A 58,353-nucleotide genomic window follows, 5' to 3' on the forward strand; every position below is an offset into this window, starting at 1 on the left:
CCCGCATGAAGTAGATGTACGTCTCCACCCCCACCCCCTTTCGTAAAAACTTGAAAAATAACAATTTCATTAATTGAAGTTTAATTTATTGTGAAACCTGTTATACTATGTTATGGATATATGGATATTGTTCTTCAGATGCTTTTATTTCTTTTCCCTCAAGGATGAAAGCAATGGATATGCACATTTTACTGATAAATTGATTTTTTTTTGGGGGGGGGGGGGGTTAGAAATTCACAGGTACTTGGATCTTGGTTTATAAATATGTACGTACCTCATTGATATGTAAAAATGTACTTTACTTTTTTTTACATACATATATCAACAAGCATTCTGAGAGTATTGCATTAGCAATACTAGTCCCCTACCGGCAAGTGTAATCTGGTTCCCGTTAAGAATCGAAAATGACATAATTCCGTCAAAAATCAATGAAGCGGTCCGAAATGCAAACTTGGTCTATAACTAATCAAGGTAAAGTCACATACCAAAGATCAGCTCAATATCTGAAAGCGTTTAGAAGAAAATTGCGGAAAACCCCTAAAACTTGAAAAGGCCGTAATTCCGTCAAAAATCAGTGAAGCGAAACGAAATGCAAACTTGATCTGTAACTCATCAAGATACACTCACATACCAAAATTCAGTTCATTATCTGCAAGCGTTTAGGAAAACAGTGCGGAAAACCAAGTGGGACAGACTGACAGACGGACAGACGGACAGACAGACAGACAGACAGACGGACGGACGGACGGACAGACTCAGAGGAAACCTATAGTCCCCTCCGGTTTCACCGGTAGGGGACTAATAAGGCTCATACTTATCTATAAACCAAGACCCAAGTACCTTTGTTAAAATTAGCATTTAACGCCCTATGAATAGGCCGAGTATTTGATACAAAAGACTGTATTCAGACAAAAATTGAAATGTATTGATTAAAGCACAAAATTTTACAGCTTTGATTGTATTTGAATAATACCTTATTCATTAATTTTCTCTTTTCGTGTAAGAAAGTTTATTAAGGTCTTCCGTTTCCAACGGAAGACCTTCTACTGATTGTAATGATTAAGATTATTAAGGTCTTCCGTTTCCAACGGAAGACCTTCTACTGATTCTGATGGTTAAGATTATTAGGGTCTTCCGTCTTCTGCGGAAGACCCTTCTATTATTCTATTGTTGATTTTTCACTTTTCTTTTTATTATTATTATTCTTTTTTTTTTCCTTACCGATTTTGTGCAGAAGATTTCTCGGAGATCGCTTGATTGATTTGCTTCAAATTTTCAGGGTTAAGGCGTTGCTCTCTGAAGTTTATAACGCTGCTTCAGTTTTTGAAAAATCACTTCCGGTCTGAAGTTATCGCCCTTTGATCGATTTTTAGATAGACCTTGTGTCTGCACAAAAACTCAAGAACGACAAATGCTAGAGTGTTGAAACTTTCAGTGGTGATAGAGGACATGTTCTAGATGTGCACCTTGGTTTTCAAATTTTCCGGAAGTGCGAAGTATGGAGGCTCGGTAGGGGTCGAAATTTAGGACGAAATTTTTGAGTGAATTTTAGAGACATTTCTTATAATAACATTTTAAATAAAAATATTTTGTTAAAATATATTGAACAAAAAGTCTTCAAAATCACAAGAACTTTTATTTGATATCAAGAAAAAGGGGCTGACCCCTCAAATTAGGGGCTCAGAAGGGCCAAAAGTCTTTTATCTATAACTCTTTAATGATTAATATTTTGTTATAAATTACTGAAGCAAATATGTTCATCTTAACATTCTGCAACTATATATTATAAAATTTTGATCATATGTTACGTAATAGGGGGCCATAAGGGGCCAGAATGCTAAATCTTTTACACTTTGTATCTCGAAAAGGAGAAATATTTTGATAAGCAATATTGAACAAAAGATGTTCGGAATAATGTTCTAAACAATATACACCCTTTTAATTTTTGCAAGACATCCCCATTAAGGACTTGGAGGGCTGGCCCCTAAATATTGTTATTCTATATATCTCTTAAACGAAAGGAAATTTCTGAATAGTTGTTGAACAAAAAGTCTTCAAAATCACAAGACCTTTCATTTGATATCAAGAAAAAGGGGCTGACCCCTCAAATTAGGGGCTCAGAGGGGCCAAAAGTCTTTAATCTATAACTCTTTAATGATCAATATTTTGTTATAAATTACTGAAGCAAAAATGTTCATCTTAACATTCTGCAACTATATATTATAAAATTTTGATCATATGTTACGTAATAGGGGGCCATAAGGGGCCAGAATGCTAAATCTTTTACACTTTGTATCTCGAAAAGGAGAAATATTTTGATAAGCAATATTGAACAAAAGATGTTCAGAATAATGTTCTAAACAATATACACCCTTTTAATTTTTGCAAGACATCCCCATTAAGGACTTGGAGGGCTGGCCCCTAAATATTGTTATTCTATATATCTCTTAAACGAAAGGAAATTTCTGAATAGTTGTTGAACAAAAAGTCTTCAAAATCACAAGACCTTTCATTTGATATCAAGAAAAAGGGGCTGACCCCTCAAATTAGGGGCTCAGAGGGGCCAAAAGTCTTTAATCTATAACTCTTTAATGATCAATACTTTGTTATAAATTACTGAAGCAAAAATGTTTATCTTAACATTCTGCAACTATATATTATAAAATTTTGATCATATGTTACGTAATAAGGGGCCATAAGGGGCCAGAATGCTGAATCTTTGACACTTTGTATCTCGAAAAGGAGAAATATTTTGATAAGCAATATTGAACAAAATATGTTCAGAATAATGTTATAAACAATATGCATCCTTTCACTTTCATAGACAGATATCTCAGTCAAGATCTTGATTAATCTCATCTAAAATCAGACGGAAGACCCACTCGTTGCTCGCAACGAGAACCATCTAGTTCTTATTATTCTTTTTTTTTTCTAGACGCCAACTTTGAAGCTTCATATCTTCCTCATTTCTGAACGGATTTTGTTCAAATTTTCAGAGCTTTTAGACTTTACTAAACACTCTCAGAATATTGTAATACAGTTCGGAAATTACCTTCTGTTCACGAGTTATTCCCCTTTTATTGAATTTTTTATGCCTCTGGTTTCCAGACAAAGGCTCTGAAACTGTAATAATTGGAGCACAAAACCCTTTGAAATTGAAAAGAAGAAGCATTGAAGTTGTGCACATCGGTTTTTGTTCTTTGATTTTTGCATTAAAAATGGCGCTAGAGAGGGGTCAAAAGTTAGAACGCGGAAAAGAGCAAAAATTTTGACATATTTTCCTTTATATCTTTAAAACTAAAAATATTTTGTTAAAACATGTAGAATAAAAGTTGTGCATAATAGCAAGAGCTTTCATTTGATATCATTTAAAAGGGGCTGGCCCCTATAATTAGGGATCTAGAGCCCTTGAAAGTTTTCGCTTTATAACTCAGAAACGGTAAATATTTCGATATGGCTTTCGGAATTAAAGTTGTTCTTTAACACCTTATTAATCTCATACAAATGTTGTTTTGTTCGAGTATTGCGTAATATGTCGTAATATGTAGGTAAAAAGCAGGTCCCGTAAACAGGTAAGCGTTTTCAATCGGCTAGTAAATCAGAACTCTTCATGTGTATAACTTTAACAAACTTGCAATAAATTATATACCCTACTGTATTTTATGCTAATTTTCTTCTAAATAAGGTTTTAAACGTGTTCTGTGGTTCACTCATAAATTATTTTTTACAACTTTCTTTTCTTTTTTAATTTAGATTTAAAGGGAACACGTCTTCAAATAAAGGAAGGAATTAAATGTATCTATTAATTATTCGATGCTTAAAGTTTAATATTACTTATATTAAACTTTAAGCATCGAATAATTAATGAACATTAACTGTACGCATTTTACCAGTTTACGTTCTCCATGTTCACTTCGATGTTATGGTTATGTAACACAACCCGCGATCCCACGTTGCCGAGGTCACCAGTGTACCAGGCACCTGCGGTCATAAGCCATGTAAACAAAACAAACATCTGAGAAGACAAATCCATTGTGTAGAAACAACGATTAATGAAACATTGTTTTTTTTATTTATATCGAATCTTTAAGATAACTTAATCTCATCTTTGATTTAATCTTTACGAATTTTAATCGCTTTCATCGACCTGGTCACTGTTGACACAACAATACGATTAAAAAAAAATATTTCTCTATCCCGTGTTATAGTATTCTATTTCAATTGTAATTGAAAAGGTGCTACGGCAAAGAATTGTATTTAGTGATACTTGTGTAAAGTATAATTTTTACTATCAGTCTCTTGTTTCTTCATTTAATTTTTCATTTAATATTAAATAAACTATATACGTAAAATAATACTTTTAAACAAACAATAATTCACGCCTTCTTACAGCAGACAGTTTATATTCCGCTCTGTCTCTGTGTTTAACTTCAAAATTTGTAACCCACTCGTCGTTCACACGTGGCCGCAGAGATTAGCGAGCCGCGGTCATATCGGTGTTAAAAATTTAATGCAATGTGTACTCATAGCGATTAATGGAAAATTGTACATGTGTTTGAAATCATTTCAAATCTTAAATATTATTTAATTTCACTCTATCTCACGCTTATTTTTATCATTATCTTATCCCCCTGTGTATTTATTCATTTTAAGTTTTATGCATTTTAATTGCCGACTTAACCACTAGGTTTGCAACAATTTATTTTTTTGGCTCATGTTTTAAACTGCATGTACACATGCATAATAATTGTAAGTGGAGGTGACGTTTTCAATTCTCGGGAAAATCGAAAATTAAATTAATCACTTCTGAGTTTGCATTATTTGCTACCAAACTTACAATTGTATTATACAGAATGATATACTTATGCATTTCTTTTATTTCGTCGAATAAACAGAATATCCCAATACACGATTTTACGGATACATGCTTGTAAGTACATGCAGTTTTACATGGAAGAGCGCCCAAAGTAAATACATCCTGAGCTTTCAGAATATACATGCTTGTGTACAAAGCAAACGGGTAATTCACAGATAAGGAAAAACAGAAAAAAACATATCTCCATAAATTAAATACACAATCGCAATGATGTTTTGATTGATCAGCATACGGTTTTTTATCCTGCGTCCATGCATTTCGACTATACGGAAAAAAGATCCGATTCGGTAAAATTATAGCAAACGTGGTTGAAAATTGTCGGACTTTTTATCCAAATTAAAAAAAAATGTGTTGGTCCTTTGAATGGCAATATATCCGAATAGTAATTAAACAGCCTATCAAATATATCACGGCGTCCATATAAGGGTGAAACTTTGTTTGGTAAATAAAGTGGTTCTTACAAATATGTCACAAATCTTAAACATCTAATTTAAATAATTATTTAATTTATCTAACAAATACTAATTTGGTTCTAAGAAAGCCACGCAGTTGTATACAAATATTCCAAAATAATCTTTCATGTTTAATGGACTGACAGGTGATCAAATTTCCTCTCATTACGATACGTACCCCCCCCCCTCTTTAAAGAATACAATGTTTTTCTTTAGAGCCGAAAATGTCAATCGGTTGGTTTGTTCAGGTACGTATATATATAGGTGAGGGCTCGTGTTGAATTCCGAGAGATATCCACAACCTATTTTAATGTAAACCAATAATCATACGCGACATTCGTTATTCGCGAATCGTCAAATGAATGAAAAACAAGGTCTGCAACGATTATTATCTGTGACTAAGCTTTCCTATTTTATAAACTTTTTAAGGTCTTTTATTTTATTTTAAAACTTAAAAAATGTAACGACTTAATGTGTTCATTGGAGTGGTCAATTGAGCGTCGAAGTGTTTACTAATAGTTTCTTTGGGTGAGGGGAGTTACCATTTTCGGTTTTTGCATTTGATTTCCGGAATTTTGCATTGCACTTTCGACAATTAATAAATTTCACTTTTAACATTTATTATTTTCATTCCTGATTTTTGACTATATTTCCAGAATTTAATGTTAACAAAATAGATGGAATTAAAATTTTGATAGGATATAAATGGTGAATGGCTGAAAATTTATACATTTTATAATGTACATGGTACTTACGGCCTTTGAGCAATAAGGGATGGAAATCGGAGAAAATGATCAGCATTCCACAGGTGAAATGTTAACGAAAAATGTACTTTTTCTTTGTGGAAAAGAGTGAAAGAGAATAATCTAAATGTGGATACTACACTCTCTTTATTTGATACATATGTAGGTTCTGTTCTTCACTATGGATGTGAGATGTGGGGATTTCATAAAGCCCCACATGTTGAGCAAGTACATATCAACTTTTTGAAGAAAATTATGTCGCTTCGAAAATCTACAAATAACTTAATGGTTTATTTCGAATTTGGTAGATGCCCAATGTATGTTCAAAGAAAACTTCGAATTCTGAATTATTGGTGTAATTTGCTCAATACAAATAATTACATTCTGCGGACATGTCATAAACATATGTGAGTATGAAGAACAACAGGGAAATTGTACAAACTGGTTAAATGCAGTTAGAAAGCGTTTTTTAAAACACTATTTGGTTTGAGTAATAAAATCCTTCAAAAAGAATATTGATGACTACCCTAACTCATCTGGAAAATCTGCAGCAAAATTTAAAATTCTAATGAATCGATTTCGACTTCTTTATCAAAATTTTTCCCGAACTTTTCCGTAGACCTCTGGCTTTTCCCTTTAATTCTGTAACACTCGGAACTCGAGAGTTACCCGCTAGGTGTCGTTTCTGCATCACTTCCGTATAATTTCTACTTTGATATTTCCAAATCTTACATTTCTTACGTTTGACGATGAATACTCGGATTATTGTGGAATGCATAGGCAATTAAATAGCACGATTAAAGACAAAAAATATCTACCGAAACAAGATATAATAACATATTTTGGTGACATGTGGTAGGTATATGATATTTTAGGCCCGATATCCAAGAGAGGTCCAGTGTTAACAAAATAAATGGAAGTGACTTACCTTCTCTATTTCATAATACCGCGAGTATGATTTTTGAATAAAACGTTAATTCTACGGTTATTTTTGATTTTTCATATGGAATACATTGTAAATGTGTACTAAAAGATTAATTTATGGAAAAAGACGAATAAAAATATTCTTGGACCCCGGGGTGTGTATTGGGGGGGGGGGGGGGGGGGGTTCCTGTCCACAAGCACCTGTGCAACATTCAAGCTTAAAAGACCATTCAAACAATATATACAAATTAGGAACAGTGCAAATCTTTTGAAATCAGAGGTAGAATCAAGTGCCATGGATCTGTCATGTTGTAAATTTTGAACTTACCTGTTGTCAGTAAATACAAAATTTACATGTCATGTTGTAAATTTTGTATTTACTGCCACCCGGTAAATTCAAAATTTATAGCACTCATGCTAGCACTTACCCCGACACGAGACCTTATACGGTCTCATCCAAAGGACCGCTCTCCACGTTTTACTACTTATCCAAACTGAGCATAAAACATTCTCAATGAATTTTTAAATCATTGTGTTGAACCTAACAAATTATTCCGACTCGCTGTATGGTCTGAAAAAACATGGCTGAACTTATCCATTCAGAAACTCAGACTTGGATTGCTCTTAACCAGTGTGTGTTATGGTCTTGATGCAAGGTCATTTGGTCGAGTCAAGGTCACTGACAGAGAAACTGTAATTTCGCTACCGTATTTGTACTAGTGAAACATTGCTGGTATCATGCAGAGTGTGACATGGCCTTGACTCAAGTTCAAGGTCACTAAGGATAAGATGTTTTGACTGTATGTATGGACTAAAAGAACATGGCGTGTCACTGTGAACTTTTCAAGTCGGTAACACACAGATTGGGTTTTATGACGAGAGTGTGACATGGCTTGTCATTTGGTCATTTGGAATGTTCAAGGTCACGTACATTCCTTTACAGTTTTTCCTAGCGAAATATTGTAAGTTGCTTCCCCTTACAAGATTGCTTACATGTATAACTTTAGAATGTTGCATGACCTTGACTCAAGGTCACTTCTTCCTTCCGCAGCTCCAACGGAAGACCTATTCGTTGCTTTGCAACGAGCTCGCTCTAGTTAAGGTCTTCCGTTTCCAACGGAAGACCTTCTACTGATTGTGATGATTAAGATTATTCTTATTATTCTTTTTTTTTTTTTTTTTCCTAGACGCCAACTTTGACGCTTCATATCTTCCTCATTTTTAAACAGATTTTGTTCAAATTTTCAGAGCTTTTAGACTTTACAAAACACTGTCAGAATACAGTAATACAATTCGGAAATTACCTTCTGTTCACGAGTTATTCCCCTTTGATTGAATTTTGCATGCCTCCGATTTCCAGACAAAGGCTCAGAAATGGTTATAATTGGAGCACAAAACCCTTTGAAATTGAAAAGAGGAAGCATTGAAGTTGTGCACATCGGTTTTTGTTTTTTGATTTTTGCATTAAAAATGGCGCTAGAGAGGGGTCAAAAGTTAGAACGCGGAAAACAGCAAAAAATTTGACATATTTTCCTTTATATCTTGAAAACTAGAAATATTTTGTTAAGACATGTAGAACAAAAGTTGTGCATAATTGCAAGGGCTTTCATATTATACTATTTAAAAGGGGCTGGCCCCTATGATTAGGGATGTTGGGCCCTTAAAAGTTTTTGCTTTATAACTCAAAAACGGTAAATATTTCGATCTGGATCTTGGGAACAAAATTGTTCTTTTACACCTTTTTGATCTAATGAAAATGTTGTTTTGTTCGAGTATACCATGGGTATTGCGTAATACGTATTAGAAAGCAGGCCAGGTAAACAGGTAACGTTTTTCATTCGGCAAGGAAATCAGACCTCTTCATGTGTATAACTTAAACAGACTTGCTATCAATAATATACCCTGCGGTATTTAATGTTAATTTTCTTTTTAATAAGGTTTAAAACGTGGTTTATGGTTCACTATTAAATTATTTATTACAACTAGTCTTTCTTTTCTTCTTTTTTAAATTAGATTAATAGTGTTCAAAAGCGGAGAATATTAAATCTATCTTTCTACGTTTATTATTACAACAAACTTTGTAAGTGATTTTAAACTGTATGCATTGAATAATTCACGATCATTAGCTGTATGCATATTACGGTCTCCATGTTCAGCTCGATGTTTAGTTATGTAACCCAACGCGCGAATCCCACGCCTTTGATCGAGGTCACCAGTGTACTAGCCACCTGTGGCCATAAACAAAGCTAGTATTTGTGATCGCGTATAATGTCAATTTTGTACAAAGAGCTATTAATTAATGGAAAGTTATGTTTTTAATTATATCGAATCAGTAAGATTACTTTACCGATCTTTTATAATCTTAATTCCAAACACTGGTGCATAAAAATCATTTTGAATTTTAATCGCTGTTTTTGTCTGTTCACGCAACAATACATTTACATCGAAATATTTCGAAAAAGCTGCCGTAATTAAAGTTGTTAGTTAACATCTTACTGATCTCAAGAAAACGTTATTTTGTTTGAGTCTTGTGTTCTAAATGAGCTAGAAGCATAACACATATACAGGTAAGCGTTTTCATTCAGCAAGTAAGCAAGAGCTCTTCATGCGTGTAATTAAAATAAACTTACTATAAATAATAAACCTAGCTACATTAGATGCTAATATTCTTTAGAATCGGGTTCTTGAAGTGTTCTGAGCTTTATTTCTAAATTATTTACTGACAACTTTCCCTTTTATTTCGTTTGTTTTCAAATTTGGATAAACCAGTCTACTTAACAGGGAAAAAAGATAACCTTTTCTTCTTATCATATAAAAACAAACAATAAAGTTAGAAAATAAAACAAAACTTTAAACATAGACCATTCACAGCCATTAAGTACACGCCTATTACATTCACCTTGTGTGTTTACAATTATGTAACCCCTCCCTCGATAGCGCGTGGCAAAGGAGGTCACCGGGGATCAATCGGCGTGTGATCCAGCGACCTAAGGTCATACACAAAACAAACCATAGAATGGCCTTTCCAAATACATTTTGTAAACTAAGTGATGAGTGGATAAATATGTTGAATCTTTCAGATTATTTTTTAATATCTTTGATTAAGTCGCTAGTACATTTCAATTTATATTTTATTCGCTGAATTACAAGAAAGTTGCATATTAATTTTATTTTTATAAACATTGTATTTCTCGATATCGAGATAATTGCGTTTTGTGAAAAATTACTTTAAAATCATTCGGAATCTTTCATATTATTTCGTCTTACTGTTTATCACTCGCTCGTTTTAATCAACTAGTCTTAACTGACTTCAAATTCAATGCATTTTGAATGCCGAAAAGACCACTTTGTTTGCGTATTAAAGAAACAGTTTATTAAGGTCTTCCGTTTCCAACGGAAGACCTTCTACTGATTGTGATGATTAAGATTATTCTTTTTTTTTTTTTTTCCTAGACGCCAACTTTGACGCTTCATATCTTCCTCATTTTTAAACAGATTTTGTTCAAATTTTCAGAGCTTTTAGACTTTACAAAACACTGTCAGAATACCGTAATACAATTCGAAAATTACCTTCTGTTCACGAGTTATTCCCCTTTGATTGAATTTTGCATGCCTCCGATTTCCAGACAAAGGCTCAGAAATGGTTATAATTGGAGCACAAAACCCTTTGAAATTGAAAAGAGGAAGCATTGAAGTTGTGCACATCGGTTTTTGTTTTTTGATTTTTGCATTAAAAATGGCGCTAGAGAGGGGTCAAAAGTTAGAACGCGGAAAACAGCAAAAAATTTGACATATTTTCCTTTATATCTTGAAAACTAGAAATATTTTGTTAAGACATGTAGAACAAAAGTTGTGCATAATTGCAAGGGCTTTCATATTATACTATTTAAAAGGGGCTGGCCCCTATGATTAGGGATGTTGGGCCCTTAAAAGTTTTTGCTTTATAACTCAAAAACGGTAAATATTTCGATCTGGATCTTGGGAACAAAATTGTTCTTTTACACCTTTTTGATCTAATGAAAATGTTGTTTTGTTCGAGTATACCATGGGTATTGCGTAATACGTATTAGAAAGCAGGCCAGGTAAACAGGTAACGTTTTTCATTCGGCAAGGAAATCAGACCTCTTCATGTGTATAACTTAAACAGACTTGCTATCAATAATATACCCTGCGGTATTTAATGTTAATTTTCTTTTTAATAAGGTTTAAAACGTGGTTTATGGTTCACTATTAAATTATTTATTACAACTAGTCTTTCTTTTCTTCTTTTTTAAATTAGATTAATAGTGTTCAAAAGCGGAGAATATTAAATCTATCTTTCTACGTTTATTATTACAACAAACTTTGTAAGTGATTTTAAACTGTATGCAATGAATAATTCACGATCATTAGCTGTATGCATATTACGGTCTCCATGTTCAGCTCGATGTTTAGTTATGTAACCCAACGCGCGAATCCCACGCTGTTGATCGAGGTCACCAGTGTACTAGCCACCTGTGGCCATAAACAAAGCTAGTATTTGTGATCGCGTATAATGTTAATTTTGTACAAAGAGCTATTAATTAATGGAAAGTTATGTTTTTAATTATATCGAATCAGTAAGATTACTTTACCGATCTTTTATAATCTTAATTCCAAACACTGGTGCATAAAAATCATTTTGAATTTTAATCGCTGTTTTTGTCTGTTCACGCAACAATACATTTAAAAAAAGTATTGCTCTATCCCGTGGTGTTGTATTTTAATTCATCTGCAATTGTAATTGAATGGGGGCTTCGGTAAATAATTGTAATTACTACGCATGCTACGCACATATTATTTTTACCATCACTCTTGTGAATGTCCATTTATTATTTATAGAATTAAATAAACATTAACATAAATAAAAATTCCTTCAAATATACATGTACTATAATTCAAGTCTTTGTAATATAGCAAACATTCAGTTTCATCCATCTCTGCCGCTTTGTGTCTTAAGTGTTGTAGTCCAGTCCTCGTTTACATACACGTGGCCACAGAGAGCCGCGGGCACCTCGATGTTGAAATACATTGTGTACTCTGATAGTTGCTCTACACCGCACAAACAATTAACGTGTACATGCAGTGTAGTAATTGGCAAAGATTGTTTGAAAAATATAAACTCGCATGTGTTCGCTACGAAGCATTCATTTTAAAATTTTATTTACATGTAGATACCTTATAAGAACAAAATAAAGTAAATGTATAACACCTAGAACAATGTTTAAAAATTAAAATACAAATATCGTGTGCTCGGAAGGGAAGATGGATTGAAAGGGTGTGTCTGTGAATGCTTAGATCTAGCAACACACTTCGCAAAGTTAAGCATACTTGTGTCCAAATCCTTTAAAGGTGGGGGCAATCCCCAATCCTCGCACCCTTCCTTTTTGAATCTAAAAATACAGGTAAACTTCGTTATCTCGACATCGACGGGACCATCCGAAAATGTCGAGATATCCGAAGTGTCGAGATATCAGAGTTGAGACTTGACGTCCAAGATTTCACTGCATAACCAAACACATACACGTGTATAAACTTATTATACGTACATGACATAGACTTTAGGTCAACTTATTTCAGCAATCCCTCTATTTTTATTAAAAATCTAAGAAATTATTTTTAAAAATCTTATTTATAAAACCTGTTCTTTCTCTTTATCAAAATCGTTCTAAATTTTTGTAGTTTTCCATTCAGCATTCGCGTGTTACTTGCTTTTTTGTCAGAACAGGATACGAAATGCGCTCTATAAACTTCGAACCGAACCGTATAAACATGATAAAGTCGACATCCGAGATACGAAAACATGAAGTGCGTAATTGTTTTTTTTTCTTATTTCATTCAGGAAGAATGTGCATTAATATTAATTTTTTAAGAGATTTGTGTATCTAAACTAACGTAGTGATATCACAGATGCATGAATTACGGATGATTCGGTTAATCGTGTCGTAAATCGGATTATTTCCTGTTGAATGCATTTTAACTACGAAATATCATTAGAACATCGTTTAATTCTTTAGTTTGAATTTATTCAATATGTTTATTATTCTTTGTAATTTAGTTATCTTTTTTCAGTTTTAAAAGTTATGTTAGGTTTCGACATAAATAAACACCTGTAAATTTAAGCAGAATCGTGTAGATTTATCAGTGATATTACCCAAGCTGAACATTAAGCAATTAACGTCTCAAAGACGCCGAGGGGGGCTTTGGATTCACCTACAAACACAGTCTATAGAATTAATTAAGCAGCGTGCAGTCAAAACATGGGTGTGAAATGTGTAAATTTTTGACGACGTCGAGATACCCGGAGCTGTCCGTGCGTGACGAGCGACCCTATCTGACAAACAGTTAGGTTCAGTGGAGCAGAAAATTGCCGATGTCGACATATACCAGGTAAATTTTGCTCTTGGGACTGTGAATATACGTCGAGATAACCAGGGTTGTCGAGATTACCGAGGTCGACATATCAGGGTTTTTGCAAATCATTTATATAGTAAATACTGCCGGGACCGCGGACGGACGCCGACATATCCCAGGTTGTCGACATATCCGATGTCGAGATACCGAAGTTTACTTGTATATACCATACTGAGAGTTGTATATGGAGCGGGAATGTTATTTTATTAGTCCTTAAAGGCACAACTTAAGAAATGACTTACAAATTTTTTCTAGATAAGATTGTTTCGCGATACAGCTGTGATAAATCTTAGGAACTTCTAAAGTTATAACTTAGGTATATCTTAAGATAACTTAGGAAACGTTTTTGAAACAGGCATTCAGACAGTCAGATCTATTACGACGTCCATATTACCATATAAGAGAATGAAATTTTGTTTTGTATATAAAGTGGTTATTACAAATATGCGTGTTACAAAAATGTATGTTGAAATCTTCAAAAGCTATCGAATTATTTGCATACGTGTACTCGTACATATGAACATTGATCAACACTGATCAAGTGTATACCGGGACCCGGCATAGTCTTATTATAGCTCTTGCTTTGTCAAATCATTACTTTCATACCCCTTGCATTTAAGAAAAACAATGTTATAAAAAAAATAATAATCTGACATATAACAAGTATACATGTAGCGTGTGCAATTTATTTGGCTAGGGGCATGTACACACGTGGTTCGAAACTGTAGGGGGCTACAAATGCGGCCATAACTAGTATATTTTTGAGGTGTTATAAAAAACAAATAATACTCACAAAAGCTTATAAAATTGCCGTTCTATCGATACCTTATATGCCATGTTTCATCCACCAACAACGCCACGACATCGATGAGAAATACGTTTCTACACGGGCATTTTCTTCGAAAAGGATAGGAAGTTAATGAATTAAGAGCCCTCTATACACTGCACACTAAAGAGTTCTGATTTTGTGGTATTTTTATTCAGACAGAGTAATCTGCCCTTTGATCTAGAATAAAATAAATTGACGTGTACAGTTTATTTCTTAATATTGTGATCAAATAAAGCATTTATAACATTTTAGTAGGCTAAGATGAATAGACTGAACACTTTAATTTGCTGGTATTTTGCCCATTTAAGTAAACAACAGTGACTTTTGTTCATCAGTACTTCATTGTCTTTGAACATTTTTCCTGGGGGTAAATGCAAGGTGCCCTATGTTGAACATGTAATAGATAAGCTCAGCATTTACACCTTTACACACTATAATTTTCTCAATGTCCAAATAATCTTTTCCTTTAGTGTATAGAGGGTCCTTAAAATAATTAATTCTTTTAGTTAAATTATGTTTACCTCTTTATTTGTTGTATGCAATAAGTATAGACCTTACTAATAATGACTGTTTGGTTGTCACACCTGTGCATGTGTCGTGCGAGGTACAGCGGTAAGGTAAATTACCGAGAGTCGCGATGTGCGGGGTGATTCGGAATACCCTAAATGACTGTGGTCCATTGAATTTCTACTAGTAAATCAACCTGTCAAATCTAACATGGGCCCACATAATACGACTAAATTCGTTTCATGAATGAACTGGTTCTTAACAAATATATGTACAGTATACAATATCTTTTCTTTAGATCTGTTTGTTTATTATTTTCAACCACAATCTGCAGTACATGTATAGTTACACGAAATCCATGCACAACGGCGCTACACCTGTCAATCAAAATCACTCGATATTGTGAACTCAGTCTGGTGTTACGGCAGCATTTCCGAAGTGATTCAAAATATTCTATCGGCTAATTCTAATTTTTCGCGTTGAATAATAATATTTTGGAACAAAGTTGGAATTAAGGCTCGAGCTGCATGCTGTGAATTTATCACACCTGCAGTCTGCAGTCTTCCCTTCTTACATGTATATGAAGCAATATGCGGAACAAGTTTGATTGAGATTTTTACTTTTCCTTTAAGATAAAATGATTAATAACATAATTTATGCATCTAATAGATACATATAAATGTACATGTATAGCTTTTTAAAAACAAGAATCTGTAATCGAAAATGTGAAAGTGAAGAGTTTAGGTAATACACTGTAAAAAATAAGTATTTTAAAAATAAACACCAAATTGCCACAGATAATAAACACTTCAACACGTTTAAAATTTAAACACTTCGTGAAGTGTTTAAGAAATAAACACGTTAGAATGTTTAAATTCTAAACACATGAGGTTTAATATTTAAATACTTCTTTCTCATTCTGTTTAAATACTAAACAATTCAAAAACACAATATGTTTAAAGATGAAACACTGAATAAACACAAAGAGTTTACTAAATAAACACCGTACGTGTTTAAAATTTAAACATTTCATGTTTTATTAATAAACACATTCAACCTAAACACTTAAACACTTAAACATGTTTATTCCATGCAACAGATAATAATCACTTAAACATGTTTATACGTCAATTTTTAAACACTTCAACGTGTTTAATTTACCAAATTAATAAACACTTACACGTGTTTATTAGTTTTCAAAATTTTATTTGAAACAAACATAAAATAGTACAAAACACACTGTGCTTGTTGATGAACATGTACATAAAGCTTAATGAATAAATGAATTAATGTTGAATAGAGATTCAAACTTTATAAACAATTATAACATTAATCAACGCATTTGCTAACACATAGATACATAATTCAATTCATGTTGAAAAACAGAATTATGATATCAAAACAGACTAGCATGAACATGTAAAACCTGCATATTAACTAAAATCCAATAAAATTGGTGGCGGGAAGGGGGGGGGTCTTTGAAATAGGAAAAAAACATACATTATCGCTTAGTAAAATGAAATATTTTTCAAGAGTAAAATTTTGAAACATTATTTAAAAAGGGCCAGGTCGTCCTTTACATCCTTTTGTTTTTTAAATAAAACAAACAAATTCATAAATAAATATAATGCAAAAAGACTGAAAATGTTATTTGTTGTCTGGGTACGGGATATATATGTATTACACTAATAAATCCAGTTGTAAATGTTACAAGTTTACTTTCATTAATATTCAGAGTTTTAACCAAATGAAGAAATTTTCCAGTTTTGACCTATAAAGGACTAATTCATTAAATATTCTTGCAACTAGATAGGAGCTGCCGGGGTATCACTCACTACATTTCATATAATATTCTAACCAAGTTAAACAGTCTAGCTCTTCTGGTTGTGTGAAAAATTCAGGTTCTTCTGCAACGGATGATGATCTCTAGCTTTCCATTCTCCAAAACTGTTTTCACCCAAGTAGTTTTGGTTCCTTATTCTCTTCAGAAATATCCCGAAAAATAGAAAGATGAAAAAATATTCACTATGCAAATTCAGAAAATTATCTGTAAAAGAATACATTGAGATAAAAAAAAAATAATTTGTTATTCTTCATGCCAATTTTAATTATATAATACATACTGAGAAACAAGTTTGGAATAAAAATCTGCAATACAAATAAATCATATAAGCATACAAACAGTGTATACACTAAAACAATTTAAATGTTCATGTACCTGCAGGAGCAGCCCAACGGCTACAATTAAAGGGGGGGGGGGGTACCCAAGGCGTTTTCTATCATGTAAACAAGACACACCCCAAAAATGTAAAGTTTTCTTAAAGAATACATGTACGTGCGCGGGCTGGAGGTGAAAATTATTGTTGGTATATGCGCGATTATAGTATCATTGCATGTTGTTAACGTTTATGTGTTGTGTATGGTCAGCAAATAATCATAGCAATGCGTGATGGGGAGCATAAGGTTTACCAAGGGCGGGTAATTCGATTACATTTACTTACCAGGAATCAATGGTGTTTGTGTATGTGTGTGGGGGGGGGGGGGAGAGGGGGGGGTTGACCCCTTTTCTTTGAAATGCTTTTTAAACTCACCTCTCAAGGTTAAGTATGATCTTCGTTTAAAATCCCTTTCCTTTATCAGGTAATGTATGCTTCTCAGGATTCACAATAACAGATGAATGTCCCTGCAAATTAATTAGATATCACAAAGTATTAAAAAGACTACAGTATTTTATCGTCTATACAGCTGCGCATGGCCGCATTGCACTCAGACGATTACTAACGATAGGAAACAGTCCTGCATTTCATAAATGAAAAGCATTATAGATCTCTAATGTATTTAACATTCTTTTTTATCAGATTTTATATAAAGAAATGAATAAATACCTCCTGTTTCTTTGTTAGATATGGTGTTTCTTGTCAGTATATGCGTGATTCTGCATCTTCTGCGTTCAAATGGCATTTTATGACATAATCAACTGCGTCATTTTCTATCATAACGTTTTAAACACTGGTGTTTAATTTGCAACTTCTATATAAATACCATGCGTTTAATTTATAAATATATATGGTTAAGAAATGAACACTCGTGTTAAACACCGGTGATTAAAATATTGATACAATTATAAAAATCATCATGATATTTGTTTCTCTTTCTCTTTAACAGTTTATAAATAAATTGAATTCTTGGCACAAAATTACTATAAATTAATGTTAATTGTAATTGCTTTAAGTATGATCTAAAGTCAACATATTGCCAGGCTATTCGTATTTTTTTCTGTGTCGAAAAATATCTACTATTATGTGCGGAATTACTTCATAAATTAAGACATTGTACAAATGGCAAATGCACACAGATAATACTGAGAAGCAACACCTAATTTATTTTTTGATTTGATGCATATGAACATTACGTGTTTAAGATGTATGATTAAACATCATACTTATTGAACACCAGTTTAAATAGTCGTGTTTATATGTTAAACGCTAATGTTTTGTGTTTAAACACACTATGTTTAATTGTAAAACACGACTGTTTAAAAATTAAACACAAGTTAAACATCATTTTTTACAGTGTAGTTCTTAACCAAAATTTAATGACAGTTCATTCCTTCCTAGTCTCTATATAGCTTTTAATTACGGCCGTGCCCTCTCCCCTTCAAAAGATGTCTAATACATGCTTTTAAATTCTGTTTATGTATCAAGAAATTTCCACAGGTACTTGTTGACAGGACCCCCCCCCCCCCCAAATTCAACCCCAATGTTTGTTGGACCTTTTTTTCCACAAATTATATTTATTACACTTATTCATCATGTGTACCATAGGAAAAAATCGAGTACAAGTACCTGTGGAAATTTCTATTTGCCCCCCCCCCCCCACCTCCCCAAAAAACTGAAATTGTTTTCTATACGGGCTTGACAACAGGTACTTGTGGACAGACCCCCCCCCCCCGATATTCAACCCCGGGGCTTGTTGGACATTTTTTCCGCAAATTATATTTATTGCACTTACTCATCATGTGTACCATATGAAAAAATCGTGAAAACCCCAAAATAATCGTTCCACACAAAAAAGCCTCACTATGTATAGTTAAAACATTAATTTTTCATATTTCTTGATGAAATTAACATTAATAAAATCAACACAAAATTAATACCGAATTACATATCACTTGAATTTATCATAAAGCAGAAAATCTGTTCTGCGGGCTTCAAGGCCAGCTCAGGAACCTAAAGATGTCCTCATTTTCCAAGTCCAGTACAGAACGTAAATTAAATGAAATAAATCACACGATCACTGGGAAGAACTCAAAGAAAGAAGACTCTTGAGGAAAAGATATTTTGATTCGACTTATAGACTGAAATAAACCGATATTCTCTTTTTGCCACTCTTTCCTGGTGCCCTGGGACTCTGAATGTAGGATCAGTATTTTTCTCACAGGTCCGTTGTACGGATTGTACCGGGGGGGGGGGGGGCAGACCTTCTGAAAATAGTCTTTTGTTGTAGTTTTAATATGTAAATTTTGATTTAGTTGCTGCTTTCACCTCCCCACTCTTTGTTTCTCTACGGTCATACATAGGCGAATCCCAACAAAAATGTAATGACCCCCCCCCCCTCCAACACACACTTTTTGTTAAATGTGTATTGCGATAGGACTTAAAATTGGAAAACATTTTCTGTATATCTCTACATCGAAAAATATAAAACAAATATTTTTTTTTTTTATTTCCTTTTTAAAACAACATAGATAATTATGCATAGCTAATTAAATACTGAATTAAATATTTATCTTTGCAGACAATATGCTCTGGGTTATAGAACATGATGTGAAAGCGTATCGTAATGCAACTTGTAATTCTTTGGATTTTCAGATTTAAGGCCAATGCGAAAACCCAAAGACGCCGACATTTTATTATGCTACTGTAATCGAAGATCCGGGGGGCATACAGTTTTTGTCCTGTCCACCTGTCTATTTGTCTGTTAGACTGTGTTAGCCTCTTTGTCCGCAAAAACTTTAACTATGTCCATAAAATTTGATTGGTTGGAACTACTGCTTTCATATTTCTTATGTGTATTCCTAGCAACAAGGACTTCCTTCAGGTACCAACATATTTGACCTCTTGACCTTGAACTTGGAGTTTGATCCTCTTTCGCAAAATTTTACCAAACTATAACCTTGGCCAAAACTTTTGAACAGTTGGTGCTATGGCTTTTATACTTCACATCTGTATCCCTTGTGATAAGTCTCCTCCTTGGGTATAAATATGTTTGACCATTTGACCTTGACCTTGGAGTTTGAACAACTTTTAAACAACTTTAGCCTTGACAATAACTTTCGAATGACTAGTATTAGGGCTTTTATATTACATAGGTAATTTTCTTGTGACAAGGCCTGTCATTGTATACCTTTCATTTTGACCATTTTACCTTGACCTTTGAGTATGTCCTACTTTTGAAAAACTTTAACCTTGGTTTTAACTTTTGAACAGTTGGTGCTAAGGCTTTTTTGATACCACATGTGTATTCCTTGTAACAATTAAGACCTTCCCTCAAGTACAAACAATTATGATCCCTTGACCTTGGAGTTTGACCTTTTAAAGAAATTAACCTTGGCCATAACTTTTAAACTGTTGCTGCTGTGGCTTTCATACTAGTATATATTTCACAGTATATTCTTTGTTCAAGACCTTTATTTGGGTAATAACATTTTTTTTTATCTTTTGATCTTGACCATGGAGTTTGACTTGCATTTGAGAAACCTTTTAACTTTTGCCATAAGATGCCATATGGGGGCATCAGTGTTTCAAAAATCACACATTGTTCAGTATCCAAATCGGGCATAAAACATTTACAATGATCCTTTAAAGCAGTGAGTTGAACCTAATAAATTACGACTATAGAAATTATGATAATTTATTTCGATGTATGGTCTAAAAAAATGTTTATTATACCTCTGTGAAAACTAGCTTACAAGTGAAAAATCACTAGTAAAATAGAATTTGATTGGCCGAGAAAGTCACGTATCCATCATGTTTGCCCTGCAACAAAACGTCGTGTTTCACGATTGTGACGTCACAATTAAACGAGTGAGGAGTTAGATTGTTTATAGCGACGCTGCTAACTTCGTTCGCGCGGTAACAACAACTAAAAATTCACCCCAAAAAATCACCTTAATTAATGGAATTGCATACAGATAGTAGATTAAACGTTCTTTGTTAAAATGTTTGCACTTTTCAAAATTCGTTTATGGAAATACAGCTAACTTACGTCATGAGACGTCACAGCCTAGACGTTCCAAATGTCTCGTGCTGTTTGAAGAGGCGGATCTTAAAATTAAGTGAACAATGCACTCGCCCAACGGTCGCACCGTCAACATATTATCGTTGATTGATTGTGTCGATTTAAATGTGTAAAAATGTAATGGTGTTTGAATGTTACTGGTGTGATCACACAAACTTGTCACATAGGAATTTTTTTTTAATGAAACGAGGCTATTGGTGTACCTGTAACTTACATCTCTTTCATATCGTTCTCATCAAATGCATGTTTGCTTTATTCATTGGATCTCCTTTGTAATTCCTGCATTTTGGTTAATTCGGTATTATAAACAATTTATTGCATAATAGTGAGGGAGACATAAAGATTTCTTCGCAAATGAAAAATCATATTTCTCTCGGGCGTTGCCTTCGGGGAGTATGATTTTTCATGGGCGAAGAAATCTTCATGTTGCCCTCGGCGAATATGATTTTTTATGGGCGAAGAAATCTTCATGTCTCCCTCACTATCATGCAATAAATACAAACTGTGAACTTGTCAATTCCGAAACACACAAAAGGGTATCGCTGATATCATACAGAGTGTATCATTGCCTTGATCAGGCCCATAGGAAGCAAATTCAGGGGGGGGGGGGTGTTGGGGGGGGGGGGGGGGGCACAGCCATACATTTTCAGTTGACAGTTGAGGGGGCACTACTACCATAAATTTCCTGACAAGCAAAAAAAAGGTCACCAACTACCAAAAATTCCTTGACAAGCAAAAAAAGAAGGTTATCAGACGTTTTTATTGAGGTGGCACAAGCTATAGTATCTATGTCTACTATAGTAATCTATATATCGGCAAAATTATTGGGGGGCACGCCCCCCCCCCCCTCCCTCGGTTCCTACAGCCATGTTGATTAAATTTAGGGTCACTAAGGAAAGAATGTTTTGACTGGATGAATGGTCTGAAAGAACATGTGTTAACTTGTCGAGTCGGTAACACATAGATGGGGTTTGCTTATAACCAGAGTGTGTCATGGTTTGATGCAAGGTCATTTGAACGAGTTCAAGGTCATCAACGGAGAAACAACATTCCTTAACTGTCTTTCTACTGGTGAGACATTGCAAGTTGATACCCCTTACAAGATTGCTTATAACCTTAAAATGTGGCATGACCTTGACTCAAGGTCACTTCTTCCTGTTCGCAGCTCCAACGGAAGACCTACTCGTTGCTTTGCAACGAGCTCTGCTCTAGTTTATCTCTCTAATGTTATTATTTAACGAGTTGCTATTTCTTTCATGAACATTAAACAGCATGTATATAATTATCAGGATAATTGTACGTAGAGGTCACATTTTTAATTGTCAGGAAAATCGAAAATAAAATTAAGTACTTTTGAGTTTGTATTATTTTCTTCCTAACTTACAATATTATTGCATACAAAATACTAGGTCGGACGCAAGTAACCTAAATATTTCACTTGTATTTAAAAATTCTATCGAGCGTCGAATGAATTTTACCCGTTAAAAAGTGTACAAAAAAACCTTCCTATGCAGTTTTCTTTGGGAATCAATTGGCTTAGATAGTCTACTCCGACATGTGTTGACAAAACTCACGCAATGAGAAGCCATACATTTCAAACTTGTGACCTCTTGGTCAGTGCATGTGAAGATTACGCACGACAATTAGTGTCTGTAAAACGAAATATGTTTTATAAATGATTTGACAGGTTAAGATTTGTTCTCATTCCAAATTAAATACAAGTTTACACAATCCCGTTATTTCTTTGTTATTTTACACCGTCAGTTATATTAGAGATTGTTTTAAAAACGTGTTGTTTAGGAAGATTAACCTTATGCATTTGTTTTACTTCATCTAATAAACTGAATTTTCCCATGATACGAATTACTGGTACATGCATGTAAGTACGCGTAAATGCGGTCTTATTTGTTTATGTGGAAGAGCGCCCAAAATAAATACACTTCGAACTCTGGAATTTCCCTATTTCACTGTTTGAATCATAGGTCCGCTCAGCTGACGAGTTGTTTTAATAACGGTTATAAATTATATTCAAGTCCTGGCCAGCGATCGTTACGCTTGGTTACATTGCAATTAAACAGGTATATACTACTAAGATATTAATATACTATCGGTATATATATTTTCACCTAATATGTTTTCATTGAGTGTTTTCATAAAAATAAATTGCTGGAGAATATAATGTTCTCCCAGATCATATCGATAGCGCGTAGAAACAGCGGTATATGAACACACGCTTTTGTGTACAAAGCAAACGTGTAAATGAAAAGGATGGGGAAAAACGATGAAATAAAAACATTTCTCTATCAACTGAACAATGTTGTGTACATGTACATGCAGAATACCTCTTTTTTATCCTTCGCCCATGTGTTCCTCCTTAACGGAAAAAATTATCAGTAAATTATATTATACCGAACGAGGTTGAAAAATGACGAACTTTATTTCTTAAAATTAACAGCAATTATCAGACTTTTCTCATATCACTGTAAAAATGCCCTAAAAACTAAAACCGTCTGGTTTGACTTTGTCAACGCGTTTTAGATCGGGTTCGAGATTTTTATTAAATGTCTGGAGTATTTCGCTTATTCTGCAAGTCTTTATAACAAGGTTAGCTTTTTAAAAAAAAAAGCTGAGAGTCAGCCACTGGAATACAGAAAGTTTCTTTCTTGGTTTGTGATGGTATATGATTTGTTTTATCCATCATGTTGTGTTCATTAAAAGTCATTGTCGTCTAAGTTAAAATTCGCCCAGTCGTTTTCTTATTTGTAACATAATTCTGTACATAATAAATAATAAAGCATAGAATAAATTTTAGTTAAACTACATCGTGATCATTATGATGACCTCCAATTAATTTCTCTTGGGCGCGGACATCAGATAAAGTTCGTCTCAGAAATGAACAAAGCCACTATGATCCCAATCATTGAACGTGTAAGAATGTATACATTTTCATTTTTACTGTTAAATTCTATAAATAATATAGATTATGATGCTGAAAAGGAAGGTAGACCTTGGGTTAGATTGTGTTAATTATTATTAGATAAAAGTTTTTTAATCGTGCAGGTTCGAGGCAATGCATGATAGGGGAAGGGGGAGGGTGCATACTGTATGTATATTTAATTCAATTTCTAAATTTAAGCATCCATTTTAGTGTTATTAGGAAAGAAAAGAATTGCTTCCAAAATAAAGTAATAAACTGGAGATTCAAAATATCTTATACATACAGTACGTATACCCTAAAAGATACTGGATTCCATCTCGCTCACTCTCTCTAATTGGGGGGGGGGGGGGGTGTCTATAAATCCGCGCAGTTTCTCTCAACTATCGCAGTTCTACTGTGGTCAGTTTCTCACCTGTGGGCGCGGTTCACGTGCACAAGCGGCACTTACATGTACATGTCTATCATCGTGTAAATTATAAGAATTTACACATCTTAAGTGATATTCTGACGTTTTCATAACTTTCATCATTAAAGTAAAGAGATTCTTTTTTTTTCACTGTCTTGGGACCTTTGTGCAAGTGGATTATTGTGTGAATTCCGACCCGTACCTGTCTTATGCAAGGTATTGATCGAGGGAGTCTTGCATCAGGCATTCAGAGGAATACACACAAATCCTTGAACTTGCAACGGCGATTGAGGGTATATATCAAGTGTTTAATGTGCTCTGCATATAAACTTCGCATCTTCTATAAGAAGCACTGAAATATTTTCATAGTATCTTATTTCCCACTTAGAACAATCTCTTCTTTAATTTTTCGTCGAGAACGACGAAGAACAATGCAGTCTATAAATAGATCGAGGTCGCGTCTTTGTTTAGAGGGTGTTTGTGAAGAATCACGCCCTTTGGTTGGAGCAAATAGCACGAGTTTCTTTAGAACAAGTCGTGTACATCTTTTTCCTAGAATTCCAAATTATGCAAGCGTACTTGCAGTTTTATCCCACCGTAACTAGTCAGCCCGCGGGCTGACTAATGAAAAAAAAAAAAAAAAAAAAAAAAAAAACACTGGCAGATTTAGAGGAGGTTCAGGGGGCCTGTAAGCCCCCTTTTTGTATCCAAAATATACACAAGATTTAATAAATCAATTTTTATGTGGCTTTGGGCCCCTACCCCGACCCAAAACTGGTCGGGCCCCCTTTTCTAGATTCCTTTATCCGCAACTGAAAAAAAGAATGTGTTGTTCTCTTGGATGTCGATATCTGAATTATATTTTAATTAAACATCCTGTCTAATATATCACGGGCGCCCATAATAGGACGATTATTTGTTTTTTAAAATAAAGTGGTTCTTACAAATGTTAAAAAAAAACTTACAAACGGCTAAGTAATTATTTAATTCATCTAGAACAAAAATTAGTTTAGTTATTTGCTTACATAATCTAACTTTTATAAATTAACACGAAAGTCGTGCGATCGTATACAAATACTCAGAAGCAATCTTCATATTTAATGAACGTATAGGTGAATAAATTGCCTCTCATCGCTATACGTATACCCCCATCCCCGAAATAAATAGAATGTTTTCCTTTGCAGCCGGTTATGTAAGTACAAGTGAGGATGGAGCTTTACAGAAGCAGGTGATGAATTCCGAGAGAAAGGCACTGCCTATTTTATATACATGTACATTCCTAGGGACCTGGTTTTCTGAACCGATGTCACTGTTATTCAAAGACCTAGCTAGAAATTCTCTCTCTCTCTTTGAAATGCAGGCCCGTCGATCGTAAAAAAATGACAAAATAATTTCAATTTTTATTATTTACATTTGCAAATATTTTTCTTAGATAAACCTATCGAAGAGAAAATATGTTCAATTCTGTACAAACTTAGTCGGGGGTCAGAGGTCATGGCGTGACCGTATCACACAGCGAGATGATATCTTGTCTACATGTACATATTTCTGTCCCGGTGACACTGGTTTCGGAACTTCTAAGCCGTTAAAGCGATGAAAAAGATAAAATTATTGAAACATATATGTTTTTTTTCGTTCAACAAATGATCATTAGTTCTTTCTTCGATGTGAGGAATGTTTTTAATTAGCCTAAAATCACGCTTACCTTTTTAACCCGAAATTCCTTTGAAGGTTTGTAAACTGAAGACGATATCACCGCTTTTGACTTCATATAAAGAACTCATACAATGATGGTAAGATCATTCTCAGTAGATCTAGCGATCATTGTTTTTTTTTATTAAGAATAGATATTTCCTGAACTGGACTGCTGAACAGCAATATAAGTATTCAAATGTTGGAGCGAGGCGAACTCTCAAGACCAAACAGCTTCTAGGTCACTTCGCGTCACAACATAGCATGAATACGGCGGGCCGTTCGTGTAATAAATGCAGTTCTTTTCAGAAAATTCGTCTCAAATGTAAATAAAAGTAATAAACAACAATGTTAAAAAGTTCTCTGGGAAATGAACTTGGTTGGTACCTGATCAAATCTGAGAAGCCCTTAGGGCTTCACAGGAATTGATTACGTGACCAACCAAGTTCATTTCCCAGAGAACTTTTTAACATTGTTGTTTATTTCTTAAATAAATATTTTCAACACTGCTGCGAACCTATGTACATTCTACTATCTAATTGCTAAAATTACATTTGTTAAAACATTGTTGTTTATTTCTTAAATAAGTATCTCATCTCCCAAGCCCAAAGGCCCAAAGTAAGCTTTTCTGTTCATAATTCTTCAGCTTTGTTTGCTTTCTTGGCGTATATAAGCGTTATCGTCGTTGTCGTTCTAAAGTTACTTGTAAAATTTTCTCATTTTTATCTTATCAAGAACCACTGGGCCATAACAACGAAAATTAACATAAAATATTTTTGGTAAAGTTTTGTTCAAATGAAGGGTCACATCCTCTTTTTACGGATACATGTTGTAAAAATTAGATGGGGTCCAGGCGTGGATCAAGGAATTTTTTTTCCACGGGGGGGGGGGGGGATCCCAATAAAAAAATATTTCAACCCAGAAATTTCTTGACGAGCCAAAAAAAAAAAGAAATTCTTTTCACAAACGTGAAAAACCTATTTCGTGTGTGTGTTTGTGTGCGTGTGTGTGTTTTGTGTGTGTGTGTGTGTGTGGGGGGGGGGGGGGGTTCGTTGACTTTTAAAGCTTCATACCTAAGACTTTTCATACCATTTTAACACAGATCCGCATTATCGAGGAAGGGTCTGCGTTTTCTAGGGGGGGGGGGGGGGAATGGTTACTTTTACTTGCTTTAGTATATACATTTAACTGCCCCCAACCCCCTCTAGATCCGCGAATGGGGTCATTTGAAAATAGTATTCTCAAGAACCCCTGAACTAGAATGAGAAAATTTCCAACATAGCATACATTCATTTTATTTTTCAAATCTTGATTCCAGGGAGAAGGTTTGGGCCGGAAAGAGTGTTCATAATTTAACATAGGAATTTATATATCCCCCCAAACGAAGTGTGTTGATTTGGGGTGGGGGTGTTTTGAGTCTTGGAATCACACTGTCCGTCTGCCTAGCTGTCCGTCTGTACATGATAGTTTGCCCAGGATATAACTTTGTTATGAAGAAACTGGAAGGTCATACTTGGTACAAAGATTACTAATGATCCGAGGGTGTGTCATGGTTTTGATCCAACATCATTCCGGCAAGTTCAAGGTCACTTAAAAAAAAATAGCCAAGTTTTGTCCGACTCGTTTATCTGTAATAGAGAGTCACCGGAAGCTCACTGGATACAGGAATTGCTTATGACAAAAACGGTTTGCCACGACCTTCATTCAAGGTCATTCCTGTAAGTTCAAGGACACTGACAGAAAAGTGTAAGATTACTGTATGTGCTATAATTTTGGAAGCTCATACTAGGAACAAAGATTGCTTATGATTCAAGGTCACTGGCAGATAAATATTAATTTTTTTTTTCCATGCTATAACTTTGTAATATAAAATCACTAGAAGCTATTACTTGATACAGAGATTGCTTATGATCCAAGGATGTGTTTTGACCTTGATCCAAGGTCTTTCTGGTAAGTTCAAGGTCACTGACAGAAAAGTGCAATATTCTTTTTCAGGAATATCTTGGTCATTGAGTATCACTGGAAGCTCATAATTAGTTCAAAGGTTGTTTTTGACCTTAAAATAGGTCATTTAGGCAAGTTCAAGGTCACTGATATAATAAGTGTAAAATTCAAAAAGGTCTAGTCGCCCACGTGGCACAGTGGTAAGAGTGTCTCCTCTAGAGTCGTGGATTAAGGAGTTGATCCTTATGTCGCAGGTTCGAATCCCACTATGGGACGCAGAGACCGATCCTTCAGATGAGACCGTATAAACTGAAGTCCCGTCTGGCAGTAGGTGCTGGCACAAAAAGATCCTTCACTGTTCAATGGCCATGAGTGCCGAGTATAGGTCAAAATTTGCAGATCTCCATCGGCAAATATGGTGGCGTCTCCACATGATTGAAAAATTCTCGAGAGGGACGTTAAACAACATACACACAAACAAACAAACAAAAAGGTCTTTAATTTTGTAATAGAAAAAAATTGCATGCATTTGCATTTCACTGAAAAGATGATAAATATATCATCCAAAGTGTGTAATGGCCTTGACTTAAATTCGAGGTCACTTAGAATATGATGTTTTGGATGAATAGTCTGAAAGAATACGTGACTGTGAATTTTTTTTTGTCGATGACATACAGATGGTGTTTGCTCTTAACCAGCTGCAGAATGTGTCCTGGCTTGACGCACGATTATTTGGACAAGTTCAAGTTCACTGACTGGGGAATTTTACATTCTTTTACTGTCTTTCTACTGTTGAAACATTGAAAGTTGATGCCCCTTACAGGATTGTTTATAACCTTAAAATGTTGCATGACCTTGACTCAAGGTCGCTATGTTCTGTCCGGAGCTCCGACGGAAGACCTATTCGTTGCATTGCAACGAGCTCGGCTCTAGTTCTTATTATTCTTTTTTTTTCCTAGACGCCAACTTTGAAGCTTCATATCTTCCTCATTTCTGAACGGATTTTGTTCAAATTTTCAGAGCTTTTAGACTTTACAAAACACTTTCAGAATACTGTAATACAATTCGGAAATTACCTTCTGTTCACGAGTTATTCCCCTTTGATTGAAATTTTTATGCCTCTGGTTTCCAGACAAAGGCTCTGAAACTGTAATAATTGGAGCACAAAACCCTTTGAAATTGAAAAGAAGAAGCATTGAAGTTGTGCACATCGGTTTTTGTTTTTTGATTTTTGCATTAAAAATGGCGCTAGAGAGGGGTCAAAAGTTAGAACGCGGAAAAGAGCAAAAATTTTGACATATTTTCCTTTATATCTTTAAAACTAAAAATATTTTGTTAAAACATGTAGAATAAAAGTTGTGCATAATAGCAAGAGCTTTCATTTGATATCATTTAAAAGGGGCTGGCCCCTATAATTAGGGATCTAGAGCCCTTGAAAGTTTTCGCTTTATAACTCAGAAACGGTAAATATTTCGATATGGCTTTCGGAATTAAAGTTGTTCTTTAACACCTTATTAATCTCATACAAATGTTGTTTTGTTCGAGTATTGCGTAATATGTCGTAATATGTAGGTAAAAAGCAGGTCCCGTAAACAGGTAAGCGTTTTCATTCGGCAAGTAAATCAGAACTCTTCATGTGTATAACTTAAACAAACTTGCTATAAATAATATACCCTACTGTATTTAATGTTAATTTTCTTCTAAATAAGGTTTTAAACGTGTTCTGTGGTTCACTCATAAATTATTTTTTACAACTTTCTTTTCTTTTTTAATTTAGTTTTAAAGGGAACAACGTCTTCAAATAAAGGAATGAATTAAATGTATCTATATAACTATGTAAGTAATATTAAACTCTAAGCTTCGAATAATTAATGATCATTAACTGTACGCATTTTACGTTCTCCATGTTCACCTAGATGTTTTTTGTTATGTAACACAATCCGCGATCCCACGTTGCCGAGGTCACCATCGACCAGCCACCTGCGGTCATAAACCATGTAAACAAAACAAATATCTGTGAAGACTGTGATCACGTTTTAAATCCATCGTGTAGAAACAACGACTAATGAAACATTGTGGTTTTTTTTTTTTTTTTTTTTTTTTTTTTTTTTTTTTTTTTTTTGAATCTTTAACAGTTTAAGATAACTTCATCTCATCTTTGATTTAATCTTAAATTCAAACACTAGTGCATAAAATCATTTCGAATTTTAATCGCTTTTACCGGCCTGTTCACTGTCGACACAGCAATACGATTTTTTTAAAGTAAAAACAAAACAAACCATTTATTTCTCTGTCCCGTGTAATTGCATCTTTGATTTAATCTTAATTTCAAACACTAGTGCATAAAATCATTTCGAATCTTAATCGCTTTTACCGGCCTGTTCACTGTCGACACAGCAATACGATTTTTAAAAAAAAAAACAAAACAAACAATTTATTTCTCTGTCCCGTGTAATTGTATTCTATTTCAATTGTAATTGAAAAGGTGCTAAGGCAAATAATTGCAATTAGTGATGGAAGTATTAAGTATTAATACTTGTGTAAAGTATAATTTTTACTATCAGTCTCTTAATTGTTTCTTCATTAAATTTTTCATTAAATATTAAACTATATACATCAAATAATACTTTTAAACATACAATAATTCACGCCTTCTTACAGCACAGTTTACATTCTGCTCTATCGCCTTGTAACCCAGTCTTCGTGTACACGTGGCCGCAGAGAGTCGGGGTCATATCGGTGTCAAAATACATTGTGTACTCATAGCGATTAATGGAAAATTGGGTTTGAAATCATTTCGAATCTTACATATTATTTTATTTTACTCTATCTCACGCTTATTTTTATCAATCCTTACCGCCCGTGCATTTATTCATTTCAAGTTTTACGCATTTTAATTGCCGACTTAACCATTAAGTTTGCAACAATTTATTTTTCTGTCTCATGTTTTAAACTGCATGTACACATGCATGATAATTGTAAGTGGAGGTGACTTTTTCAATTCTCGGCATCCTCACAATGTCAAGGTATTGTGATTTCGGAACCTGAATTGACATTGTGAGGATGAATTCTCGGGAAAATCGAAAAGTTTTACGGATACATACATACATACATACATACATACATGCAAGTACAGAACATGCTCTTTTTATAAGCACGATCATAAATTCGATTGTACAAGTGTACATGTATATGCAAGAGCGCCCCAAATGTACGCATATCGAGTGTTTAAAATACAGAGAAATACAAAATCCCCGGTCTCTGTTTTACATTATCTTTGCAACAAAATATTGGTTAATCTGAAATCAATTTTATTGATCTATAGCTTATTTTGAAGTAAATTATTGGTCCACTGAATTGATAATGAGTATTTTTATAACGGGTACATTTAGAGTATTCCGATTCACTTTTTACATTTTGACTGTAAACGATTTTATCAACAAGTTTATAAATGGTTGGTTGGTATTAAAGGAAAGCCAATTCAATGAAAAAGCAAATCTACAGTACACGGCGAGTCTATCTACGATACAGCGGCCTTGACAGGGGTTATATTTACATCACCTTTTTAGTGTATTGCAGGTCACTTCCGGGTATTTCGAATCACCAGGTAAATGGCTAAAAACAGTCAGATAACAACATTATGATTAATGAATTAGTTGGTATTGTTTACCAAAAGAAAAGAATTATTTTCTTGTTGAATGTTGTTGTTTTTTATATTAAGTTATTAAAGCCCCCCCCCCCTCCCTCCCTTCTGTAGACACACTATAAAACAGCGTTCAAGTTCAAGTTCAATTTATTCACTCAAACCAATTAATGGTACATGAGGTTCTATGTACAATATATACAAAAACAATATACAAGATACACGTGAAATGGCGGAAATACATTCAAATTATAAAGTAACCAAAAAAAAAATAATAATAATAATAATAATAATTATGGAGGACAGACTTGTGCATATACCCTATCTATGTAGCTGCATAGTTTGATTAATACCTTGGAGTCAGCAGTCGACAACAATTCTGAGAATTTGTAGAAATTTGGTCTATTACAATATTTACCAGGTAGATACTTTTTTCTGCATTCTGAGAAAAATTGACATTCTAAAATATAGTGATACTCATCAGCTATTTGTCCATTATTACAGATATTACAGAGTCTATCATTTTTGGGAATTCCAAACCATCTCCCAGTCTCAACTGGGAGATGATGATTTGCTGTTCTTAATTTAATTAAAATTGTTCTAAATTTTTTAGGTAGAAAGTCTAAATATTTTTCAAATCCAAATTCTGTTTTGAAGATACTATACATATGACCTTTAGACGAATCGCGCATATCACTTTGCCATTTCTGTATGTACTGATCTTTAAGACGTTGTTCAACTATAATTTTTAGCCATTTTATATTTAAAAAGGCCTGTTCATTCCATATATTTGAGAAGCCACAAGTATCAAGTATATTCTTAATACATAAAATCCAAGGGTTCTTATGACTTCCTGAACAAAACTGTTCAAATAAATTCTTATATGTAACATAAACAATCTTATTTTCAGGGCTTACCAGTAATTTTGCCCAATGTGATATCATTCTTATATACACCGTTATATACAAAGGGAATCGACCCGTTTCGCCATAAACCATATAACTAGGAGTACTACTTTTCAGATTAAAAATATATTTCAAAAACTTGAGATGGACGCGTTCAATTATTCCAATGTTCTCAAAACCCCATATCTCGCATCCATACAAAAGTACTGGTGTGACAACTTTATCGAACAAATCAAGCTGGCAATCTACTGGTAAATTAAATTGTCTAATTTTTCGTACAACACCATACATGGCTTTTTGAGCTTGCTCACATAAATGTTTTTTAGCCTTACAAAATGAACCGGATCGGGAAAATAGTATACCTAGGTATTTAAATTCATTCACAATTTCAATAACAGAATTATTGTAGTAGAATACATTTTTTACAGATGGACCTTTCGAAAAAATCATAATTTTTGTTTTGTCTACATTGACATTCAGTTTCCATTGTAAACAATACGAATGAAACTCATTAAGAGCGTGTTGCAAACCCTCAGCAGACTCAGACATCATAACTGTATCGTCAGCATAGAACAAAATAAATAATTTAAAATACAGCCAAAATTGGTTTTCTACAGTATTTGAACTGCTTGCATTAAAGGATAGCCCATGCACATTTTTACTAATGAGAAATTCTTCTAAATCATTAATATACATAGAAAACAAGAGAGGCGATAAATTTTCTCCTTTGCGTACACCAATGTTACAGTTGTAAAACTCAGATGAAAAACCATTCATAGTCACAAGGGACTTAACTCCATTATACATATTTTTTATAAATGTAAAACATTTACCACTAATGCCATTATTTAACAATTTGTACCAAAGCCCATTTCTCCACACCGTGTCGAATGCCTGTTTAAAGTCAACAAAAGCACAGAAAAGTTTCTTTTTGAAAGACATAACCATATTTGTAAGAAAATGTAAAGTCAGTATATTATCTAAGGTCGAATATCCTTTCCTGAAGCCAGTTTGACTTTCACTTATAAGGTTTAAATTCTCTACATAGCATTCCAAACGTTTACATAAAATGGAGGTAAAAAGCTTACCAAGACAACTTAAAAGTGTTATTGGACGATAATTTTCTGGATTTGTTGGGTCGCCTTTATTTTTGAAAATCGGTTTGACAATACCTGTGAGCCATTCGTCTGGAATGACTCCACTATCAAAAATCAAATTAAACATTTTTTTGTATACAGGCAAAAAAAATAGATACTGTTGATGAAATATGCTCGTTTAACAATTGATCGTAGCCTGCGGCCTTATTATTTTTCAATTTTTTTACTGCAAATAAAATTTCTTCCTCACTAATCTCAAAGTTCAAAAAATCATCACATTCATGGCTGTCTGTTGAGAACCTTAAAGTATCACCATCTTCTAGAGTTCTCAGAGGCGGATCATGCAGAAAAGCAAATACCAACAGAATATTACTTTCTGAAATTACCTGATTGTAAATTGTTGTCCTGTAAATATAATCATGATAATTATGTAATTTTTTTTACCTTTATGATTTTTTTAATGCAAATAATTAACATTGAACAGTCATAATTCTACGAGTAGGCTACCAAATAATGATATAATGATGATAAAAAAAATTGTGAAAAGGAATTAAACCAACTCATGTTTAGATTTCATGATTATCAAGAATGACGTATATCACTGCATACGTGTACTCGTACATATCACCATTGATCAACACTGATCAAGTGTATACCGGGACCCGGGATAGTCTTATTATAGCTCTTGCTTTGTCAAATCATTACTTTCATACCCTTTGCATTTAAGAAAAACAATGTTATAAAAAAAATAATAATCTGACATATAACAAGTATGTTACATGTAGCGTGTGCAATTTATTTGGCTAGGGGCATGTACACACGTGGTTCGAAACTGTAGGGGGCTATAAATTCGGCCATAACTAGTATATTTTTAAGGTGTTATTAAAAACAAATAATACTCACAAAAGCTTATAAGATTGCCGTTCTATCGATACCTTATATGCCATGTTTCATCCACCAACAACGCCACGACATCGATGAGAAATACCATGCAACGTTTCCACACGGGCATTTTCTTCGAAAAGGATAGGAAGTTAATGAATTAAAATAATTAATTCTTTTACTTAACGCATTATGTTTACCTCTTTATTTGTTGTATGCAATAAGTATAGACCTTACTAATAATGACTGTTTGGTTGTCACACCTGTGCATGTGTCGTGCGAGGTACAGCGGTAACTAAGGTAAATTACCGAGAGTCGCGATTTGCGGGGTGATTCGGAATACCCTAAATGACTGTGGTCCATTGAATTTCTACTAGTAAATCAACCTGTCAAATATAAGATGGGCCCACATAATACGACTAAATTCGTTTCATGAATGAACTGGTTCTTAACAAATATATGTACAGTATACAATATCTTTTCTTTAAAGCTGTTTGTTTATTATTTTCAACCACAATCTGCAGTACATGTATAGTTACACGAAATGCATGCACAACGTCGCTACACCTGTCAATCAAAATCACTCGATATTGTGAACTCAGTCTGGTGCTACGGTAGCATTTCCGAAGTGATTCAAAATATTCTTTCGGCTAATTCTAATTTTTCGCGTTGAATAATAATATTTTGGAACAAAGTTGGAATTAAGGCTGGAGCTGCATGCTGTGACTTTATCACACCTGCAGTCTGAAGTCTTCTCTTCTTACATGTATGTGAAGCATCTGTTGAGTAATGAATCAGAGAGCATAATATGCGGAACAAGTTTGATTGAGATTTTTACTTTTTCTTTAAGATAAAATGAATAATAACATAATTTATATATCTAATAGATACATATAAATGTACATGTATACCTTTTTAAAAACAAGAATCTGTAATTGAAAATGTGAAAGTGAAGAGTTTAGGTAATAGTTCTTAACCAAAATTTAATGACAGTTCATTCCTTCCTAGTCTCTATATAACTTTTAATTACGGCCGTGCCCTCTCCCCTTCAATTGATGTCTTATACATGCTTTTAAATTCTGTTTATGTATCAAGAAATTTCCACAGGTACTTGTGGACAGGATCCTCCCCCCCCCCCCCCAAATTCAACCCCGATGTTTGTTGGACATTTTCTTTCCCCACAAATTATATTTATTACACTTATTCATCATGTGTACCATAGGAAAAAATCGAGTACAAGTACCTATGGAAATTTCTATTTGCCCCCCCCCCTCCCAAAAAAACTGAAATTGCTTTCTACGGGATTGACAACAGGTACTTGTTGACAGACCCCTCCCCCCCCCCCCCCCCCGATATTCAACCCCGGGGCTTGGACATTTTTTCCACAAATTATATTTATTGCACTTACTTATCATGTGTACCATATGAAAAAATCGTGAAAACCCCAAAATAATCGTTCCACACAAAAATGCCTCACTATGTATAGTTAAAACATTAAATTTTCATATTTCTTGATGAAATTAACATTAAAAAAAATCAACACAAAATTAATACCGAATTACATATCACTTGAATTTATCATAAAGCAGAAAATCTGTTCTGCGGGCTTCAAGGCCAGCTCAGGAACCTAAAGATATCCTCATTTTCCAAGTCCAGTACAGAACGTAAAATAAATGAAATAAATCACACGATCACTGGGATGAACTCAAAGAAAGAAGACTCTTGAGGAAAAGATATTTTGGTTCGAATTATAGACTGAAATAAACCGATATTCTCTTTTTGCCACTCTTTCCTGGTGCCCTGGGACTCTGAATGTAGGATCAGTATTTTTTTCACAGGTCCGTTGTACGGATTGTACGGGAGGGGGGGGGGGGGCAGACCTTCTGAAAATAGTCTTTTGCTGTAGTTTTAATATGTAAATTTTGATTTAGTTGCTGCTTGCCCCCTCCCCACTCTTTGTTTCTCTACGGTCATACATAGGCGAATCCCAGCAAAAATGTAATGACCTCCCCCCCCCCCCCCCCTCCAACACACACTTTTTTTAAATGTGTATTGCGATAGGACTTAAAATTGGAAAACATTTTCTGTATATCTCTAGATCGAAAAATATAAAACAAATATTTTTTTTATATTTCCTTTTTAAAACAACATAGATAATTATGCATAGCTAATTAAATACTGAATTAAATATTTATCTTTGCAGACAATATGCTCTGGGTTATAGAACATGATGTGAAAGCGTATCGTAATGCACCTTGTAATCCTTTGGATTTTCAGATTTAAGGCCAATGCGAAAACCCAAAGACGCCGACATTTTTTTATGCTACTGTAATCGAAGATCCGGGGGGCATACAGTTTTTGTCCTGTCCACCTGTCTATTTGTCTGTTAGACTGTGTTAACCTCTTTGTCCGCAAAAACTTTAACTATGCCCATAAAATTTGATTGGTTGGAACTACTGCTTTCATATTTCTTATGTGTATTCCTAGTAACAAGGACTTCCTTCAGGTACCAACATATTTGACCTCTTGACCTTGAACTTGGAGTTTGATCCTCTTTCGCAAAATTTTACCAAACTATTATAACCTTGGCCAAAACTTTTGAACAGTTGGTGCTAGGACTTTTATACTTCACATCTGTATCCCTTGTGATAAGTCTCCTCCTTGGGTATAAATATGTTTGACCATTTGACCTTGACCTTGGAGTTTGACCAACTTTTAAACAACTTTAGCCTTGACAATAACTTTTGAATGACTAGTACTAGGGCTTTTATATTACATAGGTAATTTTCTTGTGACAAGGCCTGTCATTGTATACCTATAATTTTGACCATTTTACCTTGACCTTTGAGTATGTCCTACTTTTGAAAAACTTTAACCTTGGTTTTAACTTTTGAACAGTTGGTGCTAAGGCTTTTTTAATACCACATGTGTTTTCCTTGTAACAATTAAGACCTTCCCTCAAGTACAAACAATTATGATCCCTTGACCTTGGAGTTTGACCTTTTAAAGAAATTAACCTTCGCCATAACTTTTAAACTGTTGCTGCTGTGGCTTTCATACTAGTATATATTTCACAGTATATTCTTTGTTCAAGACCTTTATTTGGGTAATAACATTCTTTTTTATCTTTTGATCTTGACCATGGAGTTTGACTTGCATTTGAGAAACTTTAACTTTTGCCATAAGATGCCATATGGGGGCATCAGTGTTTCAAAAATCACACGTTGTTCAGTATCCAAATCGGGCATAAAACATTTACAATGATCCTTTAAAGCAGTGAGTTGAACCTAATAAATTACGACTATAGAAATTATGATAATTTATTTCGATGTATGGTCTAAAAAAAAAGTTTATTATACCTCTGTGAAAACTAGCTTACAAGTGAAAAATCACTAGTGAAATAGAATTTGATTGGCCGAGAAAGTCACGTGTCCATCATGTTTGCTCTGCAACAAAACGTCGTGTTTAACGATTGTGACGTCACAATTAAACGAGTTAGGAATTAGATTGTTTATAGCGACGCTGCTAACTTCGTTCGCGCGGTAACAACAACTAAAAATTCACCCCAAAAAATCACCTTAATTAATAGAATTGCATACAGATAGTAGATTAAACGTTCTTTGTTAAAATGTTTGCACTTTTCAAAATTCGTTTATGGAAATACAGCTAACATACGTCATGAGACGTCACAGTCTAGACGTTCCAAATGTCTTGTGCTGTTTGAAGAGGCGGATCTTAAAATTAAGTGAACAATGCACTCGCCCCAACGGTCGCACCGTCAACATATTATCGTTGTTTGATTGTGTCGATTTAAATGTGTAAAAATGTAATGGTGGTGTTTGAATGTTACTGGTGTGATCACACAAACTTGTCACGTAGGAATTTTTTTTTAATGAAACGAGGCTATTGGTGTACCTGTAACTTACATATCTTTCATATCGTTCTCATCAAATGCATGTTTGCTTTATTCATTGGATCTCCTTTGTAATTCCTGCATTTTGGTTAATTCGGTATTATAAACAATTTATTGCATAATAGTGAGGGAGACATAAAGATTTCTTCGCAAATGAAAAATCATATTTCTCTCGGGCGTTGCCTTCGGGGAGTATGATTTTTCATGGGCGAAGAAATCTTCATGTTGCCCTCTGGGAATATGATTTTTTATGGGCGAAGAAATCTTCATGTCTCCCTCACTATCATGCAATAAATGCGAACTGTGAACTTGTCAAGTGCGAAACACACAAAAGGGTATCGCTGATATCATACAGAGTGTTATCATTGCCTTGATCAGGCCCATAGGAAGCAAATTCATTTTTTTTTGGGGGGGGGGGGGGGGCACAGCCATACACTTTCAGTTGACAGTTACGGGAGCACTACTACCATAAATTTCCTGACAAGCAAAAAAAAAAAAAAAAGGTCACCAACTACCAAAAATTCCTTGACAAGCAAAAAAATCAGACGTTTTTATTGAGGTGGCACAAGTATAGTATCTATGTCTACTATAGTAATCTATATATCGGCAAAATTATTGGGGGGGGGCACGCCCCCCCGTGCCCCCCCCCCCCTCGGTTTACGGCCATGTTGATTAAATTTAGGGTCACTAAGGAAAGAATGTTTTGACTGGATGAATGGTCTGAAAGAACATGTGTTAACTTGTCGAGTCGGTAACACATAGATAGGGTTTGCTTATAACCAGAGTGTGTCATGGTTTGATGCAAGGTCATTTGAACGAGTTCAAGGTCATCAACGGAGAAACAACATTCCTTAACTGTCTTTCTACTGGTGAGACATTGCAAGTTGATACCCCTTACAAGATTGCTTATAACCTTAGAATGTGGCATGACCTTGACTCAAAGTCACTTCTTCCTGTTCGCAGCTCCAACGGAAGACCTACTCGTTGCTTTGCAACGAGTTCTGCTCTAGTTACTAAGTACAAATTGTACTTCGGGTTTGTTGCCACTATGCTCTCAGTGAGGAATTAAAATATACAAATTTTACCAATAAAATTAGGAAAACCTACTACATATATGTAATAATCTTTCGATATATAAATATATTCACAACTTATAGTCACTCACGGTGATATCAATGATTTGCCATTATTTCAATGATCATTCACACAAAAGCTTTTTTTTATGTTCATCGCCTCGTTTTTTTTTTTTGTTTTCTTTTTTTTAATAAACATCGGGCTCGATGCTATATGATGTTCTAGAAGCTTCCGTCTATATTAAGATCGGTGAATGACGAAAATAACTTGCACATTTCCCTTTTAATCGGTTATCACACCTTATTTAAATCAAGTTTTGATTGAATAATTCAGTGATGACCTTTTATGAAATAAATAAACGATTGCTTGTTGCCAGTTTCATTAAAAATTGCCAGAAACTTAGATCCGCCAACCGGAAACGCCACCGTACTCACGTTTCTGCTATTTCATGGCAGTTTGTAGAAAATGAAAGTAGACTTTTAATTTAAAGCACAATACTTACTATGCGAGTGAAATCTAAATATAGTTTACGGACAACATCTTGTATCTAGTGTATTCTTAGAGGAGTTAGTAAGAACTCGGGCGCAACCAATTCGGAGTTTATTTGCAAAGTTTGTTAATTTATAAGTATAGATGTATGATTGTTTGATATACATGTATCCTATTCTTCTGAACCATTTTTTGATGTTACTTATAACAATTAGCATGCAGTCTTGGTTCATATGGTCAAAATTGTTCGAATATTTGTCCCGAGAATTGTAAAGATTCCCAGTGTCATCATGTGTATGGAACTTGTAAATGCAAGAGTGGATGGAAAGAAGAAAACTGTTCTACAGGTTTGATTTGTGATAAATACTTTTCTATCTAGTCTTGAAAAAACGTTCGATAAGTTTTCCTAAAAACGGATATTCTAAAGTTTCTAATGTATATTAGGTCAACTTTGAAATAATGTTTGTTTGCCCTCTCCCGAATCAGGATGAGAAAATTGGGTCGGTAAACAGGTGCAATTAAGATATTATTTCCCAGAAAATTTCAACATCCACGCTGTATTTTCACAATCTGTTATCCGGAATGCATAAAAAATAATTGCTTCCTGGAGATTAAAAAAAGTTTTGAGTAGGTCCATTTTTAGCCAGTCGATCGGGAGAGGGCAACCAAACATTTTTTTTTTTTTAAGATGGCCTTATGTTTTATTTTATAAATGTATGTAGAATGTTCCAATGGCACATTTGGAGAAAATTGCCGTCAAAACTGCAGTGGCCATTGTCGCAATGAAGAAATATGTAACAAAGTCAATGGAACATGTCCAGATGGTTGCCAAAGTAACTATGAGGGTGAAACCTGCAATACACTGAGTAGACGTAAATATTTTCATTTTATCTACTTATATAAAAGAACAACTTGATTCTAATACTTTTTCCTATGTTAGATTACTCTTAACCTTTTTTTTTTTTTTATATATTTTTAGCAGTTAGCATATCATTGTTTCTGTAATAGCACATTTTTACATAAACTTTGGTTGACAAATGAAGATGACACTCTGTATAGTATTGATACTTTGTTACTATGTTCGACAATCATATATACTGAAACGCAAAAGAAACGCAACATTATATTTTAGGGGGAAATATTACATATAAGATATTATTTTGTATCTAAAAAGTAAGGACATCTTCAACTTTTTAAATATCGGTAATTTAACATTTGAGTGATTTTTTATACCATTACCGGAAGTTAAGTTTGAGTCTGCTTAACAGAAATCAACAATTGCATGTTTAACAATACATTTGGCAACATTATGATTTGTACATGTATCTGTTCATCATAAGTAATGCTGCGATGTTCCGAAAAATAATTTCCCCTTTCTTTTCCGTAAGCGATGCCATGGCTTCCTGAAAATGACTTAAGTATGCATTTCCATTGCTCTAGCTGGAAAATCTTAAAATAAAGGTGATGGAGCGATGTAGATGCAAATATGACCCACATCATGCCTCAACAGGCTCTTACGTATCATTAGCATGGATGACAGTCCTTGGACCAGAAGTCCAAGGTTTACTACAATGCGCTTGGCTAGAAAAAATTCGACCTCATCATCCCAAAAACAGGCATTTAAAAATGGCAAAGAATATGGCTTTTGCTCATATTTCGAGATTGATGAACCTACTGCATCGTAGAAATCAAGCTGCAACTGTTATGCATGGCAGTCTTGCACGCTGTAATTGAATGGCCGGGGTGGGGGTGTTTTAACATCATGTATTACTTTCGAAAGTTAAAAGATAACATTTAACATTTTTATCAAATCTCTGATGTTTTCAAATCGACTTTTACGTTAGTGTATTCATTTTTGAAAATCATTCGATAAAAAATTCAAATAGTTGTAAATTATTGCTTGTTGCGTTTCTTTTGCGTTTCAGTATATATAAATGCAGTATTGTCCTTTTCTCCAGATGAGAGTTATTCAGTACTCACCACATTCATTTACCCATAATTGCTTAATGTTAAAAAATCTAAACCACATTCACAATGCTCAGAAAATTGTTGGGTTTTTTTTCTCTCATTTTTATTCTTTCGTGCGTCTGGTTGTCCGTCTGAACATTTCTCCCATTATTAGTTTTTATTCAATTTCAATCAATTTTGTACAAAAGTGGATCAGATGTCGATATTCAATTTTGCATTTATAAGTACAATAATAAGATTATGTTTTTTTTAAACTCTCCTGCATATACAGTGTCATGCCAAAATTGTTTCAAGTTATCATGACGTCAATCTTGCGCAGTACTACAGTTCAGTGTTTCAAAAACTCCACTTACCTTACTATAGTTGATTACAGACTTTTGACTCTTTTAGTATTTAGTGGCATGACCTTTAGCTCTAATTACAGTATTTAGTCTGTTGGGTAAGGTTTCGTTTAAACTCTGTAAATACGCTGGGGTGAGGGACGTCCAGATCTGCAGTACACAGTCAACAAGTTCTTGTTTTGTTTTGATGTTATCTTGCTCCCTTGAAAGTTTAATTTTAATTGGTCTCCATACATTTTCTATGAGATTTAGGTCTGGTGATTGAGATGGCCAGTCTAAGCAAGGAATATTATTTTGTTCTTTTCAAGCCCTAGCCCTAGCTGACATGTGGGCAGGACAATTATCGTCTTGAAACATCCAGGGGTTGTTACTGAAGTGTTTGGCAACAACTTGCAACACATTTTTGTCCAAAAGTATAATGTACTTATCTATGTTTAAATTCCCATCTATTGGTGGAAGTAAGCCTACTCCTGAATAGCAGATACAGCCCCAAAACGAAAAAGATAGGCGGACTCCACCATAACGGACAGAAAGTAATCCAAGGCACTCCGGTCTCCATTTTACATCTGCCTTTCTCCAGATATAAACTTTACTGTCTGTCCCTAACATGACTTGGGTTTCATCAGAAAATATAACTGTTATCCAATTTTGATCCACGGTCCAGTATTTATGATCACGACAATACTCAACACGCTTTACTCTGTTCACTTTCGAGATGGTAAGAGTCTTGGCAACTTTCCGACGATTATAATTCAAAAACTACGCTGAACTGATCGTTTTGACAGTGGATTTGGTATAGATCTATTTAATTCTGATGTTAAATTGCTCAAACTTTTCCTACGATCTTTTATAACCAACCTGTTCAAGACGCGATCTGACTGATCAGTCATATGTTTTGGTCGTCCGCTTCGAGGATTATTCGTGACACTTTGTCGTACAGAAAATCTCTTCAAAAACTTGGAGACTGTGGAGCGATCATATCCGTAATTTTGGCAATTTCAGATTTTTTTTTTCTACCTTCATTATTAAGACGCACGATCTGTTCCTTTAGAGCTGAAGACATTTCAGGGCGATTCGAAGCCATGATTGTTTACGTCTGCCACAGTATCTAAAAATAGCCCCACTCACACCAGGGGAATCCCAAATGACGTACATAACTTCTATTTTCTTACGTCCAAAAATAATTATAGAACAATGTATAAAATTAGAGAATTAAGGTTGGAAGATAGTTTTAATTTTTTCTTCAGTAATGTGTAAACTTGAAACACTTATGGCACGACACTGTATTTGTTATGATTTCAATAAGACTCGGTACATATGCGAATTAAAACAATACACATGATTCAATTTATAACTCATAACTTTAAGAAAAAGGATTGTGTTAAAATCATTAAAAATTTATTCTTCCTATATCAATGATGTTAACAAACTTTTATAGTACTGCTTTAATATTTTTGATTAAATATTGCTCATAAGTTTAATATATTATTACGAAGCTTCATGTGCCAATTATATTCTATATCTTAAAAAAATGTTCAAATGTCATAGGTGAAAGTGATAACTTTTAGTTATACAAATGAATTATTATTATAGAATCAATAAAAGAAAAACAAGAAAATGATATTCTACCGTTAATCATCGGTGTGGTTGTTGCTGTTCTTATTCTGATAATCATGGTAGTTGTGATTCTGTGGAGACGGTAAATATTTTACGATTTATTGTATCAATGATTTCTGGATATATAATATCTTTATGCAATTCATGACACTTGTTACAAAGTTCTTTTAAAAAGCAGAGTAAACGTTTATGTATACCGTTTAGAATTTTATAGAACAACTATATCATGTACTTCATTGCTTCTATTCTGCAGAAAATCTAGACGTCGCAAATATAATCATGACATTGATCATTCAAAGCTTATCACTTCCATGAATGAGTTAAGAGGCAAGTGCTTAGATTAATTTTCTTATTTAAATCTTTGCCTAGTCTGGAACGACAATAACTCAAATATTAGCATGTTTCAAGATTTGGAAATAAAAACTGAAATATAGATTGCTTAATTATGATAATTTAATGCTTGTTAGAATTTCAAATAATACCAAAAAATCATACTGTAATGTTGGAAGCACTTATTACGGAATCTACAGAATAGATAACTGGAAATATAATCATAAAAATATATGATATAATTTTGATGCAAACAGAGCAAAAAGAAATCCATTCGTACGAAAACGATACTGTTCAGTTACATGGAGAGGCAGAGACAAGGAACATAAAACAGGGAATATCTATACAGGACCTTCTGAAGACCAAGAAAGAAATATGTGTGGACAATGGTTCAAGTTTCAAAGCAGAGTACGAGGTATGAGGCTATGAACAACCTAGTCAGAATAATCTAACTGCGTCAGGAGACAAACCCTCACCACAGTTAAAATACGTCCCATATACTTGCAATATAGCAAATCGGAGCGGATCCGCTCGGAAATGATTTTTAAGTATACTAAAGGAGTTGCACTGAAAATAACTACCAAATTAATCTTAACAAACCTTTTTGAGATTGTTTATCCCTTTTAACCTATAATAAATAATCCATATAAAGACGAAAATTCAACTCATTCAACGTTTTTTCTCGTTTCAAATTGACACGCTATGTTGGCATTCGGAACTCTCTGGATTGATCATAGTACATGCACTTAGTTCGAGTTATCACTTTTTGCTATATTGCCAATACACGGAACGAATAAAGGTCCGTAGGAGAATATCATTTTAACGATAGAACGTTCCACATATATCTATGCACAACCTTGATGAACTAAACACATGTATGTACGAAAGACCAAATCTATAGCTGCATAAACTGTGATTATCTGAGCCAAATACTTCACCGATAACATAACATTTAAGCTGTGTATGCTTAAATTTCATGTCGTGCTTATCTTACTCTGCTGTGCCCTTATTATAAAACTTGATACCATCACTGTAGTTCAGTCGAAAGAGCGCTCGCTCCGTGATCGGAAGGTCTTGTGTTCGAATCAAGGCTGCGGCTGACCTGAGTCGATAAAAAATAGGTAGCAACTGTTCCTTCGCCAAGCGCTCAGCATTTTGAAGTGAAAGTTGTAGTTCTTTCGGATAAGACCTTAAAAACCAAGGCCCTGTGTCACGGTAGGCGTTGGCACGATAAAGAACCCTCATTGCTCAATGGCCCAGAGAGCCGAGTAAAGGTCTAAATTTGAAGCCCTTCACCGGTATATGGTGACGTCTCTATATGAGTGAAAAAGTCTCGAACAGGACGTAAAACAACATTTTATCAATCAACCAATATTAGACTTGGTATTAAAAAAATTAAAATAAAAAAGGTCCATATTGGTAACAGGTTGATTTTTTTTTTTTTTTTTTTTTTTTGGTATCGTATCGTATTTTGCATTTTTATTCAACTTTCCTCCAAAAGCATAACAGACACATTGGAAATCTTATATATTTATTAGTGATATATTTATTTTATCAAAATTTACTTTTCAGCAAATTCCAAATGGTGAATTGCATTCATGTGATGCTGGAAAAAGGGATGAAAACAAAATTAAAAACAGATACAAAACAACATTTCCATGTAAGCGCCCTTTAAAGATGTAAATGGAAATTGATAGAAATGGAGATGTAACAAAAGTGCATTCTTAAATAAACGAGAATTCAACTGTTTTGTTAAAGCTTAAAGTTTTAAAAGTATTCAGTATTTACAATAGTACAAAAAAAATTGCTAGGAATGGAATTTCAGCTAAATATGATATAAATTAAGCAAAACAAATCCAATTCAATAATTCTGGGAAATGAATCAGCGTTTGTTTATTATAGTTTCTTCACAGGTATGTTTATGCCGCAGCCAGGTTATTATTCTGCATCCGCGAATACACACTTTTTGTAAAATTATATATTGATAAATCAGAAAAAAACCAGTGATAAAGCATTTACTATTATTATCGATTGTATAGACATCAATGAGTCTTAGACTAAAAAAGAGGTACTCCACTACGACGTCATCATGTGACGTCTATAAATGAAAATATGCTTGGTAAAAAATGAAAAGTTCAGCAGTACCCCGGGAATAATTCATTCAAATTGTTAACTTTGTAATTATGTGAAAAAAGAAATACATCTCTCTGCAAAATGTTCGATCAATTTTAATCAATTTATGTTAACAAAACGATTTTAGCAGTACTTTCCAAGTACCAATAGAATCCAAGCATTCCAACAATTCCCACAGGGTCCAATAGTAAAATTTGACTACTTTGAGATCCCCCCTAAGAAATCGGGACGGTAAACATTCGATTTTTTAATCTTAAAACAATAAATATGATAGGAAAAATGAATTCAACAAAATTTATCAAAATCTCAAGGGTAGAAATAATTAGACTCGGCCTCGTTAACATACTCATGCTGTTTTTCTATTCTTTGTTTTTTTTTTTTTTCGTAACAGATGACCATTCCCGAGTTAAGCTACAAATGGCAAACCAGAGATCTGATTACATAAACGCCAACTATATTAAGGTTTTTAAAAAAATTCTTGTTTTATTTTCCTCGATATTCAAAGAAAAACCTTTTAACCTAAATGTAAAATAAATTAACTATTTAATGAAAAATATATTAACTTGAATGTACATATGTTGGTTAAGTATTCTAATTAATTTACAAAATATAATTTTTTGCATCTAATCAAAGGTAAAATTTCGTAAACAGTCACCTCGCATAAAGATGATACTTTTAGTTTAAAAATGCATGCTTTCATTTGTTAATTTCATGCTTAGATACATCTTAGGAGGTTTCAAGATTTCTTTAAGCTAAGCCACAATTTTTAAATAATACTTTGTTGACCTGTTAATTGTGTTTTTTAATTATATTTTATCAAAGGATATATCAGGGGAGCAGAGATACATAGCTACTCAAGGTACTAGTCGTTTATTTATTCTAATGGTAAACATCTACATTTTAAAAATTGGAATCTAAATATAGTCAAATATATCCCTAATGTAATTTATGAAATTGTTTTTTCTGTCCTTCTTAACCAGTTTTCACAATAATATCTTACGATAAATCCTTATATTAAAATGCATTAGTATATTCTATACATTTTCAACTTCTTGGATACAATTTTTAATTGAGTTACTCGTGTATAATGATTTAGGGTAAAATACACAATGTGAACCATATTGTTATATGAAGGTGTATTTCATTAGGTCCAAAAAGGGAAACAGTGTCTGATTTTTGGTCAATGATTTGGCAGGAATCAGTCAAAGTTATTGTATGCCTGACGAATCTGAAAGAAGGAAAGCAGGTAAACGAACATTTATTATGCATAAAAAAAATTACAAATAAATTTATTTCTTTTCTTTACAACACGGGTTTACTTGAGTTACCTTTTGAATATGTTTGTTTAAAAGCATTTTTTCTTTAGGGAAAGTGTGCACAATATTGGCCAAATTGCAATGATAAAATCCAAAGTGGAAATTTTGCTATTCGGAACCAAGAGGAAAAGGAATACTCAAATTACATTAAAAGACATCTGAGATTACAAGATACGATTGTAAGATGACAGGATTAGAAAAATGACCTTCAAAGTTTGCTAAATTAAAATGCTAATTTTCCATGTCAACCTTTCTAAAATGTTTTTAACTAAGTGATGCTCTCTCTCTCTCTCTCTCTCTCTCTCTCTCTCTCTCTCTCTCTCTCTCTTCGTTTCCATTCAGATCTTCATCTCATTTAGGGTAAGGAGGAACAAGAACAAGAAGTATGGATGTTTCATTACACCCAATGGCCAGACCGTGGTGTTCCTGAAGCTATAAATCTTGTCGTGTTCCACCGGCATGTTATGCGAGCTTTTCCGAAGTCTTCAGATAAAGATAAAATGGTGGTCCACTGCAGGTCAGAAAAATCTGAAAAAAGACAGAATGGTGTTCATTGCACATGAATTACTCCCCGAATTTAACATAACTTGCTATGAATTGTATATAAGATTTTCCACAATTGTATCGGTCTGACTGCGGAGAATAGTTAATTTAAGAGGCATTTCTGAGATATATGAGTTTCAAATTTTTGCGAAATCAGTGTCTTTCTTAAAGCCTTTTTGTAAAAAAAAAAAAAGATAAATGTATACAACTGTTTACATGTAGTTAATGAATTATAAAGATAAGGAGTAATCGGCCCAAAAGAAAATTATAAACATTACAAACTGCGAACAGAGCAAACACGGAGCTCAAAAATTATCTTAGGTGAGATCAGGTGCCATGGAGAAGTTAACACCCCATAGACCGGCTACATCCGCCTTGTGCTCTTTGCTGTGAATGGGTAAATGGGGAAATCCGCAGTCAATTCAGTATTAAACAATTGCATATAAAAGACGTCAATCAACATTTCACATAAGGACATCTTCTGTTTGCAAACAAGATCATTGTATTGACTATTGAATTTGCGAAATGTTTAGTTCCAAGGAGATTGTAGATACCCGTTTATCATCAACTTGTTTGTCCGTATCCTGCCTCGTTTCAAAAACTATTCGTGCGTGTAGCATGCTGTTGCATATCGAATCAACTTTAAGACATAAACATTTGCAGGGGGATATTTCTATGTTGCTATTAACAAGGGAAATAGACGGAAGAAAAGCTTGAGTCATCACGTTTATCATAAACTTAAGTTTTTAGTTTGCCATCAATATCAGTTAAACATTCAAATATGAAACCGATGTGTCAGATTCTGTAATGTCTTTTATTTTGAGTTCAAAGGGATATATAAAATCAAAGTAGTTATGATAATGATTATTGTTTATAAATTGATAACACGTAGTCGATATATTTGAATGTCAATTCGAAGGCCAAAGCAAGAAATTTCTTCTTTTCATGTAAAAGACTGTGAATAAAGTGTGCTTCATAAGAATAGTAAAAGAGGTCAATACGGAGCACAATAAGTACACATGGAAATTCCAAAAGATTGTTGGAAAACTTAGTTTCCAAAGACTACATATATGCTGTCAATGAGAAACTCAAGCAATATCCACTTCGTTATACTTACAAGTGTGTAGAATTGTGGTTTTATAATAAAGCAAGTCCTCAAAAGACCAATTACAAGAAAGGAAAATTTACAAGGTCCATTCTTATTTTTTTAAAAAAAAACAAAAAAAAAAAAACAGTTGTCTTTGATTTCAAACAGCCTTGTAATATTTTAGTGCTGGCTTGGGTAGAACGGGTACCTTCATAGCTTTGGACGCCCTCTACCGGGACGGTTTGAGTTCAGGGTCTGTTAATGTGTCGGAATATGTCACACAAATGCGCCATGATAGAATGAACATGGTACAAGGAGAGGCAAGTGAATATTAATTTGATAAATTTTATTACTTTAGATATAAAAACTCAGAAATATCATGATTATAATCATGAATATATTTTGAGGGAGAAAACGCTTTATTCCTCAGAATTTTTTGTGCTTTCCATATATAATTAAATATATCATTCTCTCATTATTGTCCATACGAATCTTTTGTACAGTTGAAATCATCTCGTTGTAGGATCAATACAAAATGATTTACACTGCTTTATATGAATCATTCAGAGGACATCTGCGTCCAGTTACTGCTAAATCATTCCTGTCGCAGAACCAGGCATTAAATAGTACATATGAAGAAGATGGAATCAAGAAAGCGCAAGAGACTGATAATTTTAAGGTTTTTAAATATTTACTGTTAATTATCATAAATTATTACGGAAAATGTTTTCATTGTATCATTATCAGGTCAAGTCATGTGTGTATGTATAGACTTAGGATTTTTTCTTTGCTTCTTTTGCGGTACAGTGATAAAGGTTTTGTTCATTTTCAATTTTACAAAGCTATGTAATAATGTCTGGGAAAAACTAAATGCATCACATGAAAGATTTTTTTTAATGGTAATTTTTAGGCAACCTATTTTTAAACGTAGGGGTTCAGCTGAAATGAGCATTGTAAATTGAATAGAAATCGAAAAACCATCTTATTAGATATTTTCTTTCAACAGGAGCTAATTTCACTTAAAACACAATACGATACAAATGAAAAATCAGCGCATAACAATGCAGCATCTAATTTTACACCGGATGTTATGCCAAGTAAGAAAAGATTTCGTCTCTCTTTTTGTTCCATACAATAACAAGTGTGTAGAAAAACTTACGGTTTATTATACATTATATCATATTAATGTCTAAATATTAAATCTTACCCGGAGTGGTCAAAATTTAATTGCTTTGAAAATTATCTCCATATAGTTGAGAAATATAGATGCTGTGTTCTTTCTGACAATGATAGACCAGTTTATTACAACGCTGTTATTCTTCAGGTTTGCAAATATGAATTCTTATGTTGATGCAAATATACGAAGACAATTTTTTTTATTACAATACATGTATATCACATGTAAACTTGAATTCATTATTGTTTTGATTTCATTAAAGTCGTTCACGAGACCGGATGGACTTATCAGTGCCCAGTACCCACTTGAAAACCAGTGTGAAGACTTCCTGTATCTTGTGAAAGAAAGCAGAGCTGGCACTGTTATTTTTCTGGGGCCTCTTGAAGATATACCCTCAGTATGAATATAAGTTTCTTGCAAAGATATGCGATTGATTTAATTGCTTTTCAATTATTAATAGCTTTATTTTTATCTTAGACAAAGGTATGGTTTCCGTCAAAGAATGATAGCAAAGTTGTAGGAAAGTTTACAGTAAAAATGACTAAGTGTCATCCCTCAGATGTAGTCACCAAAACTAATATCATTATTCAAGGAAAGGTGATATAATATTTATTGACATCTCTCTCTCTCTCTCTCTCTCTCTCTCTCTCTCTCTCTCTCTCTCTCTCTCTCTCTTGTTTCTTGTTTTGAAAATATGATTAATTTCAGAATTGAATATTAAGTAAACAAAACTATACGTAAACATTCTTTTAGGGATTCCATGACATCCGAACTTCGGTTTTGGAATGCAACTTCTGGAAAGGCGAAGCTTTAACTGCCAGTTGTAGGAAAGTTCTTGATGCAATCAAGGAAACAAAACTGGAAGAGACGACGCACTCGATCAATAGAACACTGGTCCTTTCAAGGTGCATTCGGTTAACCTATAAAATTTGGTCCAAGCATATCCCAGTTTAATAAAATAGTTGTCTTTTATAAGGAAAAAATAGTTCCTCTTCCTATGAAAACCCGCGTGTTATTTTCAGGAATTGTAGTCTCCTATAAATAGCAAAAAGCACAAGTTTTGTGTATTAAAAATAAAATTATAAATATAAAAAAAAACCTTAAATATTTGAATTTTTTTGTTTAATTTTAATATTGAATAAATCTTTAGCAAGCAAATGTGATTATATATATCAGTATTCTCTGGTTATAAAAGTCATATTTGGATCATTATTTGGAAGCTTGTGAAATTTTTTATCCACTATAATTAAGATATTCGTTTTTCATAATGTGCCAGTCCAATTGAATCGTTTTTTTTTATTATTAATAATAGCTAAATAATTAGCTAACTAATTTGATCGCATATAAATATATATTACCTTACTAATCCTAACAAAAATTTACTACCGTAAATATTATACCTTACTATGATTAACTATAGAAAAATCTTCGATATTTTGATTTACTATGAAACTTTACTCTGATTTTTTTTTTTTTTTTTTTTTTTTTTTTTTTTTTTTTGAGATTTCAAAAATTAAAATCTCGTAAACTCGATAACAGTGAAATGAAATTTGGAAATAATATGTGAATATACAAGTGATAGTTCCCTTTAATATAAAAAATGTAAATGTATGAATTGAACACAAAAATATAACAATCTGAAATCCAAAGTAAAATTACTTTGAATTACCAAAGTCAAAACCTTTTACTCTGGTAAAAAAATCTGAGATAGAATACTGTAGTTACATGTAACTATAATATTTTTGGATAGGACACAACAGCCATCTCTACTGAATAGTCTTTATAGATTTGATTGTAACGATATCATTGCCTCCTAAGAAAATAAAACAAATGATTATGTTTCACATGCTATTTATTGTAGTCAAATTTAAACTTAATTTACATTGTAGAGACGGGGCCCAGCGTTGTGGTCCATTCTGTGTCGCCTACAATGCAATTGAGCAACTTATCCTCGACAAGGAAGTTGATATCTTTACAGCTGCACGTCTGATACAAATTCGTAGACCGGAATTTATCTCCACTTTCGTAAGAATCTGTTGTCTAATAATCTAATGATAATATTTTTTTCTTATTCTTATCATTTTCATTATATATTATTTATTTCTAGGTCAACTGAGTCACTCAAATGACCTATTATTATCTTTTTATCTTCTTCGTCCGTTGTGCGGGTGTGCGTCGTGCGTTGGTCGTAAATTTTTTAAGCATCTTCTCTGGAACTGCTTTACCATCTTCAACCAAGTTTGACTTAAAGCATCCATAAAGTGGAATTCAAATTGTTAATTTCATTACCCCCCCCCCCCCCTATTGAGGGATGGGGTTAAAACCAACAAAAATAGTGCCATATTTAAACACATTTTTCCTTTACTCCTGGAAATCAAACATTCGATTGACTGATGTCATTTGCTTTCATTATATGATATATGTACTGGAATACCATTATGAATTCATCTATTTCTGTGCTACATAATACGATAAGGGGTAGAAATATGTCGTAGTTTTTGTCTCCCAGTTGATTCGATACGCAAGAGCATGCTGTGCGTGTGAACAATTTCTAGGGCAAGGCATGCTATTGACAAACAAGTTGATAAAACAGGGATATCAACACTCGTGTGAAGTCATCATTTCGCAAGTTTTGGTCGATACAATGACTTTGTCATTAAATGCAACCTAACATTAAGTCAAATGCTGACCGACGGTTTTCATACTAATTGTACGGCCATTATTTACACACTCGTCCGATGTTTTAGATGTCCGTGTTTGCTCTGTTCCCGATTTGTACTGTTTAATGCCCTTTGAGCTTGAACACGGTTCGTTATCTCCATATTTCATTGGATCTAGTCGCCCGCATGGCGCAGTGGTTAGAGCTTCTGCTCTAGAGTCGCGAAGTAAGGTGTTGATCCTTACGTCGCGGGTTCGAATCCCACTGTGGGACGTGGAGACCGGTCCTTCGGATGAGACCGTATAAACCGAGGTCCCGTGTCGCAGTAGGTGCTTGCACGAAAAAGATCCCTCACTGCTCAATGGCCGTAAAAGTCGAGTATAGGACAAAATTTGCAGCTCTCCACAGGCAAGTGGTGGCGTCTCCATATGAGTGAAAAATTCCCGAGAGGGACGTTAAACAACATACAAACAAACAAACAATTAAGACTATATACTTTTTTTTAAAAAATATGTTAGTATATATTTATATCTTATGGAATCTTATTGCTCAGTGACGCAGTTGTCCTATTATAAAATCAATACTTTTGGTTGCAATCTATATCACAGTAATTCTTAAGTCTATCATCGAAGTGTTTTTAAAATGTGTAAGGAAAAACTTGTATATGTGAAAACTTCAGAAAAATATAAGCACAATATCAAGGAGTGGGTACTTGCGAAATATAGACAGTTTTGTGTATTCAAAAATATCCGTCCATACAATACCCGTGTCATTTCAATGATAACTTATCGGGAAGCCTGGGTTCGATTCTCGTTCTCCGCTCCGCGTCAAACCTAACGTAAACATAGGTAGTTACCGTTCTTTCGCTAACCACCCAACATTAAAAGTGAAAGTCAAGGGTCTTTTTGGTGAAACCTTAAAATCCGAAGTCCCCTGTCACGGTAGGCGATGGCACAAAAAGAACCCTCACTGCTCAATGGCACTGGGTGCGGAGTAAAGGTCAAAAGTTTGAGCCTTCACCGGTATATGGTGACGTTTCTAAAAAATTTCTCGAATGGGACGTAAAACAACATAAATTAATAAATCAATCAATGATAATTTGCCATTTGATCTCAAAAAATATAGTAATAGCTTAATCACTAAGAATTTTCATTTTCTTATTTATTTAGGAGGAATATCAATTCTGCCATGAACTCGTAGCGGAATATCTGCAGAGCGATACAGTCTATGCCAACTTTTGATTTTACGTACTAGCAGACTTATTAAGTATTTTGTTTTTATATTCTATGAAGTGTAGGTACTGTATTTTAGTTATTTTTTAATTCTTTCTTTCTGCATTGTTTTAAAATAGATTAACATTTTTCTTCATATATATTATAGATATGCTACATTTTTTGTGATACTTGTAAATAAAAAGAAACATTCACAGTTAACAGGAAAATATTCTATTAAATCTATAGACATAAAATATTCAATTGCTTTATAAAAAAAAAATTAAAATAACAAATTTACATATATTTAATTGCATTATTACTCCGATTTATCTGGTTTGCTTCTTAATACCTTGAATTTGATAATCTCTGTAAATTTGATACTGTATTAAAGAATACATGTTTTGCTTTAAGGATATCCGATCCTCAGCTAGGAAGGACAACTCTTTAATTTATTATTTAATTCAAAAAGTCTCAACATGAAGCTTAAATATGAAATCTTGTCATGCAACAATTTTCATTTTATGCATCTCAATGTGATTCAAGGTTCTTTGAAGTTTTAGAAACAGTCTTTTAAAACGTTGATATTTTTACCCTATAAAGGTATGTTAAAAATACAGATTTAAAGAAATTGACTTTTCCTTTAATTTAGCCGTAGATACCAACGCTAATTAGCATGATATGAAATTAGAAATGATTTGTGATGTTTTACAATGATATGAAGCACTTTATAAACTATGCATTATAAATAACTGAAGTACACAGAAGAAACTAAAGCACTGTATAAGTAGAAAAATCATGCAATTTTCTTCAAATGTCTGGATACCTATAGTTTTTAATCCTAAAATATTTTTGTTGATCAATTTCCAATTAGAAAATGCATAGTAGGTGTCTCTATTCGCATTTCCTGAAATTTTATTTGAAATTTACTAATTTTTCCTATATACTATGATTAACTTGAATAATGAAGTTGGAACAATTGCTGTGGGTAAATTCACGTTACTTTGAGAATTCAGAGACATTTTTGTGAGCATTTTCAATTATTCAGTGCCTGGTTTTCAGAACCTGAGGATCGGACTACCTTAAGTGTCTTCTCCTAATTTATGTTGCGCAAGTAAAGTAAAAACTTTATTTGAAAAACCTTTTAATTAACTGCAAAATATTTTCTTGTTTACGAATATGTTCAATGTAATAAATAGTGCCAATGATTTTTGTTACAGAATTACTATAAATATAAATATGTTTCATGTATAATTTTCGATGAAATTAAAACTGCACGTAATGCAATATAAAGTTTCGTTTTCTTCATGTAAACGTTATGGAGGTTTCTTACAAGTTGTACATCATCTTTTTTTTAACCCAATGCTCTCTATATTTTTTCATGAAAGAGTTATTCTTCATTTAAAAGAAATCTTGATTACAAATGGTAAATACGTGTTTTTCTGATATTTAATTGTCAAATAAAATCAATAAAAGCAATATGTATCGATCGTTTGTTCTGTCTAAAGAGCATTTAGTGCATAGTTTGCAATTATGAAACATCACACTAAATGGTAATTAGTAATTTCTTCTTCATCATTTACTTACTGGTGAAAAAGCGTTTTTAATTTCTAAAAATAAATGAACAAAATATAATCAACAGAAGATAAATTGTAAGGATTATTTTCAAATAATCTCTCTTTCTCTCTCTCTGATTACGCTAGTCTTTCCTGATTCACGAAATACCTCAACATGTACTGATTATGACCCGTTTTACGTAGTATAGCCAGTGACGTAGCTGCCATTAGGCACTTAAGGCACGTGCCTACACTTAATTTTTTTCAGAAAAAATTAGAAACAAAACTGTAAAAAGAAAGAAAAGAAATGACTAAATATCGATTTCGCCATTGACAGAGAGATCATGAATATATAAATAACCACCTATCTGTTCAAAGTAACAATAACCTGCAATAGTTAGGCTGTTTCACTGTAGGACTTCTTATAAAATGATTTGTAAAATTTCTATATGCAAGTACATGTAATTAAATATAGATATACCCCCCCCCCCCCGACGCTCACAAGATATGTGTGGTATTAAGTTTCATTTTATTGAATTTGATTTAACTTTTTTATGGCTGTCCAACCGAATTTACCACTTCTTTGTGAGTAGACTAGCTTTTTTCCCAAAAAATATTTGTTTATTATTTATTGGAAAACATTGTTTTGTGTCTCATTTTTTAAAATACTTTTTTAATATGTTTGTTTGCTGTTTAACGTCTCTCTCGAGAATTTTTCGAGAATTTTTCACTCATATGGAGACGCCATCACTTGCCTGTGGAGAGCTGCAAATTTTGACCTATACTTGGCATTCAGGGCCATTGAGCAGTGAGGGGTCTTTTTCGTAACAGCACCTACTGTGACACGGGACCTCGGTTTTTACGGTCTCATCCGATGGACCGGTCTCCACGTCCCACAGTGAGATTTGAACCCGCGACCTTACTCCGCGACTCTAGAGCTAACGCTCTAACCACTGCGCCATAAAAAAATAAGAAAACTCTTCTAAAGATTTCTGATTAAAAAGTTGGACTGCACTCTCTTAGGTTTTCTTCTTAATATGAAATTTCATTCTAGGATTTTGCATTTTAAACGCCCAGAATTTGTTACCCGGGGGTCACAAAATCGTGAAAACTATTTTCCGTCTGAACCCCTTACCAGGGTGCTGCCCTGGACCCGCTGGGGGCCTTAGGCGGCCCCAGACCCCTCGCCGCACACAGGGTAATTTGTGCCTTTACTTCATCAAAGTTCTAGCTACGCCCCTGATAACACTGCCAGTGTTTTCAACGAGTATGATATATAATATAATAGATATTTTCGTTAACTGACAATAAATATTTTTAGGGCAACTGACAGATGCAACAAATTAGAAGTTGAAAAAGCCACTGTGGGATACGTGGGGTTTCCCTTAAAGACAATGACCAAAGGACATAACTATTTACTAGTAAATAATTATCAAAATTATTATACTGATACGTTCTTGACCTTCGGCGACAATATGTACCTACTCTCACTGCGCATATTGGCGTCCATCGGTACATATAGCCACCGGCTGAAAAGCTACACGTGTGCTTATTGTCACTGGCGACAAAATGTGCCTTACCCTCACTGCACATATTGTCGCCCCACAGATATTGTTGCTTAAAGTTGTTTTTTTTTTTTTTTTTTTTTTTTGTAGTTTTGTGATTTTAATTGGTTTGTTAATCACATTGACGTGTCTAGTATGCTATTTCATCCAGCGTGATTGTGACGGTTCATTGTATATACAGCTTGTATATGTGAAAATACAATATAAATTTAGAAAAATAAAAACACAATTTCGAAGAAAATGTACTTGCTAAAAAGACCATTTCAATTAATCCTAATAATACCCGTGTCATTCAAATGATAACTCTCCGTGATCGGAAGGTCGTGTGTTCGAATCACGGCCGCGACTGACCCAAGTCGATAAAAAATAGGTAGTAACTGTTCCTTCGCCAAGCGCTCGGCACTTTGAAGTGAAAGTTGCGGGTCCTTCGGATGAGACTCTAGAAATCGAGGCCCCATGTCATGGCAGGCGTTGGTACGATAAAGAACCCTCACTGCTGAATGGCCCTGAGTGCCGATTAAAGGTCAAAATCTGAAGCCCTTCACCGGTATATTGTGACGTCTCTATGTGAGTGAAAAATTCTCTAATGGGACGTAAAACAACATACAATCAATCAAATGATAACTGACCGGTAGGCCCTGGTTCGATTCCCGTTTGCTGCGACACGTCAAACCCAAGGTGTAATCATAGATTGTGCCTGTTCCTTCGCCAAGCTCCAAGCATTAGAATTTGCAGTCAATAGTCTTTCGGGTGCAACCTTAAAATCCGAAGTTCCGTGTCACGGTAGGAGTTGGCACGATAAAA

At 33.8% G+C, this 58,353-nt stretch overlaps 1 protein-coding gene across 1 annotated transcript; it reads left to right on the forward strand.

The window, feature by feature from the left end:
- The first annotated feature begins 40,336 nt into the window (after positions 1 to 40,336).
- LOC133193958 (receptor-type tyrosine-protein phosphatase epsilon-like) lies at positions 40,337 to 54,508 on the forward strand. The gene is made up of 15 exons (XM_061329870.1): positions 40,337 to 40,393; positions 40,769 to 40,879; positions 44,562 to 44,717; positions 45,875 to 45,962; positions 46,827 to 46,897; positions 47,258 to 47,294; positions 47,584 to 47,681; positions 47,802 to 47,930; positions 48,117 to 48,268; positions 49,566 to 49,701; positions 49,905 to 50,060; positions 50,821 to 50,955; positions 51,312 to 51,463; positions 52,448 to 52,583; positions 54,387 to 54,508. The coding sequence occupies exons 1-15, from the start codon at positions 40,337 to 40,339 to the stop codon at positions 54,456 to 54,458; spliced, it is 1,686 nt and encodes a 561-aa protein (XP_061185854.1). The 3' UTR covers positions 54,459 to 54,508.
- The last annotated feature ends 3,845 nt before the right edge of the window (positions 54,509 to 58,353 follow it).

This window comes from Saccostrea echinata, unplaced genomic scaffold (assembly GCF_033153115.1).
Source record: "Saccostrea echinata isolate AGI-Se365-2 ecotype Australia unplaced genomic scaffold, CSIRO_AGI_Sech_v1 ptg000028l, whole genome shotgun sequence".
NCBI lineage: Eukaryota > Metazoa > Mollusca > Bivalvia > Ostreida > Ostreidae > Saccostrea > Saccostrea echinata.

Coding starts and splice junctions, on each gene's coding strand:
- LOC133193958 (XM_061329870.1), top strand. CDS start 40,337: ATGTGTATGGAACTTGTAAATGCAAGAGTGGATGGAAAGAAGAAAACT. Junction 48,269..49,565: donor AAAATGGTGGTCCACTGCAG/GTCAGAAAAATC, acceptor GTAATATTTTAG/TGCTGGCTTGGGTAGAACGG. Junction 50,956..51,311: donor CTCTTGAAGATATACCCTCA/GTATGAATATAA, acceptor ACATTCTTTTAG/GGATTCCATGACATCCGAAC.